The 72,089-nt window shown below is 46.9% G+C and overlaps 2 protein-coding genes, 1 long non-coding RNA gene and 1 pseudogene across 3 annotated transcripts; 3 read left to right on the top strand and 1 right to left on the bottom strand.

Annotated features, from left to right (window-relative positions):
* The first annotated feature begins 37,364 nt into the window (after positions 1-37,364).
* LOC139830990 (uncharacterized) lies at positions 37,365-38,983 on the top strand. The gene is made up of 4 exons (XR_011744722.1): positions 37,365-37,693; positions 38,231-38,414; positions 38,535-38,581; positions 38,863-38,983. It is a non-coding gene; the product is annotated as an uncharacterized lncRNA (long non-coding RNA).
* LOC127298582 (wall-associated receptor kinase 2) lies at positions 38,231-40,831 on the bottom strand. The gene is made up of 3 exons (XM_051328432.2): positions 39,916-40,831; positions 39,512-39,694; positions 38,231-39,428 (listed from the first exon to the last, which is right to left on the bottom strand). The coding sequence occupies exons 1-3, from the start codon at positions 40,829-40,831 to the stop codon at positions 38,257-38,259; spliced, it is 2,271 nt and encodes a 756-aa protein (XP_051184392.1). The 3' UTR covers positions 38,231-38,256.
* A 13,847-nt stretch (positions 40,832-54,678) lies between these two features.
* On the top strand, positions 54,679-59,770 carry LOC127298583 (disease resistance protein RGA2). Its single transcript, XM_051328433.2, has 2 exons — positions 54,679-58,685; positions 58,778-59,770. The coding sequence occupies exons 1-2, from the start codon at positions 54,770-54,772 to the stop codon at positions 58,855-58,857; spliced, it is 3,996 nt and encodes a 1,331-aa protein (XP_051184393.1). The 5' UTR covers positions 54,679-54,769; the 3' UTR covers positions 58,858-59,770.
* A 6,944-nt stretch (positions 59,771-66,714) lies between these two features.
* LOC127298587 (putative disease resistance RPP13-like protein 1) overlaps positions 66,715-72,089 on the top strand; it is a 7,782-nt pseudogene continuing 2,407 nt past the window's right edge.

The raw sequence follows: 72,089 nt of genomic DNA, 5'->3' as shown, positions 1-72,089 counted from the left end.
CGAATCAAAAGATATCAACCGTTTAATTTTGCAAATAATCTGGAATCTGTTCAAATTCAGATCTGGAATCTGTTTCTTTGCCTATGATGAATCGTTGGGCACAAATTTTTACAGAGTGGGTTCAGCGAACCATTGCTGTGTACAAATCTGTTGTGCATGAGCTTTGGTTCGCTAACACCATCCCTGTAGACATATAATCGTCTCCACTCTAACTGAGGCTGGCTCTGTTTTTCCTTACTTTGTTATCATGCACGTTAGACATCGTTGCAACTCCTTCACTCAAGTTCCAGTTTGATATGGATCAGGTGTCTGGCAGCGACATCGGCAGCGACGACGAGGACCATCACACCAAGACTCGCCAGGTGCTGCGGAGGCTGCAGGTCGGCCAGTACGTCTCCTACTTCGCCAAGGGTGTCTACAGGTGCCCCTTCTGCACTAGGAGACTCGGCGGCACTGACTTCAACTGCCTCCTCACGCATGCCGAGAACATCGGCAACATCTTCCCCAAGGTCGGCGCGTCGGTGAACCCCTACTCCTTCCGCGCCAAGCACAAGGCGCTCGGCATGCACCTCCGCAGCGTCCAGCGGGTGGAGATCTCCGCCGGGCGCATGCCTCCACTCAAGCCCAAGGCTCCCAAGGGGAGCAACAAGTGGAGGCAGAGGCAGATGGGGTAGGCGGAGTCCTGGACGTGTGCTGCTGCTGCAAAGCAGCTTCTATTTTGTTGTTAGCTAGGGATCCCTTGTTGTTATGTTGTTAGTATGATGGTGTTGTGAAGAACCTCGAACCTGTTACTATGTTGGCTGCTGTGTATGCGGCTTATTATCTAGGGAGGGATCCCTATTCTACTATATTTTGTTGGCCCTACTATGTTTTCTAGATTTACTATGACTGTGAATTTGGCGTACATTACCCTGGAGATTTGCTTCTAGATTTAACTACATACATATGGACCAGAGGGAGTACTAGATTTGCTGCCATATTGGGCAAACAACGAGGGCCAAAAGGCACAAATAATTGAAGAAAGACAGAAATGCAAGCTTCTCTAGATTTGATACTAATTTGGTTAAAAAAGACAAAGAGACAGAGGGGGAAAAGGTGTTCTTAAAAATGCCAATTCGCACCGAGAGAGACAGAACCCAGCTCCTGCTGACGTACAACCAAACGCGGTCTCGTCCTGTCCCACGCGGTCCCTTTCTACTAGCCCCACACGTCAGCACGGAACGGTCAACTAAACTGGAATCCTCCCGTCTGAGCTCCTTCTGCGGGTTGCAAATAAGGGCTTGGAGAAAACTGAGGAAAAACATAAGGCAATCTTATTGACTAATATAGCTGCTTAATTAATAAAAGGATTAGCTACAACGTGCTCAGTTTGCCCATTTATTAAGGTATAAGACCGGCAGGAGAGAAAGTAATCGCTAGTTTCCTCATTTTGCCCCTGCATGCTCGCACGATTAAAGCACCTTCCGCACGCGCTGGACTCCTCGTTTCCTTAAACCTCCTCGTTTCTCGGGATAGACCAACAGTTTTTCAGGATCTTGGGTTAATGTGGCCAGGTTTCGACTTTCGACTAGTGGAAACGGGAAAGCAGGTGCAAATTAGGGAGATAACTGAACCACAACCACCCGCGCCTTAAGCATCGAGTAATATCGGGGAAAAATACGCCGTAAGTAGTGAGACGGAGGGAGTAGTTCACAATTCCAATACGGAGTATAATTTTACCTGCCATATTTTCTTAATTTTTGTGCAGTCTACAATATATACTAAGATTTTCACATTGAGATTTTGCACGTAGCAGGATATTTTTCATTGGTTTCGAAACTTAAAACTATGATTACGATTTGACAAGGGCTCCCATCAGTATGGGGTGAACAAGCCCTCCCATCAGTATATCAGAGGAATTTGACAAGGGCTACAGGACGACTAGATACATCACCAAAAAAGGTGATGCATGTCTCCTTCACCAAAACAGCTGAAACAAGTACATGAACGCAAGTACACCACCATAATAATACTACTACATCAACACAAGTACGAGTAATATAATAAAGTAAGAGTACTACTCCCTCTAATCTAATTTAAACCAAAATAAAACTTAAACTTCATCCTAAATTTGAACTAGTGCCTCGTCCTCGTTCTTCGCTCATTTTCTGATCCAAGACGGCGCAGAGTGCCAGAGTGCATGGCACGGAACTCTTCATCGGCGGTCAAAAAATTTGAATTTAGGCCGCATGTCACACGTTGACATGCAAAAGGTGCATGTCACCTGGTGGTGGTAGGCAACTACCCTCATTTACGGCGGCGTAGGCGACTGGACGCCGCGTGGCCAGCCGCTGCCTCGTGGCCGCCTCGGTTTCCACGCGGGAGACCATTAAACGCCGACGACCAACCTTCCCGCGTCACGGTTAGCGACTATGACTATAAGGGCAAAACGCTAAACTCTCTCGTTCCATTCACTTTCTTCCTCTCTCCACCTAACAAACATTTGTTTGTCGCTCTCTCCTCCAGCAATGTCTTCAAAATTCAGGTCGTCGGCGGTCAAGTACGCGGAGAAAAAACGCCGGCTCGAAATTTCGAGAGACGCTTCTAGAAACCAAGTGGGCTCGCCGTCGCCGCCGCCGCCGCCGCCGAAACGCGTCCGTGCTGTGCTCACCGGGTTAGTTTCCTTCGCCATGTACTTTCGTTTCTTCTTCCCGGGCTCAAGCTCTTTAAGAGTCTCTATGGTTATACATCTTAAAGGGTTGGAAGTTCCAACGACGCCCGTACTGCACCAACTTCCACGACCAAGGAATCATCGTCTTCCGATGATTTCAACCCGGCCCTACCCCGGCGAAATGAGGTAGCACCAAGCACTGTGTAGTTATCTTCTTCTTCTTCTTCCTTTGCGCTTACTTGCTACCGATGATTTCGCCCTGAAGGAAGCGGCGCCGACTATCGACACCACTGTCGCCATCTTGATGGAAAAAAACGAGGAGCTCAGCTTAGAGTGTGATCGCCTCCGAGACGATTTGGCTGCCAAGAAGAAGAATTCGAAAACTCTTGTGGAGCTCATTTGCAGCCTTCGCAATGAGCGCGACATGTTGAAGAACGAGCTGATTAAGCAGAAAGAGAGGAACATTGCATCAGCGGAGGAAGCCAGCAGCATACTCAAGACTGTGTGCCTCGGAAGAGACAAGTCTGATATAGAGTACAAAATCCTTCTTCAGGATAAAGTAGAGCTCCAAAAGTTGAACCTTGAATATGCTGACATCGCCATCCTTGCCCTTCTCGATAAGCAGAAGGCACAAGATAAGTTGATGCACCTGATGTTGGAGAGCTGCAGTGAAAGAGAAGAGACATTGAAAGAAGTGAGCAGTTTGGTGGGATACATGAGTGACGTCGGGCGAACTTCGCAGAATCCGCCCCGGCTGAGCTCAAATTCCAGCGGAACCAGCTTTCAGCAATGCATGTTATGCGCACCTACAACTTCTACTCATTGATTAGAGGTCGCACGACATGGCATTTTCCCTCGAAATAGTAGTATACTGTACTAATAGTTGTACTACTTAGTATGTACCTTTTTGTAAAATAGTTTCTTACATGTATTAGAAACTACCCCTCTCCTTTCTGGATGCACCCGGGACATTGTCATCCGGCCCTCTTCTGGACAAACCCCCTCGGGAAGGACAGTATATTTTGCACATTTCGCTACTAGTACTTCTAATTCCACCGCTTATTTTTCTAATCCGTTAAATCGTTAATTAGATGACCAACTGATGGAAGCTGCGATAGATTAGACCAACAAGTGGTGAATTGTGCAAAAGATATGTCCGTGTTTTATGCAAAAGAGTGATATGGGGATCTGGTGGAATCTTGAATTTCCTCTTCAGTGGTAGGCATGCTTCACTTATAGCTGGAGTACATTGCGGACCTGGTGCATTTCGTCAGTACCGATCAGCTATTTTTGCTTATCCGGGAAGAAAAGGTAGTACTAGCCTTTTCAGTGCTACGGAGTTGTCTGTTCACTGCTTGCTTTGTCTGTCGGTGACTTTGCCAAGCTGACTTTGGGTGACTGATATGTGGACCATTCTCTCAAAAAAAAGATATGTGGACCACAGTTGTAAGTGACTCAAAGTCACTGACTTGGGGGACTCCTGAATGCTTCGTATATTTCTGACGGTTTCTGAATTATGTACTCCGTACAACTTTTGTAATATTGGTCAAACTAGTTTTGACCAAGGTTTGTGTAGGGTGGTTTTTTTTGGTTGGTCCAAATGGTGTTGTGTGGTCCAAATGTGATGTATCATCACACCACCATGTGCCCCCCCACCCCTAGGTTTTGGTAATGCCATTCTGATACATGCTTCTTAGAAGGAGTACATTTTTTCCGTTAGGGCATGACAATTTTGAAAAATTCAAACAAAAATGGGAAGACAGAATGGTAACATCATTTTCCATGTGATGATGCACCCCTGTGCCAATTTTTGGTTCATTTTAAGAATATAAGGTGCCAAATTACTCGAGGAAGCTAGTTGGAGTAGACGGGCATGATTGGATTGGCATAGGGTATTTATTTTTTGAAGGATGTTATTTTTCATAGATAATATCTGACACAAAAAAAAAAGTTAAGGTCTCATATTATTCTGAATGATTTTGAATTACTTATGACGTTTGGAAGTATTGGTGTACATGAGCCCCACATGAAGTTAAATGGTCCAAAAAAAAAAGTTTCGTACACGTTTCCCAGAAAGTGGAAAGTCGAGTACATGCACGACTTCACGCGTCCACTACTGGATACAGAGAGTCAGAGGCTATAAAATAATCGGCCTCATCATCTCTCGCGAGCTCGTCCTCTCCACTACCCCAACTTGCCTCCCCCACACTGTGAAAAAACCCCATCCACTCACCGCACCTCTGATACATCGATTTCCCCGTTTCCAACCGCAGCAGCATGAAGACAGGTATTGCATACGAGGCGGAGCAATCGGCGGTCGCCTGCGCAGAGGATGCCTCTACGGTAGTGGCCGTCGCGGTGGGTGAGGCTTCACCGGGCACCCAGGCCGCTCGTCTCCTCTGCTTGTCTAATTCTTCGACCTCGGTCGAAATGGGCGTCCTGGCCGTCACGACGGGTGAGGCTTCACCGGGCACCCATGCCGCTCGTCTCCTCTGCTTGTCTGATTCTTCGACCTCGGTCGAAACGGGCGTCCTGGCCGTCGAGCAGAAGGTGGATACCAAAGTTGTTGATCCCGCCGAAGATGTGCACGGCGTTGCAGGCCACCACGGCGAGGTCTTCCTAGGCCTGGTGCTGGATGCGAACCTCGACCCCTTCGACGATTTCGGCCCAAACGTTCAGTTCCAGGAGGATGTTGAGGGTGATGACGAGGAGGTACTACTCTTTTACCGAAACTGTCCCAATCCTCTTTGTGTCATATTGCTGTTCACATGGTTTGCACGAGCCTGGTTCTTGATTGATTTGATATCCTACCTTGTTCTTGTAGATGTAATTGATTCTACGATTCGTAAGATCAGATTCTAGTTTAATTTCGACTAATCTGCCATGTAGTCATATAATCAATTTATGTGTTCATACTTAGTGGACTTGCAATTGTTGTGGCTTATGTTCATGGTTGTTCATAGGGTTTCTCATGATTTATTACGATTTCTTCTGCCATTTACTTGTTCTACACATTTAATTTTAGGGTTTCTAAGGTTTGATTATGTTAGTGGAGTATTTATTCGATCTGTCATAAAAAACCTGATTATGTAGTACTTAATAATTCATAGGAGTATTCTGATGACATGGACAACAACAAGGTGCGCAGGGACCGGAAAAGCCGCTATGTTCTCAAGCGGCTGAAGGGTGGTGAAATTCGTTTCTGCATGCGCGGGGAGCTATTTTGCCCATTATGTGGCAAAATTCTCCAGAAGGACATCCGCAGCCTGATCCAACATGCGATGGGTGTAGGCCTAAGTACATCGGGGGAAGCACCGCCCTGCAACCAAGGCCAAGCACGCATCATATGGCCTCTTCGTCCAGAATTACGTCTTGCCTAGCTTATTCCACGTCAACTCCCCTGTTGCTGGCCCTCATGCCCCTGGTCATGTTTAAAGTTCATATGTGTAATCTTAATCCCTTTGGAAGTTCAGCATTAAACTCTACTAGTACAACCGTGGTGGTCTTGTGATGTAGTACTCTTTTGATGCATTTGTGATGTAGTAGTACTTTTCTTGAAATGATATAGTACTATCTAAGAAAAGTACTCCCTCCGATACACATTCATTTCACACCAAGAAATATGGATCAGAGCGAGGGAGTAAATTAAACATGGCATCTCGTGCATGAAGCTTGACATATCGATCAGGTTGGCTAGAATAGCAATACAATGCTGCTCATTAGGAAAATGCATGCCATGTACGATAGTATACATCAAGTAAAGAAGTCTATACTGATATAAAAAACTACTTTGGGGATGAGAGTCAATTGGGGCATCTACAGTATAGAAAATCTTGCTCGTAGATGATTTTGGCTAAGAGGGTTTTACTCACATTACACGTGCCACTTTCCTTGTCTGCAAAACAAGTTCCAATAAAGGGAGATGAAAGAAGAGGGTATTGTGGGCGAGATTGAACACCTTTTTTATGTGTTAAGCTGAGGACTCGTTTAGATGAGGATTTTGACTTATGCCTAACACCTCAACACACCCACAAATAATTCTCCTTGCGCGCACCACCGTTCATTAAAAATAACAATATTAGCTCGCAAGATTAAGAACGAAGTGAATTTAAGTAACTTGGTAAGATTTTCAAGCAATATATTCAGAGAAAGAGCACACATGTTCGGCTCGAAATAATCATAAGAGAAGAACAATAAATCTAAGGCACCCACTTCATTGGCAGAAGGGGCGCGACACCACATGGATTCATACCTTGAGTCGACGCTGGCTCGTAGAAGGGCGGCCGCAATGGGTGTGCAAATAAAATCATTGTTGTTGGTGCTAATAAAATCACACAACTTAGTATTCTCAGGAGTAGCCATTTACTAAAAATAATGCAAGCAACAGAAATAAAAGCTATACTAATTTTTTTGGATGCGCCTCGAGGATGCCGGGGACGTCTCCACCTCGGTCTCACATGTGACTGCTTATCAGCGGGTGGTGCGCCGCGCCATGTAGAAGATCTATCAAGAGAGGAGAGCCCGATGATGCTACCGACGCCTCAACCTTGATAGCACCGACCTGTTGCTCCGCACCGAGATGCGCCACGTGCAAGATTTAGCGGATGCACCAATTTTAGAGATATGTCATGATCATTGTAACAAATTTCAACGTGATGATGATTTGATCTTGTACTCGGCCTTGAACATAAGAACTAGTACAATCTCACAATTTTTTTTTATCATTATCCTTTGCGAGATTTAGCGGATGCGCCAAATTCAGAGAAATATCATGATCATGGTAACACAATTTTCAATGTAATGATGATTTGATGTTGCACTCGACCTTGAACATAAGTACTAGTACGGTCTAACAAATTTGTATCATTATACTTTGCAAGTTTTAGCGGATGCGCCCATTTTCAGAGGTAGATCATGATCATGGTAAGTTGGTAACAAATTTTCAACGTGATGATGATTTGATGTTGTACTCGGCCTAGAAGAGAAGTACTAGTACGGTCTCACAATTCTTTTTATCATTACACTTTGCAAGATCAAGCGGATACACTAATTTCAGAGATAGATCATGATCATGGTACTGACCGATATTCAAGGTGATGATGATTTGATTTTGCACTCGGCCTTGAACAGAGGTACTAGTACGGTCTCACAATTTTTTATCATTATACTTGGACCTTAGCCAAATTCAAAATCTCATAGCGGCAAAACTTCCCGCCCACAAAATACCAAAAATTCACACGCTTCCAAATTCCCATTCTACCCTGTGGAGATGACAGCAAAGTCGGTTGGTGGGGGGGTCTGCCTGTCATTTTTTGGATCACCACCTCCCTAGCCCGGAAACCCTCCCAAAAAAAATCCATTTCCCTCAGACCACCCACCGGAACTTCCCAAGTCCCTCTCTCCCACCTCCACGACCACCGCACCGGAACATCCCCGCCGGACTTCCCTGGCCTACCTGAGGCCTCGCGATCCTCGTCATCCGGCTGCCTGCCGGAGCCGCTTCATCGACGCTGTCATCAACCGGACCGGATTATCCCCGTCGAACCTCGAAACCATATGCTCATCCAGCAGTCTACCGCAGTCGCTTCAGCTGCGGTATCGTCCACCCCACCGGAGCCGCTTCGCCGGATCCGTCGTCCACCGCATCGGATCTTGCTCACCGACACCGCTGTGCATGAACCGGATCTGCTTCACCGGCGCCGTGCATGATCTAAACTCTTCTACTGTCGCTTTTCTATTGCTTGCCTGCAAGTTCTTGTTTAATCTTGGGGGAACCTGTTTGTGCTAACGACGCGCTGTTACGTTTTTGCAGATGAGATGAGTAACCATGAAGTGTAATGGCCGTCTCTCCAACCCCAAGTAGCACATGTTGCGTACTTCATCACCGGATCTATCAACCCCAGGAAGATCTGCTGTGACTCCCACAGAGTGCTTCTCCTAATGTAAGTCCCTTGTTTTAGCGCCATGTTCTGGGTTCAGATGCTTGTTTGTCTGAAGCTCTTTTAGTTCATTCCTAGCTATGACCGTAACACCTTGCTATTTTCTAGTTCATTGCTAACTTTAAGCGATTGAACATTTTGGTTTGCATTCCCTGCTCTGTAGATGTAGCCATCATAACTTCTATCTTGCTCAGTCGTTGTTACAAAAATTATAGGTATTATAGTAACATCCTGCTATTATTTAGTTCATGGCCAATTTTAAGTAATTGCACATGTTGGTTCGCATTCCCTGCTCTATAGCTTTTGGCATCGTAACTTCTATATTTGGTTTACATTGCCTGCTCTGTAGATCTAGCCATCATAACTTTATCTTGCTCAGTCGTTGTTACAAAAATTATGGCCTGCTACTATGTTGTTTGCGCCAATTTTTTACTCCATGAACATGTTGGCTTGCATTCCCTGTACTACAGGTGGTGCCATTGTTTTTTATCTAGTTCATTGTAAGCTAACAAAGTAAGGACTTAGTTTGGCATGCTATCACTCTGCTATCTAGCCTGTAGTACAAATAAACTTGTCATACTACTAGATAATAATTTTGCGTGCCATCTTGTTCTTCAAAAGCTGCATTATTGACTTGTTTCTCTGACTTGGCATGACGCTCACATATGGAATGCTGAACATATTGGTTTGCATTCCCTCTTATACAAGTTCACAGGTGATCCCACTATATTCTGTATCTGGTCCATCCTAAGCTCCAGCATTAACTATCCTCTATGTGTTACTCATTACAAGTTTATATCCCGAAACATCTTGATTTGCATCCCCTTCACTATAAGTTCAGGAGTATTATTTAGTTCACGGCCAAAATGAAGTAATTGCACTTGGCACATGTTGGTTCACATTCCCTCCTCTTTAGCTTTTGCCATCGTAACTTCTATTTTTGGTTTACATTCCCTGCTCTGTAGATGTAGCCATCATAACTTCATCTTGCTCAGTCGTTGTTACAAAATTTATAGCCTGCTACTATGTTGTTCATGCCAATTTTTTACTCCCTGAACATGTTGGTTTGCATGGGACTCGACAGTAGTAAGTCTGCTGTTTCATTCTAACATGCTCTGTTATATTGGCTATTGGTATGCGGCATGCACTCTTTGTTTGCTTATTGTGCGCATTACAATGATCTTGTTATAACGACAAAATGATGAGTTCCAAATTCTTTGGTAAACAATATTGTAGTGTCTTTGCCTTTCCATTGTTGCTGTCTTAACTTGTAATGTCTTTGTTTCAGATATAGGTGCTGCATGGACAACTTAAAAGATTGCCGGATCGCTTCATTGTATTGCTAGGTTTAATTACCATTCAATTTCTCTGGGTTCTGTAATATTTTTTCAAAGTCGTGTAGCTGATGTAATATTTAGTTAGTTTTTATAGTTCTTTCGCGCATTTTTTCTTTGTTGCTTGTGGTAAGTGAGGCTATCCGACAGAAATCATTGCTGCGTAAATATTCTCAGTATCTAAAACACGAATTCCCATCCCTTGAAATCACATATGTGCCGGCCCGCAAAATCCTAAAGCGCCTATTATGCCGGCATATAAACAGCAACTAAACGGGCTGGCCCACTTACTTATTGGGCCAGCCCACTTGATTTACGGTGGACCCCACACTCTAATTGGGCCGGCCCACTTGCTATATGGTGGACCCCACCGACCATCCGGGCCGGCCCACTAACTAGTTGGGCCACCAATTGCTTTTGTGGTGGATCCCACATACTAAATGGGCCGGCCCTTTAAGAGGAAAGTGGGACCCACTGTGTTTTTGGCCCTACCCACTATCTTGTTGGGCCGGCCCACTTGCTATAAGGTGGACCCTACATACTAAATGGGCCGGCCCTTTAACAGGAAAGTGGGACCCACCTTTGCTTTTGGCCCGGCCCACTATCTTGTTGGGCTGGCCCACTTGCTACATGGTGGACCCCACATACTAAATGGGCCGGCCCTTTAAGAGGAAAGAGGGACCCACCTGTGATTTTGGCCCGGCCCACTAGCGTGTTGGGCCGGCCCACTTGCTATATGGTGGACCCCACATACTAAATGGGTCGGCCCTTTAACTGGAAAGTGGGACCTACCTGTGTTTTTGGCCCGGCCCACTATCTTGTTGGGCCGGCCCACTTGCTATATGGTGGACCCCACATACTAAATGGGCTGGCCCATTAACAGGAAAGTGGGACCCACCTGTGCTTTTGGCCCGGCCCACTGGCTTGGTGGGCCGGCCCATTTGATCTAATGTGGACCCCACGTACTAAATGGGCCGGCCCGATAGCAGGAAAGTGGGACCCACATGCTAATTGGGTCGGCCCAATAACTTCTTGGGCCGGCCCACTTGCTTTAAGGTGGACTCCACATGGTAAATGGGCCGGCCCGATAACATGAAAGTGGGTCCCACATGTTTTGTGGGCCGGCCCTTTTGCCTGTTGACCGGTCAAACGAGTGCATTCGGCCCGGCCCACATGCTTAGTGGGCCGGCCCATTAATCTTTTGACCAGTCAACCTTAGAGGTTAGGCCCGGCCCACGTAACTAATGGACCAGCCCAGCTATATAGTTGACCGGTCAAACTAAGTCAGCTGGCCCGGCCCGCAAACTTAATGGGTCGGCCCGCTTAAGACGTGACAGGTCTCGTGTGGGCCTACCATCTACCACGGGGTTTCAGCGGTTAACGCCGTTAACTGCCAGTTAACGGCATCTGCCACGTGTCAGTTTGCATGACGTCAGCAGTCAACGGGCTCCCGGAAACACTTCTGCAACGGTCCGATTTTCCGTGGCGTAAGGGCGGCCAAGCGCGACGGACCGAAAAAATCGTCGTAGGACTTTGCCTGACGCAGTTTCGACAACAGAACCCATATTGTCGGGTTAGGCCCATAGGCGACGAAAAATACCCCTTAGCGGACGATTTTGAGACGTTGTCTATCAGAACTTTTCTTGTAGTGTAGGAAGTCATTTTCTAGGTTTGAAAATGACCCGGTATTTTTCCAGGAAGGTTCTAGAAGGTTCTAGAAGAGTCCGGAAGAAATCGGCATGGAAGGTGGAGTCCCAGAGGGACTCCACCCACCTTGGCCGGCCAGCCTAAGGGAGGAGGAGTCCCAAGTGGACTCCTTCCCATGGTGGCCGGCCACCCCACCAAAGGAAAGGGGGAGTCCCACTCCCCCTAGGTTTGGTCATATGGAAGGTTTATGTTGGGGTCTTATTCGAAGACTTTTGACCTAATCTTTGGGGCTTCCACCTATATAAAGAGGGGAGGGGAGGGGCTGGCCGGCCACACCAAGACCACCATGGCCGCACCCCCTAAGAGCCCCCTCTCCCAGAAACCCTAGCGGTTCCCTCCTCCCCCTCTCTCCCACATAGCTTAGGCGAAGCTCTGTCGGAGATCTCCACCACCACCGCCACCACGCCGTCGTGCTGCCGGGATTCCGAGGAGGATCTACTACTTCCGCTGCCCGCTGGAACGGGGAGAAGGACGTCGTCTTCATCAACACCGAACGTGTGACCGAGTACGGAGGTGCTGCCCGATTGTGGCACCGTCAAGATCTTCTACGCACTTTTGAAAGCGCAAGTGATCGTCTACCGCAGCAACGAGAGCCTACTATCGTAGGCTTTGGAAATCTTCAAGGGTTAGTCTCGTTCATCCCCTCGTTGCTCCCATCTTCTAGATTGCATCTTGGCTTGGATTGCGTTCTCGCGGTAGGAAATTTTTTGTTTTCTATGCAACGAATCCCTACAGTGGTATCAGAGCCGTGTCTATGCATAGATGGTTGCACGAGTAGAACACAATTGTTTTGTGGGCGTTGATGCTTTGTTGTATTTAGTTCGAGTACTTTGCATCTTTGTGGCATGGTGGGATGAAGCGGCTCGGGCTAACTTTACATGACCGCGTTCATGAGACTTGCTCCACGTTCGACATGCAACTTGTATTGCATAAGTGGCTTTGCGGGTGTCTGTCTCTCCCACCATAGTGAAGATTCAGTTTACTCTTTCTATTGACAACACTAGTATCACCGTTGTGGTTCATGTTCGTAGGTAGATTAGATCTCACTCGAAAACCCTAAACCACGTAAAATATGCAAACCAAATTAGAGACGTCTAACTTGTTTTTGCAGGGTTTGGTGATGTGATATGGCCATAATGTGATGATGAATATGTATGAGATGATCATTATTGTATTGTGGCAACCGGCAGGAGCCTTATGGTTGTCTTTAAATTTCATGTTGAGTAGTATTTCAAAGTAGTTGTAATAGTTGCTACATGAGGTGAACAACCATGAAGACGGCGCCATGGACCTTGACACTACGCCGACAATGATGGAGATCATGCCCGTTGATGATGGAGATCATGTCCGTGCTTTGGAGATGAAGATCGAAGGCGCAAAGACTAAAGGGCCATATCATATCACATATGAATTGCATGTGATGTTAATCCTTTATGCATCTTATTTTGCTTAGATTGCGACGGTAGCATTATAAGATGATCCCTCACATTAATATCAAGATAATAAAGTGTTCCCCCCTCGTATGCACCGTTGCAAAGTCTGTCATTTCGAAGCATCTCGTGATGATCGGATGTGATAGACTCAATGTTCACATACAACGGGTGTAAGCCATGTTGCACACGCGGAATACTTGGGTTTGCTTGACGAGCCTAGCATGTACAGACATGGCCTCGGGACAACGAAAACCGAAAGGTTGAACATGAGTCATATGGATGATATGATCAACATGTTGATGTTCACCTTTGAAGCTACATCATCTCACGTGATGATCGGTTTTGGTGTAGTGAATGTGGATCGTGTATCACTTAACAACTATGAGGGATGTTGTATTAAGTGGGAGTTCATTAGTAATTAGATTAAAACATGAACTAATTATCATGAACATAGTCTGAGTAGTATTTTGAATTAATTTTGTAGTATTGGCATCCGTTTTCTACCATGCGCTAGTCTTGTTATTGAGATAGAAATACTGTTAAAATCTGACAAGAAACTTTACGGACTGGTACCGTATTGTTAAAGAATCAAGAAATGATTAAGTCCTATTGCAAACTTTTAGTAAACCTCACATTGTTGATTCAAAGAGCTATGGTTTCAATTAGTACCTAAAGTCATCTTGTCTCCGTGAAACTTGAAGTTCAAATATGTTTGAAAAGTAAGGATCTGAAAATTTGGTTTTCAGAAATAATCAAGCTATGAGATATATGTGATATCTAAGACCTTATTGCAAGATGATAGAATATAATTTGGTGAGATTACATAAACTCATAAGTTTTATGGGAATATATGAAGGTTGAAGACGCCAGGCGTCCCAATCCTCCAACTATTGGGGCACTAACAATATTCGCATATCCATGAAGTGATCGTCCTTAGTATGCACCGTTGCTAAGACTCGTCGTTTCGAAGCATCACGTGATGATCGGGTGTTATAGATTCTACGTGTGCATACAACGGGTGCAAGCTAGATTTGCACATGCGAATACTGAGGTTAAAACTTTACGAGCCTAGCATGTACAGACATGGTCTTGGAAAGTCGTCATAAATTGATAGATAAAATTGTGAGTGAAATCGTTCATCATATTACAAAGTTACTAATAGTGAAATCTAGAACACTTATCATATGATGATCAACTTCAAAATAAGAACCTCAAGGGTATTGGTATTTGACCAACAAACCTAGAAGTTATTAAAGATGACGTGTTTTCTGAATAATGAGGAAAGCTAAAAAGAGAAACTACAAAAGATATTTTTGCAAAAAGAAAAGAAAAGACTGGAAAGTCTAGCTCAGGTGTATATAAATGATATACATATTACGGTTGTATTCCTAGTTAGGTCACACAATGAAATTCTTGGGTATTAGTACCATATTGGTTGGTATGAAATGTCATACAAAACAACGCAATACAAGAATACAATGGCCTAAGTGACTGACAAGGAATATGATAGGAATGCACGTCTGGAACAAAAGTAAAGTGTTATTATGTTCGACGTTGGAATTCTATCTAGGCCTTAGAGTTTATAATAAAGAACTTAATAATTGTTATTTTGCTCTGGTCAAATTAAAACAATGAGTTGTTCAGATTATGACATTACTCCATGTACGATGGATAAGTTATTATAAATCTTAATGGTGAAACACACTGATGTCTACGCACACTCCTTTTCCTGTAGACAGTGTTGGGCCTCCAAGAGGAGAGGTTTGTAGAACAGCAGCAAGTTTTCCCTTAAGTGGATCACCCAAGGTTTATCGAACTCAGGGAGGAAGATGTCAAAGATATCCCTCTCATGCAACCCTGCAACCACAAAGCAAGAAGTCTCTTGTGTCCCCAACACACCTAATAGGTGCACTAGTTCGGCGAAGAGATAGTGAAATACAGGTGGTATGAATAAATATGAGCAGTAGTAACGGCACCAGAAAATAGCTTGATGCTACAACTGGCGTGTGGTTGATGGTGGTAATATTGCAGGCAGTACAGATGCAGTAAAACAGTAAATAAGCAGTGATAGCAGTATTTGGGAACAAGGCCTAGGGATTATACTTTCACTTGTGGACACTCTCAACATTGATCACATAACAGAATAAATAAATGATATACTCTACACTCTCTTGTTGGATGATGAACACCACTAATTGTGTAGGATTACACGAACCCTCAATGCCGGAGTTAACAAGCTCCACAATATTCGATATCCATATTTAAATAACCTTAGAGTGCACGATAGATCAACACAACTAAACCAAGTACTAACATAGAATGCACACTGTCACCTTCACACTACGAAAGGAGGAATAGATCACATCAATACTATCATAGCAATAGTTAACTTCATAATCTACAAGAGATTACAATCATAACCTATGGCAAGTACTACACGATGCACACACTGTCACCATTACACCGTGGAGGAGGAATAGACTACTTTAATAACATCACTAGAGTAACACATAGATGGATAGTGATACAAAACTCATATGAATCTCAATCATGTAAGGCAGCTCATGAGATCATTGTATTTAAGTACATAGGAGAGAGATTAACCACATAGCTACCGGTACAGCCCTTAGCCTCGATGGAGAACTACTCCCTCCTCATGGGAGATAGCAGCGGTGATGAAGATGGCGGTGGTGTCGATGGAGGAGCCTTCCGGGGGCACTTGCCCGTCCCGGCAGCGTGCCGGAACAGAGACTCCTGTCCCCCAGATCTTGGCTTCGCGATGGCGGCGGCTCTGGAAGGTTTCTCGTACCGTGGCTTTTCCGTATTGAAGATTTAGGTCAGGGACCTTTAAATAGGCGAAGAGGCGGAGTCGGAAGGTCGACGAGGCGGTGACACACTAGGGGGGCACGGCCCACCCCCTGGCCGCGCCAGCCTGGTGTCTGGTGGCCCTGTGGCCCCCCTCTGGCGGCTCTCGGGTGTTCTAGAAGCTTCATCCAATTTTAAGACTCTGGGCGTTGATTTCGTCCAATTCCGAGAATATTTCCTTAATAGGATTTCTGAAACCAAAAACAGCAGAAAACAGGAACTGGCACTTCGGCATCTCGTCAATAGGTTAGTTCCGGAAAACGCATAAAATCATCATAAAGTGTGAACAAAACATGTAGGTATTGTCATAAAACAAGCATGGAACATAAGAAATTATCGATACGTCGGAGACGTATCAGCATCCCCAAGCTTAGTTCCTACTCGTAAACGATAACAAAGATAATTTCTGAAGTGACATGCTACCAACATGATCTTAATCATACTATTGTAAAGCATATGAGATGAATGCAGCGATTCAAAGCAATGGTAAAGACAATGAGTAAACAAATGAACCATATAGCAAAGACTTTTCATGAATAGTACTTTCAAGACAAGCATCAATAAGTCTTGCATAAGAGTTAACTCACAAAGCGGTAAATTCATAGTAAAGGCATTGAAACAACACAAAGGAAGATTAAGTTTCAGCGGTTGCTTTCAACTTGTAACATGTATATCTCATGGATAGTTGTCAATGCAAAGTAATATGATGAATGCAAATATGCAAGTATGTAAGAATCAATGCACAGTTAACACAAGTGTTTGCTTCTAGGATGGAAGGAAGTAGGTAAACTGACTCAACATAAAAGTAAAAGAATGGCCCTTCGCAGAGGGAAGCAGGGATTAAATCATGTGCTAGAGCTTTTTAAGTTTTGAAATCATATAGAGAGCATAAAAGTAAAATTTTGAGAGGTGTTTGTTGTTGTCAACGAATGGTAGTGGGCACTCTAACTACCTCGCCAACCAGACTTTCAAGAGCGGCTCCCATGAAGGACGTTATTTCTACCAGCAAGGTAGATCATCCCTCTTCTCTTTTGTTTACACATGTACTTTAGTTTTATTATGGGTGACACTCCCCCAACCTTTGCTTACACAAGCCATGGCTAACCGAATCCTCGGGTGCCTTCCATCAATCTCATACCATGGAGGAGTGTCTATTTGCAAAATTAAGTTGCTTACTGATGAATCAGAGCAAAACATGTGAAGAGAATTATTAATGAAGTTTGATTAATCGGGGCTGGGAACCCCGTTGCCAGCTCTTTTTGCAAAATTACTGGATAAGCGGATGTGCCACTAGTCCATTATGAAAGTCTGTCAAGAGTAAATGACAAGGTTGAAAGATAAACACCACATACTTCCTCATGAGCTATAAAACATTGACACAAATTGAGAAGCATTTTGAAGGTTTAAAGGTAGCACATGAAGTATTTACTTGGAATGGCAGAGAAATACCATGTAGTAGGTAGGTATGGTGGACACAAGTGGCATAGTGTTTGGCTCAAGGATTTGGATGCACGAGAAGTATTCCCTCTCAGTACAAGGCTTAGGCTAGCAAGGCTATTTGAAGCAAACACAAGTATTAACTAGTACAGCAAAACTCACATAAGAACATATTGCAAGCATTATAAGACTATACATTGTCTTCCTTGTTGTTCAAACCCTTACTAGAAAATATCTAGACCTTAGAGAGACCAATCATGCAAACCAAATTTTAGCAAGCTCTATGTATTTCTTCACTAATAGGTGCAAAGTATATGATGCAAGAGCTTAAACATGAGCACAACAATTGCCAAGTATCACATTATTCAAGACATCATACCATTTACTACATGTAGCATTTCCCGTTTCCAACCATATAACAATTAACGAAGCAGTTTCAACCTTCGCCATGAAAATTAGAAGCTAAGAACACATGTGTTCATATGAACCAGCAGAGCGAGTCTCTCTCCCACACAAGCATTTATTCAAACAAAAACAAAAAATAAAAACATACAGACGCTCCAAGTAAAGTACATAAGATGTGACCGAATAAAAATATAGTTTCAAGAGAAGGAACCTGATAATTTATCGATGAAGAAGGGGATGCCTTGGGCATCTCCAAGCTTAGATGCTTGAGTCTTCTTGAAATATGCAGGGATGAACCACCGGGGCATCCCCAAGCTTAGAGCTTTCACTCTTCTTGGTCACATTGTATCATCCTCCTCTCTTGACCCTTGAAAACTTCCTCCACACCAAACTCAAAACAAACTCATTAGAGGGTTAGTGCATAATAAAAAATTCATATGTTCAGAGGTGACACAATCATTCTTAACACTTCTGGACATTGCACAAAGCTACTGGAAGTTAATGGAACAAAGAAATCCATCCAACATAGCAAAAGAAGCAATGCGAAATAAAAGGCAGAATCTGTCAAAACAGAACAGTCCGTAAAGACGAATTTCTAAGAGGCACTAGACTTGCTCAAATGAAAATGCTCAAATTGAATGAAAGTTGCGTACATATCTGAGGATCACACACAAAAATTGGAAGATTTTTTTGAGTTACCTACAGAGAACTCTGCCCAGATTCGTGACAGCAAGAAATCTGTTTCTGCGCAGTAATCCAAATCTAGTATGAACCTTACTATCAAAGACTTCACTTGGCACAACAATGCAACAAAATTAAGATAAGGAGAGGTTGCTACAGTAGTAACAACTTAGAAGACACAAATATAAAACAAAGTACTGTAGTAAAATAAACACATGGGTTATCTCCCAAGAAGTTCTTTCTTTATAGCCATTAAGATGGGCTCAGCAGTTTTAATGATGCACTCTCAAGAAATAGTAGTTGAAGCAAAAGAGAGCATCAAGAAGCAAATTCAAAACACATTTAAGTCTAACATGCTTCCTATGAAAAGGAATCTTGTAAATAAACAAGTTCATGAAGAGCAAAGTAACAAGCATATGAAGATAGAACAAGTGTAGCTTCAAAAATTTCAGCACATAGAGAGGTGTTTTAGTAACATGAAAATTCCTACACCCATATTTTCCTCTCTCATAAAGATTTTCAGTAGCATCATGAGCAAACTCAACAATATAACTATCAAATAAAGCATTCTTATCATGAGTCTCATGCATAAAATTATTACTCTCCACATAAGCATAATCAATTTTATTAGTAATAGTGGGAGCAAATTCAACAAAGTAGCTATCATTATTATTCTCATCATCAAATATAGGAGGCATATTGTAATCATAATCAAATTTATCCTCCATAACAGGCGGCACCAAAATATTACTATCATTATAATCATCATAAATAGGAGGCAAAGTATCATCAAAGTAAATTTTCTCCTCAATGCTTGGGGGACTAAAAAGATCATGCTCATCAAAACTAGCTTCCCCAAGCTTAGAATTTTCCATATCATTAGCAACAATGGTGTTCAAAGTGTTCATACTAATATGTTCCATGGGTTTTTTAATTTTCGCTTCAAACCATCCATGTCTTAACTCAGGAAATAATTTTAAAAGCTCACTGTTGCTTTCCGTTATGCCAAACTAGTGTAAAACAAGAAACAAAAAGATGCAATTGCAGGATCTAAAGGAAATAGCTTCGAGTACTTACAACGATGCCGGAAAATAGCTTAGTAGCCGAGATCCGGAGTGTGAGTACCTTTTACCTTTCCTCCCCGGCAACGGCGCCAGAAAAGTGCTTGATGTCTACGCACACTCCTTTTCCTGTAGACAGTGTTGGGCCTCCAAGAGCAGAGGTTTGTAGAACAGCAGCAAGTTTTCCCTTAAGTGGATCACCCAAGGTTTATCGAACTCAGGGAGGAAGAGGTCAAAGATATCCCTCTCATGCAACCCTGCAACCACAAAGCAAGAAGTCTCTTGTGTCCCAAACACACCTAATAGGTGCACTAGTTCGGCGAAGAGATAGTGAAATACAGGTGGTATGAATAAATATGAGCAGTAGTAACGGCACCAGAAAATAGCTTGATGCTACAACTGGCGTGTGGTTGATGGTGGTAATATTGCAGGCAGTACAGATGCAGTAAAACAGTAAACAAGCAGTGATAGCAGTATTTGGGAACAAGGCCTAGGGATTATACTTTCACTAGTGGACACTCTCAACATTGATCACATAACAGAATAAATAAATGCTATACTCTACACTCTCTTGTTGGATGATGAACACCACTAATTGTGTAGGATTACACAAATCCTCAATGCCGGAGTTAACAAGCTCCACAATATTCGATGTCCATATTTAAATAACCTTAGAGTGCACGATAGATCAACACAACTAAACCAAGTACTAACATAGCATGCACACTGTCACCTTCACACTACGAAAGGAGGAATAGATCACATCAATACTATCATAGCAATAGTTAACTTCATAATCTACAAGAGATTACAATCATAACCTACGCCAAGTACTACACGATGCACACACTGTCACCATTACACCGTGGAGGAGGAATAGACTACTTTAATAACATCACTAGAGTAACACATAGATGAATAGTGATACAAAACTCATATGAATCTCAATCATGTAAGGCAGCTCATGAGATCATTGTATTGAAGTACATAGGAGAGAGATTAACCACATAGCTACCGGTACAGCCCTTAGCCTCGATGGAGAACTACTCCCTCCTCATGGGAGACAGCAGCGGTGATGAAGATGGCGGTGGTGTCAATGGAGGAGCCTTCCGGGGGCACTTCCCCGTCTCGGCGGCGTGCCGGAACAGAGACTCCTGTCCCCCAGATCTTGGCTTCGCGATGGCGGTGGCTCTGGAAGGTTTCTCGTACCGTGGCTTTTTCGTATCGAAGATTTAGGTCAGGGACCTTTAAATAGCCGAAGAGGCGGAGTCGGAAGGTCGACGAGGCGGTGACACACTAGGGGGGCGCGGCCCACCCCCTGGCCGCGCCAGCCTGGTGTCTGGTGGCCCTGTGGCCCCCCTCTGGTGGATCTCGGGTGTTCTGGAAGCTTCATCCAATTTTAAGACTCTGGGCGTTGATTTCATCCAATTCCGAGAATATTTCCTTACTAGGATTTCTGAAACCAAAAACAGCAGAAAACAGGAACTGGCACTTCGGCATCTCGTCAATAGGTTAGTTCCGGAAAACGCATAAAATCATCATAAAGTGTGAACAAAACATGTAGGTATTGTCATAAAACAAGCATGGAACATAAGAAATTGTCGATACGTCGGAGATGTATCACACACATACATAACACTGACGCTAAAATGCCATAAGGCAAATGATTTGAATTCCACTTATTTGTGGAACCGCCATTTAGGTCATGTTAGAAAAGAACGCATGAAGGAACTCCATGCAAATGGATTTTTGGAGTCATTTGATTTTTGAATCGTTTGGCGCTTGCAAATCTTTTCTAAAGAGAATGACTAAAATACCGTTCATAGGCCAAGAGTGGAACAGGCAACTAACTTAGTGGAAACATACATGATGATATATGTGGTTCACTGGGCATAGTTGTGTGCGGGAGATTCTTCTACTCCATGAAAACTTCCAACAATGAATTGAGTATATATATGTGGATATATTCGATAAGGAAGAAGTTTGAAACATTTGAATGGATTCAAATAAATTTCAGCATGAAGTGGAAATCATCGTAATAGAAAAGTCAAATATCTATGATTGGATCATTGGGAAAATATTTGAATTACGAATTTTAGCGAACATCTAAGAGAGTTATGAAATTGTTCTACAACTCACATTTCTTGGAGTATCCTAGCGATGATATAGTATCCGAGAGATGTATCCAAACCATGTTGGGTCAATGATGAGATAAAATATTGAATGCCGTTATATTTTTGTGGATTATGCTTTAGTGACTACCGCTTTTACATTAAATAGAGCATCATTATGATCCGTTGAAATGACACCATACGAGTTATGGCATGGGTATAAACCTTAATAGTCCTTTCTTTAAATTTTGGTCTAAGAGTTTACAACCAAAATCGGATGAATGTCTTTGTTGGTTATCCCAAAGTATTGATTGGGAATTCTTTTCACTATGAAGTAAAAGACAAAAGTGTTTGTTAATGTTACTTGCTTATTTCCAAGAAATTGTTTTCTAGCGAAGTATTTGAGTGGGAGGACAATAGAACTTGATAAGGTTTATGAACCTGAGCAAAATGATCAGAGTAGCGCAACATCGGAAATTGGTTCCGGAAGCGGCCACGACGATCATGGCTCCCATGACTACAAAGTGTTTTAGCCATGGAGATCGAAGTACTTATTGAACCTTGTCGGTATGGTTTACTTTGTGATCAAATAAATGATTTGTGGACAAAGGATTGATTTTGAACAATGATAAACCAACTACAAACAAAGAAGTTATGATGGGCCCTGACTCCGTTAAAATGGCCATGCACCATAAAATCCATGATAGATGAATACTTTTTGAAAGTAAATGGATCTATAAAATTGATGGACTTGGATGAAATATCCTTGAAGAAGCTCGACTTGTCGAAAAATTGTTTATGACAAAGTTCAAAGAGTTGACTACGATAAGATTAGATCTTTGACGTGGGCATTACCCTTCGGGTAACCGACGTTGCCCTATCCTGTATTGACCAATTGGAGGCCCATGAAGACACCCGAAGGCTAGATGGGCCACCTGGACAGCGCACCGGAAGAAACCTTGGCGGGCAAGACAAAAAAGCAGTCAACAAGGAAAGATTAGATCTAAAAAGTACTGTAAACCTAGTCGTACTCGGTTAGGACTCTTGAGACCTGGCCTCCTATATAAAGGCCAGGAGAGGGGCTGCCGAGGACACAAACAATCTTAGCAATCTTAGCCCGGAAAAGCTTAGAGCTAGGTAACCCTAGCAATAGCAATCTCGACTAGATCTCAGCCGAAGTATTCGGCACCCCATTGTAACCCATTGTTACCATAATCAAAGAACAGACAGGCAGGACGTAAGGGTTTTACCTCATCGAGGGCCCCGAACCTGGGTAAATCGCTCTCCCCGTTTGTCTGTGAACCGATGACTCGTGTCAGCCTACAGGATTCCATCAACCCTAAGCCCCTATCAGAGGGCATTGGCGAGGAGTACCCTCGACAATTGGCTCCGTCTGTGGGAAATCTGTCGGCACAAGGCAGGTCATCGGTAGCACCAGTTACGTCCGCGGCGTTCTTACTCGAGTCACCGACGCCAGCAAAGTCAAGAGACCCGATCCGCTGCGGATCCTTCGAATTTGTGCCGCACCGCGAAGAGCTTCACCCGAACTTTATGGCATCATCTCGCAACACGGAAGCTATTTTCGGTGGCGTCCACTTCGTCGTCGACTCCGGAGGTTTTCTCCGCCTCCCCGGGGCCCGCGCGTCCCACTCAAAGGCTGAGCCTCAGGAGGGTGTCCCTTCAGCAGCAACCCAAAGGCTTCGCCCAGGAGCATACGAGAGAGCAACCGGGAAAATCTCGACGCCGCGGCTGGACAAAGAAAGAGACGAAGGAGTTCGCACCGTGAAGAGGAAGGCAGAACAGTAGTCCACTCTCGATGCTATGACATGTCATCAATCAGAGGACGCACCCGTTCTCCACACCTCTCAGCTACAGAGCAACTTGAAGCGCCGTGTTATCTCCACTCTTATTTCGATCCCAAGGATGGTCGGGAGAAGTCCAGCCATCTGTTAAGGAACTGCCGACACTTCTTAGAGATTCGGCAGTTCTGCGACGATCTTAGAGCTGAAGCCACATCAAGAGTTCGCATAATGGAAGAGAAAGCAAGGTCCTATGGTCATCAGCCAGAGCCATATGTACCAGAACCATACGAGCCAATGGAAAAAGACGAATATGAACCAGTCGAGGCATTCCCAGCACTGCGTGGACAGATCAACATGATCCACAAAACCAGCTTTTCGAAAAGAGAAATCAAAAAGTTCTCCCGAGAAGTAAAATACGCGGAAGTTGCCATGGTTGATACGCCGGATTTTATCGATTGGTCAGATCAGAGCATCACCTTCAGCAGGGCGGACCACCCGAAGGCCGTCCCAAGGCCCGGTCACGCGGCCCTTGTTATGGAAGCACAGATTGGAGGATGCAATATGGGCAAAGTATTCATGGACGGTGGAAGCGACTTGAACCTGTTATTCGCCAGCACAATGAGGGCAATGGGTTTAACAGTCGACATGCTAAAAGAATCCGACACAGGGTTCCACGGCATTATACCGACTCGACCCGCCTACTCGCTGGGTAAAACATCATTGGACGTAGTCTTCGGCACGCCCAGTAATTTCAGGAAAGAAAGGATTGAGTTCGAGGTAGTCGACTGGGAATCTCAGTACCACGCCATCCTCGGCAGACCTGCGTTCGCCAAATTCATGGCCGTGCCTCATTATGCATACCTGAAACTAAAGATGCCAGGCAACAACGGGACCCCAATAACCGTTCACGGCAGCTTCGCTCGGTCAGACAACTGTGACAGGGAATTTCAGAAGATCGCCTCGAAGTTTGGAGCCAAGGAAGAACTCAACGCGATCGACGCCATTACAGATCACACACAGCCACCAGCCGACAATCGAAACGCAAGATCCGATGAGTTCGATACTGCGAAGGAAACCAAGAAACTGCAGGTACACCCTACTGATCCGAAGAAAACGGTCAACACCTCGGCTGACCTAGATGTCGCATAGGAAAGCGCGCTCATCGAGTTCCTCCGTGAGCGCTGGGAGATATTTGCATGGGAGCCATCCGACATGCCAGGTATCCCCAGGGAACTCGCTGAGCACGCCCTAAATGTTGACCCGACGGCCAAGCCAGTACAGCAGTCGATGCGGCGATTCTCTGAACCCAAAAGAAGAGCAATCGGTGAAGAAGTTAATCGGCTCCGCAAGGCGGGATTCATCCGAGAGCTTAAGGAATCTGAATGGGTGGCTAATCCAGTCATGGTGCCGAAGAAGGACACAACCGCCCTTCGCATGTGCATCGATTACACTAGCCTCAACAAGCATTGCCCGAAAGATCATTTTCCACTGCCTCGAATAGATCAGATAGTCGACTCTACAGCCGGGTGCGATCGTCTCTCTTTCCTCGATGCGTACTCTGGGTACAACCAGATCAAACAGAAGAAGGAGGACCAGGAGCTAACCGCATTCATCACTCCACACGGTGTTTTCTGTTACAACGTCATGACCTTCGGGTTAAAAAATGCAGGAGCTACCTACCAACGCTGCATGCAAGCCTGCCTCGCGGAGCAGATTGGAAGGAACATTGAAGTCTACATCGACGATATTGTGGTGAAAACAAAGCACGCAGCCACGCTCATCGATGACTTGCGGGAGACCTTTGACAATCTGGATAGATACAGAATTAAGTTGAATCCGAAGAAATGTTTCTTCGGGGTGCCCGGAGGACAAGTACTCGGGTACTTCATATCAGCCAGAGGAATCGAGGCTAATCCCTTGAAGATCAAAGTTATTCTCGACATGGAGCCGCCAAAGAATCTGCACCAAGTGCAGCAGTTGGCAGGCCGATTAGCAGCGCTTAGCAGGTTCATCGCGAAGCTAGGGGAGAAAGCTTTGCCCTTCTACAACTTGATGAAAAAGTCAGAAAAGTTCGAGTGGACAAAGGAAGCACAAGACTCCTTCGACAACTTGAAGAAAATCCTATCGACCTCCCCGGTGCTCGTGACTCCGCGCGAAAAGGAGACACTGCTGATGTACATAGCCGCTACAGCTCAAGTCTTCAGTAGCGTTTTGGTTGTCGAACGAGAAGAAGTAGGAAGAGTTCATGGTGTGCAGAGGCCTGTTTACTACCTCAGTGAAGTACTTAACCCCGCAAGACAGAGGTATCCTCATCACCAGAAGTTGGCATATGCAGTATGGAGGTCGGCTCGCAAGCTGAGGCACTACTTCACGGAGCACCCGATCAAAGTTGTGAGCGAAGCACCCCTGAAGAGCATAATGACCAATCCAGAAGCCACAGGTCGAGTGTCTCAATTGGCCATCGAGTTAGCACCACACGACATAACTTACGTCAACCGAACGGCGGTGAAATCCCAAATCCTCCCAGATTTTGTGCAGATTGGATCCAATCACAGACACCAGCAACACCCGACATGTCGGGGTCATGGGTAATGTACTTTGATGGGTCAAAACGAAGTACAGGAGCAGGGGCAGGAGTGGTGCTGATATCACCACAGGGAGATAAAATGAAATATATACTACGTATGAATTTCTCCCTGCCAACAAACAACGAAGCAGAATACGAAGCACTGTTGCACGGAATGAAAATGGCGAAGGCGTGTGGCGCAACGCGCCTAGAGATCTACGGAGATTCGAACCTGGTGGTCCAGCAGTCAATGAACCTGTGCGATGCAGTCAGTGACAACATGGTTGCTTATCGGCAGCTGTATCAGAACATGGAGGCTAAATTCGAAGGATGCGAGCTTAAGCACATCGGCAGAGCCAGTAACGAGGAAGCCGACACTTTGGCAAATATCGGGTCCACATGCTCCCCCATCCCAGATGGAGTTTTTTACGAAGTGATCGCTCAAAGATCAATTAAAGAAAAGCCGTCTGCAAAACCATCGGGTGAGGAATTGGAAAAAAGCTCACTGCAAAAACCTTCGGCTGAAGAATCTCCAGTCCTTTCTTCCGAACAAGTTCTCCTCCTCGAGCCTCTATGGACCGAACCATTCCTAGCGTACCTGTCGAAACAAGAGCTGCCAGAAGACTCTGTGGAAGCTAAACGAATCGTCAGACGATCAAAGGCCTTCACAGTGATAAATGGTGAGCTTTACAAGCGCAGCATCTCAGGGATCTTCCAAAGGTGCATCGCCATTGACGATGGAAAAGCACTGTTACGTGAGATACATGAAGGAACCTGTGGGCATCATGCAGGGAGCAGAGCCCTTGTGGCAAAAGCCTTTAGGGCAGGATTTTATTGGCCAACGGCAGCTTCGGATGCTAGGGATCTAGTCATGAAGTGCGATGCGTGCCAACGTTTCTCGTCGAAACCACACGCTCCTGCAACGGATTTAATGACAATACCCTTGGCATGGCCGTTCGCTCAGTGGGGACTCGATCAAGTTGGACCGTTGCCAAGATCGTCACCCGGAGGACACACGTACTTACTGGTTGCAGTCGACAAATTCACTAAGTGGATCGAGGCAGTACCAGTGCGAAACCAAAAGGCTGAAACGGCGGTCCAATTCTTTAAAGGAATAACCTGTCGATTCGGTATGCCCCACAGCATCGTCACAGACAATGGCTCCAACTTTGATTCTGAGGAGTTTAGGAAATTTTGCGATGATGGAGGAATCAAATTGAAATTCGCATCAGTCTCTCACCCCCAGACCAACGGCCAGGTGGAAAGGATCAATGGTTTAATAGGGGATGGTTTAAAGAAACGCCTTAAAGGCGCAGCCGGAGCCTGGGTTGAAGAATTACCATCTGTTCTATGGAGTTTGCGTACCACCCCCAACAGGTCGACTCAGTACACTCCATTCTTCTTGGTGTACGGAGCCGAAGCAGTCCTGCCAGCCGACGTCCGATTTGAAGCGCCTCGAGTAACAGCGTACACAGAGTCCTCCTCCAATATCGCGCTACAAGATGCTGTCGACCTCCTTGATGAAGCACGAGATATTGCCTTGGCAAGAACAACGGTCTACCAACAGGCACTGAGAAATTATCACAGTCGACGAATACGCAGTCGAAATTTCAGTGTTGGAGATATGGTACTTCGGCTGAAGCAAAAAAGACCCTTGAAGCTGGAATCCCCATGGGAAGGACCATACATCATCACTGAAGTGATACCAGGAGGAGCCTATCGGCTCAAAAATCCAGCCTCAGGAAAAGATGTCGAGAATCCGTGGAACATCGCGCACTTGCGACGGTTTTATACATAGGATACGATTTTTTTTCAACGGCCTACAAGGTTACTTTGCATTATGAATAAAGATCTAATCAGATTTCTGTTACCCTTTTTTGCTTCAGGCTTTGACACCCGAACGTAAACGTTCGGAACCGTCTCCATCGGCTCTAACTCCCATCGGGAGCATTGGCCCAGGAAAAACGTGTTTACACGATAACATTAATTAAATACTCTCAACGAGAGCTAAGATTAATGACACACAAAAACAACCAATCCAAGCCTCGAAAAAATACGCGAGTGCTGCAGTCGATGGTTACATTAAGATAAGGCTCAAACAGGTGCACCGTGTGATGAAGCCGAACTTTCGCATAAATTACATATCGACTTCGCAATCACATTGCATAAAATACAACGAAGTCGTCGAGTAAGCAGGTTGAACTGATCACTCAGCCGCACTCGACAATAAAATATCAATCAAATCAAAGCGTGCAGCGTACGCAGCAAACAGTCTTATGCGAAATACAAGGCTATTACATTCATAATCGGGATCCCCGGTCCCAGTGGGCCTTCAGTTCCTTTTCGAGACATGATTCCATCCGAGAAATAATGGTGTGAGTAGGACCTCTAGCAACATCATAGTACTGGCCTAAATCCCTTTCAGTGTTAGCCACGGCTCTTAAATCTAAAGATGGATGGCATGCCAATATGGAAGCAAAAGCAAGCTCAGCACCAGCTAGAAGCTCTTTCCGCACTAGCAGCCGAATCCTTTCTGGAGACTTGAATCGGGTGAACAAGCCAGACAAAGTTTCGGGTGCCTGATCCAGAGGAAACAAGGTGTGCCAAACCATCGTGAGAAGGGCATAGTATTTGTCAAAATAGTAATGTGCCTTCATCACCCGGTACTTGAACTTCGCCATGATGACGGCCTTCGGACGATGCAGCCATAAACCATGTGTTGGGTGCGCAACGTCGGTCATCGCCTCAACCTCTTCATGAATCTTCCTGTCCTCTTCAGCTGCATCCGAAGCCACGAGTGGGAAAGGAACGAATGTTAGAACATTCAAGCTGTACCTGGAATCAGAAGACGGGCTAATACTTACAGTTTAAACTTTCGGTAGCAACATGAAGACCATCAAGAGCGTATTGTTCAATGGCAGTCGCTATTTCTCCCTTCTTCTTCACCAAGGCAGCCATTGCACGAAGGGAAGTAATGTCTTTATTCAGACTAGACACTTGGTCACGTAACTGACGAACAAGGCCTGACTCGTCATTTCCCGAAGAATTTGAAAAAAGCTCGGCACGGGAAGAAGACGAAGGAATCCGCAGTACGTCCTCAGTTCAGACCAAGCATTAATATAAAAACTCCCATCGGGAGTATTGAGTGCACATCATACAGGCAAAAGGATGTTTGGCAACAGAGCAGAGTTTAAAAAGAGTTACGGTAATCTTATGCACAACAAAGCAAATAATGGTTCAAGGATTCGCCGACGTTGAACCAGGGGCTGACTCAGGGATAGGCTCGGCTTGTGCTTCATCCACCAACTTCAGAAGCCGGTTGGCGCAAGTTATTGCTGATCTCTTGTAAGGCTCAAGGTTGACTAGATGATTTTCATCATCAGTAGGCAGCGCCTTAGAGAACTCTTCCAATTCCGACCCCATCCCGTGGCCCATAAGCAACTGGAAAGTAAGAACTGCACCCATCAAGCGGCTGCGACGTTTCAGTACCTCTACAGGCTCGGAAGGGTCAACAAGGAAAGCTTCCGCCATTTCGTCGAGAGTCTTGTCTAGCTTCGCCTTTGGGAAGATCATCGAGTATAATTTCGACAGAGCTCCCTTGAACTTCTGCAGTAACCTGAGAATCTGGACGTTCGACTCAGCAGCAAGTGACAAAGCGTCGGCTGTGGAATCCTCCCGAAGCTGATGGCGTCGGCTGACAGTTAAATTGGCGGCCTCTGGAAAAGAGATGTATCAGTAATCAATGGAGAAAGCATCAAGAAAGGAGCGGAACACCATAAGAATTTTTACCCAGTAAATCCTTGATGGATTCGCGGAGGACACCTTCCTTCTCGTCAATTGCAGCCGCCGCTGCACGCCTGGCATCCTGATCATCCTTCATCTGACGCTTCAGCCTCTTTACCTCCTCCTTCAACAAGGCGTTTTCACTCTTGGCATCGGCAGCAATCCTGTTAGCTTCGACTGCTTGATCAGCCGAAGACTTGACGGCCTTCCGAAGTTGGGCGTTTTTGGCCTCTAGGTGAGTAAATTGTTCAGCAAAATCCGCCACAGCATCGACTGTAGCGTAAATTGGCTGCAGCCAGGGAAAATCAAGAGGAGTCAGGTGATGGAAATTCAGCAAAGCCAGACAGATTAAGTACTTACGTGATCGCGGCCAGCCGGCGGGGTGGGAGCATCATCAGGAGGAATAACTCTCGATAAAGGGACCTTCTCTACACCCGTTCGGGATGGAGGTGTCGACTTGGCAGGAGAGGGGTTCGATTCTTTAGCCGATGTTGCTCTCACAGAAGCTAGTTTAGCCCTCTTTGCGAGAGGAACATCGTCATCGTCATCGGCAGAGCTGTTTAAGTACAACGTGCAGTTAGCATACAAGGTGACAAGAAATAAAAGTAACAAGAGTATAAATGCTCACAGGTCCAAATCATCTTCGTCCACGAAGAAACTCGTTGAACCCTTGTTAGCAGGAGGAGGCGAAGCAGCTTCGTCGGCATCATTATCTCCTCCTTTAGGACTTGATTCAGCCGAAGTGATAAGATCATCATGTACCTGCTTGCGACGTCTGCTCGTGAGAAAGGCGTCATCTTCAGCAGTTTCCTCCTCTTGGACATCGCTGTCCTCAAGGGCGTGCTGAGCATCCTCGGTTCCCTCAGAATCGTCGTCGTCATCCTCTAATACCACTCCGCTCTCGGGTGAGGGAGGATAACATTGGGCGACAGCAGGAACCTGCAGAAGGATAGAAAACGTGTAAGGCACAAACAGAAAGAAGAAGTAATGACAGTAAACGAAGAACGATAAGGTTACCTCGGACGGAGGATGCTTGGAATCGTAAGGAGGGCGCGCCGATGTCAAGACAATGGTGTCCTTGGTGCTGAGGCATGTTAGGCGACGAACTTCGTTCTGGAGCTCATCTGCCGATAGGTCGGCAGAGTTGATCCTCGACTTGTCGTTCTTGCCAGTGAAAAGCCACAGCTGGTGAGGGCGAGACATCAGCGGCTGTACTCGACGTTGCAGGAACACTGAAACTACTTCAGTACCGCGCATCGTCATGCCTCCTGAATTCTTCAAAGTGACAATTTGCTTGAATAGCTCATCGGCTGTCGCCTTTTCTTCGGGAGAAAGGGCGTTGTTCCAAGACTTCTTCTTGTGAGCCACCAAGACATCGTCAAAAAGAGGGAGATTTGAACGCCGCCCAGGAACAACAGGGTCCCGAAGATAGAACCACTTGTTGCGCCAGCCCTGGACGGACTCCTTCATCGGATAGTCGAAGTAGTCGACCTCCTTCCTGACAACGAAGCCAACGCCGCCGACAACGGGGGGGCCGTTGCTATCGTTATGACGCTTCACATAGAAGATCTTCCTCCAAAGGCCCCAGTGAGGCTCAATGCCGAGGAAGGCTTCGCAGACAGTGATAAAAATGGAAAGGTGGAGGATGGAATTTGGGGTCAGCTGCCAGAGCTGAATCCCATAGAAGAAAAGGAGGGAGCGAAGGAACTCGTGCGCCGGAAGAGAGAGGCCACGAAACAGAAAAGCGACAAACATGACGGTGAAGCCCTTTGGGGGGCTTGGGCGAGAAACCTGACCTGGGAGACGAATGTCATCCTCAGATGCGGAGATGAAGCCGAGGGCGCGAAGTTTGTTGATGTCGCGGTTGGTAATGGCAGAGGCGCTCCAGTCGCGGCTAACTTTGGCCGCCTCCGATGTGCTGCCACTCTTCCTTTTGCCCATGGCGAACGAAGCTTCTGATGAAGGGGTAGAGGAACAGGAGGCTTGAAGGAGAAGATGAGCAGTGAACGGGGTAAAAGGTAAAAAAGAAAGGAGGCTCCCTATTTATCCCGAAAGAATTTGAGCACAGACGTGGCCATAACTCCACAAAGCATCGTGGGGAGAGGAGCAGATCTGACTGTACACGTGGCGATAGAAGAAGGAGTGGGACCGGTGGCCCATTATTCCCACGTCGCACGAAAAATGAGGAGACGCCTCGATCACCTCGCGTGCACTAATCAAGACCTAAAAACTGCCTGCGCAGAGCTAGGGTGGGCCCGTCAGGTCAAGTCCTATCAATTGGCCCACGGCAGTTACACGTCAAGTCAAATCCCGTCAATCGGCCCACAACCATGACGTCATATATAAAAAAAAACTAGAAGCACTCGAAGGAAATATGAAAAGTTGATGAGTCCACGCACGGATTGTGAGCATCCGAACCTGGACTCGGGGGCTACTCCCATCGGGAGCGCTGACGCGCACCCGATAAAAAGAGGACTCGACAGAATAAGCAGTCGAAGGAATAAGGTTTGAGTCTCTATCCAGACTCGACATTTACTCCCATCGGGAGGACGTGGTGCACACCCGTTGAAAGTTTTTTGCACTCCAGGATCATGCCCGGGGACTTGATTCTGTGTAGGGTAACGTTGTTTTGCCATCGGCAGTTAACCAACAAAAGTTGGGCACGTTGCTCATTATCCTTTGCATGAAGGAAATGTATCGGGTGACCTATGAAGACTTGCGAGAAAACTCGGCAGAGGAAAGTATTCGAGTAGTTCAACTTGAGTCTACGCACGGATTGCAAGCATCCGTACCTAGACTCGGGGGCTACTCCCATCGGGAGCGCTGACGCGCACCCGATAAAAAGAAGATGAAGCAGAATCAAGATGAACAAGAACAATGAAGGAGAAGAATATCATGAGAAGATATGCATTAGTCTCTACCCGAATTATCTTCGGCTAGACACTCGGGGCCTACTGACGTGGGCATTACCCTTCGGGTAACCGACGTTGCCCTATCCTGTATTGACCAATTGGAGGCCCATGAAGACACCCGAAGGCTAGATGGGCCACCTGGACAGCGCACCGGAAGAAACCTTGGCGGGCAAGACAAAAAAGCACTCAACAAGGAAAGATTAGATCTAAAAAGTACTGTAAACCTAGTCGTACTCGGTTAGGACTCTTGAGACCTGGCCTCCTATATAAAGGCCAGGAGAGGGGCTGCCGAGGACACAAACAATCTTAGCAATCTTAGCCCGGAAAAGCTTAGAGCTAGGTAACCCTAGCAATAGCAATCTCGACTAGATCTCAGCCGAAGTATTCGGCACCCCATTGTAACCCATTGTTACCATAATCAAAGAACAGACAGGCAGGACGTAAGGGTTTTACCTCATCGAGGGCCCCGAACCTGGGTAAATCGCTCTCCCCGCTTGTCTGTGAACCGATGACTCGTGTCAGCCTACATGATTCCATCAACCCTAAGCCCCTATCGGAGGGCATTGGCGAGGAGTACCCTCGACAATCTTCCGTAGCAATGCTTATAGTCTATGTGGATTATTCTAGTAATCCTACATATTTCTTTTATGAGATATGCTAATAGGATGGAAAAATACATTACTTATCAGAAGTATGTATTAAAGGTGTATACAAGATACAACCAAGAGTTTTGCTGGTCCGTGGAATACTAGATAGGTATACAAACTTCAATTGGATGAAGTGAGTATCGCGGAGTTGGAATCTTCACCAGATGAAATAGTCAAAGAGTTTTTGATTTCATCAGAGACGATGAAGAGGCTTGTATTTGCAAGAAATTAAGTGGGAGCACTGAGACATATTTATAATACTTTATGTAGTTGACATATAGTTGGTTATAAATAATGTAATTATATACTTGATTATAAAAGGTTTCATTGAGAATTAACTTCAATGAAAGGATATGGACTGAAACAAATTTAGTGTCAAGATCTATGAAGATAGAGTGAAACACATAATAAGTTTAAGTCAAAGTACATAGAATGGATATTGAAGTAGTTCAATATAGAAATATTAAGAAAATGTTCTTGCCATGTGAAGGTTTAAACAAAACTTGAGTGTATCTGACACTCGATGAGTAAAAACACATGAGTGATTATAGATCACGAATAATATGTACACAATCAGATGTCCTGTGCTCTAAATGTGTTATGAGCATGTGCCAGAATGATTCATGTGATGATCACTGGACAAACAGTAAAAATATCCTTGTGTGCTTTAGAAGAACCAAGAATATATATATATATATATAGTTTTATATGGGGTAATGACAAACAAATCGCTGTAAGGTGTTGCACCGATATTTGTTTGGTCACATATAAAAATGAATTTCAAATCTCAATTAGGCTAAGTGTTGTTTAAAAGGTAGCACAATGAGCTAGAAGTTGTCTATGCTAGATTTAGAAGAGTTCTAAATATTGTGATGGATTCTACAAATGAAGGCAAAAGTATGTCATTGTTTTGACAATGACTGAGGATGTTAAGTCAAGAGGTTCTTTGAGAACTTAGTGTAGTTCCGATAGTGTCAGAACTTTGAAGCTGTATTGTGTATGACAATATTAGTGACATATTTCAGACCACGGAATTAAGGTTCCACCGAAAGACCAAACATATTTAATGCCGACTCATTTAGAAAATGAGTGATGCGTTGAGACGCAAAATGAATTGCAAAATACATACGTTTCTGAGCATGTCAGATCCATTGACTAAAAACTTCTCCCGTGAGCAAAACATGATAAAGCACCGGAAGGCCAAGGTGTTATATCTTTACATATGTAAACTAGATTATTGACTCTAGTGCAAGTGAGAGACTGTTGGAGATATGCCCAAGAGGCAATAATAAAATGGTTATTATAATATATCTTTGTGTTCATGATAATGTTTACATACCATGCTATAATTGTATTAACCGAAACATTGATACATGTGTGTTATGTGAACAACAAGGAGTCCCTAGTAACCCTCTTGTATAACTAGCTTGTTGATTAATAGATGATCATGGTTTCATGATCATGAACATTGGATGTTATTAATAACAAGGTTATGTCATTATATGAATGTTGTAATGGACACACCCATTTAAGCGTAGCATAAAGATCACGTCATTAAGTTATTTGCTATAAGCTTTCGATACATAGTTACCTAGTCCTTTCGACCATGAGATCATGTAAATCACTTATACCGGAAAGGTACTTTGAGTACATCAAACGCCACTGCGTAAATGGGTGGTTATAAAGGTGGGATTAAGTATCCGGAAAGTATGAGTTGAGGCATATGGATCAACAGTGGGATTTGTCCATCCCGATGACGGATAGATATACTCTGGGCCCTCTCGGTGGAATGTCGTCTAATAGCTTGCAAGCATATGAATGGTTCATAAGAGACCACATACCACGGTACGAGTAAAGAGTACTTGTCATGAGACGAGGTTGAACGAGGTATAGAGATACCGATGATCAAACCTCGGACAAGTAAAATATCGCGTGACAAAGGGAATCGGTATCGTATGTAAATGGTTCAGTCGATCACTAAAGTCATCGTTGAATATGTGGGAGCCATTATGGATCTCCAGATCCCGCTATTGGTTATTGGTCGGAGAGAGGTCTCAACAATGTCAACATAGTTCGCGAACCGTAGGGTGACACACTTAAGGTTTGATGTCGTTTAAGTAGATATGGAATATGGAATGGAGTTCGAAGTTTTGTTCGGAGTCTCGGATGGGATCCAGGACATCACGAGGAGGTCCGGAATGGTCCGGAGAATAAGATTCATATATAGGAAGTCATTTTCTAGGTTTGAAAATGATCCGGTATTTTTCCAGGAAGGTTCTAGAAGGTTCTAGAAGAGTCCGGAAGAAATCAGCATGGAAGGTGGAGTCCCAGAGGGACTCCACCCACCTTGGCCGGCCAGCCTAAGGGAGGAGGAGTCCCAAGTGGACTCCTCCCCATGGTGGCCGGCCACCCCACCAAAGGAAAGGGGGGAGTCCCACTCCCCCTAGGTTTGGTCATATGGAAGGTTTATGTTGGGGTCTTATTCGGAGACTTTTGACCTAATCTTTGGGGATTCCACCTATATAAAGAGGGGAGGGGAGGGGCTGGCCGGCCACACCAAGACCACCATGGCCGCACCCCCCAAGATCCCCCTCTCCCAGAAACCCTAGCGGTTCCCTCCTCCCCCTCTCTCCCACATAGCTTAGGCGAAGCTCTATCGGAGATCTCCACCACCACCGCCACCACGCCGTCGTGCTGCCGGGATTCCGAGGAGGATCTACTACTTCCGCTGCCCGCTGGAACGGGGAGAAGGACGTCGTCTTCATCAACATCGAACGTGTGACCGAGTACGGAGGTGCTGCCCGATTATGGCACCGTCAAGATCTTCTACGCGCTTTTGAAAGCGGCAAGTGATCGTCTACCGCAGCAACGAGAGCCTACTCTCGTAGGCTTTGGAAATCTTCAAGGGTTAGTCTCGTTCATCCCCTCGTTGCTCCCATCTTCTAGATTGCATCTTGGCTTGGATTGCGTTCTCGCGGTAGGAAATTTTTTGTTTTCTATGCAACGAATCCCTACACCCGGGGAGCGCCTGCGAGCGCCGGATGGAGAGAGAAGGGCGCGAAGATCCGAGAAGCGTGCGAAGAATCCCGCCCTGCCAGTGGCCCCGTTCAATCAGTAACACACGTCGGTCATCATCATCTCCTCGGCTTCTGCGTGCCATTACTGGCCGGAGCAGCAGACAAGTGGACACGCGGCGGAGTTAATGGCGAGCCAGGTGCCCGCGGACACTCGGCCTGCGACCGCCTATATATTCCCGCTCTTTTCGCCCCTCTTCTTCCTCTACATGTCGTCGCCAGCCACACCAAGGAGCCAGCTCCGCGCTGTCAAGCCGGAGCCTGTCTTGCCGCCGCACAACCGAGACCGCGGCGTCGGGATAGTCATCCGCGAGAGGCAGGACCCGTCGCCTCCATGTCGCCATGGCCGCTTGGTTCGCGTCAAGCGCGAGCCAGGCACCGGCAGGAGCTTGCGCAAGCCGAAGAAGGAGGCCACGCCGGTGACCTCCCCCGACGCCGAGGACGACGTGATCCTTGAGGCGGTCAAGGCGTATTCTCTGAACGGTGTTGTCCCCGTCGACCTCCAGATGCCGATGGTCGCGACGCCCGCTTGGTCCAAGGCGTAGTGGGAGAGGGAGGAGGCGGAGCGCCAGCAGCGACTGCTCGAGGAGGCCGCGCAACGCCGTACCCATAGCATGGACGACTGGGCGTTGCCGTCGCCTCCTCCTCGACGCGTCGGGGCCCCAGGCCAGAGCAGCAGCCGCCAGCCGCAGGCGTCGCCGCAAGGACGATGACCATTTTGACGGCAGCGGCGACTACACGGCGTTCTACCGCCATTTCGACATGTAGAACGCCGTATTATTAGTTTTCATCTACTACATGTACGCCGATTTCGAATATAGGTGCGAATTCAGCGAAAAATTAATAAAATAGCCTATATTATATGAATCCCTGTAAATTTCGCCTAAATTTTACTTTATTTATTTGAATTTGATTGTTGAATTCATAATTTGCCTGGCTTCTCTGGGCTCACCGTTGGTCGAATTTTGGCCTGAGGAGCGCCAACGTTAGCCTCAGTCCTGTTACAGTCTCGTCCACGCCTCAGTCCTGCCATTCGATCGGCTCCAGCCGGCGGCAAAGGCGTCAGATCCCGTTAAGGGGGGATGGTTGCTGCTGCGGAAGCAGCGACGTGAGGTTCACGGCTCGAAGTCGAAGGGCGAGCGGGCGCCGCTGCCCAACCGCGGTGCCACCGGGATTGGTAAGGGGCCATCTGCCGCCCTAGGCTGGATCGGCGAGGCGGAGGAGCGAAGAAGAGATCGAGATGGATGAATGATGCACCTGCGCACGGGGCTCTGTCTAGATTTGCGGTAAAATCATCTCTTCTCACCTACTGTAGCGTCCATTTGGTCATGGCTGCTGCCTTGCTGCAGTTACCCGTAATACTTAGCCATTTCGTAATGTGTGGAACATGCAAGAAAATTATTCAAGCTGGTTGGCTAAATCACAGGTGTTTGTTTATCAGAATCTTTCTCGGTTTAACCAGAGGATTCCCAAGGTTTTCCCCTTTCATAGGGACTAATATGGTAACCCGTAACCCTGCTAATTGGATGTGTAATGCGAAGTCAGAAATAATAAATGTGAATAAGTAGATCTAAACATGTACTAATTTTTAATTTGAACCATAATAAAATAAAGCTGATAGATTTTGAAGAAATTGTACTCCACTAGAAACGTGAATTGTGCTGTATAGGCATAACCGATGAATATGAACCAACTATGTGCGCACACATACAGAGTTGTCTTAGAGACCATGAACTAACATTTATGCGTAAAAGGATAATATAGTGATCTTGAAAGATGTGTTACAGTTTTACAAGAAACTACGCTCACTATTACATCTGCAGGCAAAGAGAGATGTACATAACAATCATCATAGACGATCTACATCTAAGACCAATTTGGCTGTGTCGCTGCTCTGGTATTTCATCCCGCCAGACGCTATATACATTGATGATTCTCCATCAGTGTAATGCATCCTCATAGGATTTGGTGTGGTAACTTGCTGCATCTGGATTCTGCTCAACACCTGTAAGCGCTCTGCTACTTCTTTCATTGTTGGTCTCTCATCTCCTATTGGGTTCAAACAATGCATGGCAAGTTCAGCTAGTTTCTCGAGCACCAACATAACCTCATCTTCTATTATATCAGCGTCCAATATATCACGGAGCTTCTTCTGCTGAAACATCAATACGAAGGTATGAGATAGAGCTTTCTGTTCATCAAGATTATCAATGTATATAGGCTTCTTCCTTGTTAGTAGCTCTAGAAGAACAACCCCAAAACTGTAGACATCACTTTTGTCAGTAAGATGGTGACTGACAAATGACTCCGGGTCAAGGTACCCAAGAGTTCCTTGGATGAACATGATGAAATCATCTTTATTTATAGGCTTCAGCGCAGAAGCTCCAAAATCTGCAACTTTTGCATTGTATTCATCATCCAAGAGTATATTGAGTGATTTGACATCTCCATGCAGAATTGTGCGAGAAGTTGATGAATGAATGTAAGCAAGGGCCTCTGCTGATTGTGTAGCAATCTTCAGTCGAAGATCCAATGGGATTACTGATTTGCAATCACTGCTGTGAAGGAACTCAAAGAGGGTGCCATTTGATATGAACTCATATACCAACATAGGCACATCTACCTCCAAGCAGCAACCGAGTAACCTCACGATGTTCCTATGGTTGATCTGCGACAGTATTATTATCTCATTTACAAATTCTTCTCTGCAGTTGTCGTTGATTACTTTGGACTTCTTTATGGCAACTTCTTTGTCATGATCTAAAGTTCCTCTATAAACCATTCCTTGACCACCACAGCCAATAACTCGATCATTGTTGTAGTTTTCTGTGGCTTTCTTTACCTCTTTCTCTGTAAGTATATGAATGGTGTCCACTTGCCTTGACCTCATTTCATCATATAATTTCAAACCTCCATTTTTTCTAAAATACGCATCCTTCTCCTTCCTGTACTTTCTTCTTTGAAATCTCATGGCCAACATGCATATCAGTGCTATCACCACAGCTGAAGAAACACTGAGACCTGCAGCATGATTTTTGAGATATTTCAACTCAATTAAAAGCATGGAAATGCACACTGACTATGTTATCGGGTATCATCCTTACCTATCACCACCTGTTCAGCTTGGGTCAGCACAGGTCGACATCCAGAATTTTTGCCATCTGATCTTTTTCCTATCCCGCATTTGCACACATAGCCTCCTGGTATGTTGCGGCATACCCCATTTTTGCATGGATATAATTCTTCATAATTGGGGTTTTGCTTATGCAGCTTGCACTCATCTATGTCTGAACATAATTTCAAATTTAATATGAAGTACCAGGAAGCCTTAAGTAAGCCAAAATGTAAAATATACTATGAATCCAACTAAAAATTTAAGAAGGAATGAAAATCTACTGAATATGCTTGCAATGTTGAAGTTTATGTGTTGGATAGAGTTGTTTCTTCAGACAGTCGCTTATCATGATTTCCAAAATCAATAAAAATTCTTTACGAGTACATTATTCACCTTGACAGCCTCTGGGGAGATAAGGATTGCCCTCGTATCCTTCAGAACAGTTGCACATGTACCCTGGGCCATTGATTGCATCCACACAATAACTATTTGAACTGACACATGCATATCCAAATGGTGCCTTCGCTCCATCCTTTGGGCAGGAGCCATTTCTGATGGCCCAGTCAGCGACAAGTGGCACACCTCTCTTGGCTCTCTCCTTGATGAACCCAAGACGCCCGACAAGGTCCTGCTGCCTGAAGCTGTACCATCCAACCTCTGCAAGCATAGCGTAGAAGCATGGGTTGAATGTCCATACACTGCTCTGGTTGATGATTAAGAGCGCTGCGTAGTCGGTGAGGTTTGGGGTGATGGTGGTTTCGCAGCAGCCCTTCCCAGTGCATGGGGCACCATTTGATGTGCTGTTGATGCCCTGACAGTAGGAGTAGCAGCCGGCCACGTACAGGTCGGGGTTGCTGTGTGTGTAGCCACCAATGATCCCCATGGTGTTGCAGCCGATGACCGTGAAGCGGTTGCGGGTGGTTGAGGGGATGAACGGCGTATCTACCAAGTCAAAGCCACCGGTGTTGTTGTCCATCACTGTGGTGTTCGACGTGAAGCAGTTGTAGCTGATGGGTCCGTAAACACGCATCTCAGCGTGCTCCAGGGATATGTCCATGATCTCTGCTGTCGCTGGAGGGTCACCGACCATTGGTCTTGGGGGTTGGAAGGTGCTGTTACAGTTGACGATGAAGTATCTGTTCATGCTAGCTGCGGCGCAGCCATTGCCGATGCCAAAGGGGTAGGGGATTGACACGTCGCCACACTTGTCAGGACATCCTGGCAACGATATGGGGAGCCCGGAAGAGGTTGCAGATAGCACCGTCACTTGGAAGGTGATGAGAATCATCAGAAGTGGTGCTTCTTTCATGGTTGGAGACTTCGGTAGCTACTTCCTATGGACCTGTCTTTCTAACTTGCTAACTGAAGGCCAATGCTATCTCAAGTTCCTCTATTGCAGATGATAAAGGCTGATACTGGTGTTGATCTAAAAAAAAAGGCTGATACTGATGCATCAGATATATTATTTGGTTATTTACAGTTGACTTTCATAAATTTTTATTACCTGTTTCGTGGGTGAGATCAGCGTTGACTGGGAGACTTAGCTGAATTTTGTATTCTTTATGTGCTCAAAGTTGGAAAACATTGCATATAATAAGAAACAAAAATTGACTAGTTTGCGTAATCATTTGTATCGATTACCCAGAAGTTTCTCAGAAATTGAAAGCAAGTAATACCGTAGTAGTTGCTTATAATCTGGAGAAATTTCCTTCAGCTTGTAAGTGTTCAAAGTTGAATATCATTAGGTACAGTTTATTTTTATTAGTTCACTTACAGGTTTCTCTGGTTAATTCAATTATAATCTGGAAAAGTCTTCAGCAGCTTATAGATGTGTTCACATGCTAGCCAAAGTATAGCTCATAATTTATGCTCCCACATAAAAATTAAAAGTTTGCCATCCAACATGTGAATGCATGCCATATCTGCTTGGTCAGATACTGTGTAGTTTGAAACTTTCTTCTGCAATAACAAACCAGATGGAAGCACTAGTCAGTCAGCTTGAAAAGTAGGCATTAGCTTAGCCAGCAACAGTATGAAGTTCATAACTAGTCTGTAATCCAATAATATTTTGACCTTTCAATCTGTTTGTCTCTATTCGCAGTTCACAGGATCCATGAACAGAGCCCTGAAGGTTCGATGATGAGACCTCCTTGGCCTGAAAAAATGGACTGCTTACAGGCATGCTCCAGAGTGTGAGCCTGATTTCAATCAGTTTAGAAGTCGAATATGCATGCTGAGTATCAGGCCTGGTTCCAGACCATATTATATAGGTCTAAACAGGCACTGGACAGTCCTCAGATGGTCTAGTAAGAATTAAATTTGGAGCATGTGTTCTAAGGGAGCGCGTGTACCTCAGTTATTCCATCTCAGAAAGTTTCTGGTCTAATGCTGATTGACTGGATATTATTATATATGAATCAACTATTGATTTCCACATTCATTACTGAACTAGCTTAGCTGAGATCAGCATTAACCAGGAGACCTTGACTTGTTTTTTTTGTGTTGCATTACCACTGAAAGTTCGAAGATCTCCCCACAACTGAAAACAGGATGAGTATAAAAAATACAACCACAGAACCAGAAGTTACTCAGTTGGCTTTGATTTGTGCATTTAGATTAAATTGTTTCTGAAACGGTAAGGACACAGCTTGCCGTCCTTGTTCATAGGTTGAGACTTGAGACTTCCCTCTGGAATAACAAATTATCTCTGACAGCTACAGTTAATAAAAAAAACCCTGGTAACTTAGACAGCAAGAATGAATTAGCCGATCGATTATTTTGCTTCTGAAGTAAAAGGATGCTGCTGACTAAAGTTCTGTTCTTATACTGCAAGTTCCAGGTTATGCCTAACCCACATGTGTGACTCTGTGTTGTGTTGCCTAATTGATGAATTATCTTAAGCTGCGTACTCACTAATGTGTGCATTATGGCCACCAGCAAGACTTATTCCTTGCAGTTGATTTTTATTCTATGCGCTTAGGTGAAGAATGGCCTTACCATGGCTGAAATATCACTGTTGTTTAGTTCACAACCATAGTATGGATAAAGTATTTTGATGTTGCCAATTCATAAAACAGTTTGTCGAATATGCAGGAAAATCAGGAGCTGGCCAGCACCGTCCTGAGTGAGCGAGCGTTTATCCATTCGATCCCCGAGTCTGTTTGCAGAAACAGGACTTGACGCAGTGGTGTGTATTCGAGAACAAAAAGCTTATATGGCTCTTACAAAGATAGCAAAGTGATACGTTCCCAAGTCAAAGGATAAGGTAAAAAATCCATTTTGACTTCTCTATTGTATCTACACCTGTACTGTCCTGAAAATATATTTTGGATCAAACGCTTTCCTGGACTTGTGAGGATTTTCTTTTTTTTTCGAGAAAACGCAAAAAGCCTTTGCGTTTCATTTCATTGGATAGGTAGAAGGTTTGCGGTTACATGCCCCCAAAGAGGCGATACAACACGGAAGGAACAAAAAGAAAGAAAAAAGAACTAGTGCACATCCCAGGTCTGGGGAAGGATCAGGCGTAGCCCCTGTGCTCCGGCCCTTGCCCAAAGGGCGGCCTCCTCCTTGATGTTGTTGACGACGGTGTTAATGGAGGGTTGAGCTCCATTGAACACGCAATCGTTGCGGTGCTTCCATAGCATCCAAGGGGTAAGCAGGGTAATGGAGGCCAGGCCCTTGTGGCTGAGAGAAGGGGAGGTCCGACGTGCCCTGTGCCACCAAGCCTGGAGCGAGTCACCACGTTCAGGGGGGTTGCATGTGGCGCGCAGCCAGGCCAAGACCTCGAACCAAACCTGCTGGGAGAAGCAACACCCGGTCAGGAGGTGCTGCATGGACTCCATCTCCTGGTCACAAAGGAGGCAGCGCGGGTGGTGTTGGAGCCCCCGGCGTTGTAGGCGTGCGGCCGTCCAGCACCGATCCAGGTTAGCTAACCAATGGAAGAACTTGACGCGCTGGGGGGCCCAGGTGCGCCAGGTGAGCTTCCAAGCGCCGCAGACGGTTGATCCTTGGAACATGGCGTTGTAACAGGATTTGGCGGAGTAGGTTCCGGTGTCGCTCCACTTCCAAGTGAGGGTATCGGCCTGCTTGGACAACTCCACGGGCTCAAGCTGTAGCCAGAGTAGGAGGTATTCGCCAACCTCTGGGATCCCAATCGAGCCGTGAATGTCGCGCGCCCAGGAGTGATCCCGCATGCCATCCGCGACCGTCCTGATGCGGCGTCTGCGCTTGGGGATGCATGCGTACAGGTGGGGAGCGATCTCACTGATGGAACGCCCGCTCAGCCAGCGGTCCTCCCAGAATAGCGCCGTGCGCCCGTCGCCGAGGACCATGGTCGTCGAGGCGAAGAACAGCGCGCGTTCAACGGCCGAGAACTGCAGGTCAAGGCCCTGCCAGGCTCTGCTGGGATCTGTTCGACTGAACCAGAGCCAGCGTAGGCGAAGAGCGATGCCGGCCTTGTCTAGGTTTAGGACGCCGAGGCCGCCACGGTCGATTGGGCGACAAACCTGGCCCCAGTTGACGTGGCAGTTTCCACCATGGGCCTCCTTGCGCCCGGCCCAGAGGAAACCTCGCTGTATCTTGTCGATGAGGTGCAACGTCTTCTTGTCCGGGGCATAGACGAGGAGCTGGTGGATGGGGATCGCACTGAGCACAGACCTTATCAGCTTCAGCCGCCCAGCCTTGTCCATCAGGTGCGCCTTCCAGGTGGGGAGCTTGGCCGCAACACGGTCGATCACGGGCTGCATCTGAGCTCTCGTGGGGCGCCTGATGGTGAGGGGGATGCCCAGGTAGGTGATGGGCAACTCCACAACGGGGCATCCAAGGCCCGTGGTAACTGTGGCTATGTCGTCGTTGGCGCAGTTGATGAGGGCCGCCGAGCTCTTGCCGTAGTTGACGTGGAGGCCAGACGCCTGTCCGAAGAGGCGTAGCAGCTCACGGATGGCGGTGGTGTCACTGCGGGATGGGTGGCAGAAGAGTACCACGTCGTCCGCGTAGAGGGACATGACGGGGACATGGCGACGAGGGTGTAGCTGCTGGAGGATGCCGAGGGTCGCAGCGTGGCTGATCAGGCGGCCGAGCACGTCGACTGCGAGCACGAAGAGCTGCGGGGACAGAGGGTCGCCCTGGCGCAATCCGCGTCGATGCCATATAGGTGGGCCGGGCTCCCCGTTGATCAGCACACGGGTGCTAGCGGAACTGAGCAGGATGGCAAGCCAATCAAGGAACCTGTCGCTGAACCCGTAGCGACGCAACACCTCGAAGAGGAAAGGCCAGGAGATGGAGTCGAAGGCGCGTGCGAGGTCAAGCTTCAGCAGAACCCTAGGCTCCTTGAGCTGGTGGAGCAGCCGCGCAGATTGGCGAGCAAGAACGAAGTTGTCGTGCAAGCTGCGCCCCGGGATGAAGGCATTTTGGTTCTTGCTCACCAGGTCGTCCAATTTCGGGGCGAGGCGCAGGGACAGCATCTTGGCGAAGATCTTGGCCACGAGGTGGATCAAGCTGATGGGCCTGTAGTCGCCAAGGGTGGTGGCATCGGGCTTCTTGGGGAGCAGGGTGAGCAACGCTTGGTTTAGCCTGTGAAAGCCACGGCCACGGAGTGCGTGGAGCTGCGCGAAAGCCTCGACGAAGTCCTCCTTCACCGTGCCCCAACATGCCCGCAGAAACTCGGCGGTGAAGCCGTCGGGGCCAGGGGCTTTCCGCGCAGGAAGGCGTTTGATGGTGTTCCAAATCTCCTCTTCGCCAAACGGGGCGTCGAGGTCGGAGAGAGCTTCGGAGGGCGTGATCAGGTGCTGCAGCTCGAGGGTGAGGTCGCGGGTGGCCTCGGTGCCGAGCAGGTCGTCGAAGTGCGCGAAGGCAGCTTCGGCCATATCCGCGTGCTCCGTCAGGAAGTGGCCTCCGGCGCTGATGCTGCGAATCCTGCTCTTCTGGCGGCGGTAGGAGCAGTGCTGGTGGAAGTAGGCGGTGTTGGCGTCCCCGTCCTGGAGGGAGGCAAGCCGTGAGCGTTGCCTGGCGATCGTGCGCTCGAGCGAGGCGAGGCCCAGATAGACGATCTTCAAGTCCTTGTGCAGCCTGGTCTCATCCGCGGAGAGCCGCCGGTCCTCCCTAGCCTTGTCGAATTTCGAGATGAGCTCTCGGCATATGGCCATCTTGTCGCGGACGCTGCCGACGGTGCGAGCGCTCCAGCTAGTGAGCCTCCTGGCGGTAGCTTGCAGCCTTAGCCAGAGCCTGCGGAAGGGGTCAGCGTCATGAACGGACAGCCAGGCCTCAGAAACGACGTCGTGGAAGCCGTCCATGCGCAGCCAAAACTCCTCAAACCGGAAGCGCCGGTGGGTGGTGGGCGATGGCATGCAATCCAACATCAAGGGGCTATGGTCAGACGTGACGGAGGCTAAGCAGTGAAGGTGGCACTCGCCCACCATGGCTTCCCAATCCGAGGTGCATAGCACGCGGTCGAGCAGGACGAGGGTCGGAGGGTCTTGGCCATTGGACCATGTGTAACGCCGGCCATTGAGGTAAATCTCCTTTAGCGCTAGGTCATTGATGCAACGGCGGAACTTGCCCATAAGGCGCCGGTTGACATTGCCGTTATTCTTGTCTTCGTCACGATAGATAAGGTTGAAATCACCGCAAATCATCCAAGGGCCAGGGCAGTCGGCACGCACGGTGCGAAGCTCATCCAAGAAAGCCACCTTTTCCTCGTCATTCTGCGGTCCGTAGACGACGCTAAGCCACCAAGAGGGGGAGGTGGGCGAGGAGACCTTTGCCGTAAGCGCGTTTGTGGTGAACAATGGGTCGGTGATAGACACCACCCTGCTCTTCCACGCAAGGAGGATACCGCCGCGAGTTCCTTCGGCTGGGAGGTATACATAATCGTCAAACTCGGCACCAAGGGCCTCAAGCACAATGTACGATAGAATCATTTCCATTTTGGTTTCTTGGAAGCAAACAACAGACGCTCCAGAGGAGAGGACAAGCGAACGGATAGCGGCGCGGCGTGCGCGTGCGTTGAGGCCCCGCACGTTCCAGATTAGGATCTTGAGGTTGCTAAACATTGGCAACGACCTCGACGTGATGCGGCGCGGTGTCCGCCGCGGGGAGCTGGCGGTCGACGAGCACGGCAATGGCGGCGAGCACCGGGCGGGACAGGGGTGCGGCGAAGATGTTGTCGTAGGCGCGCATCTCGGCGGCGGTGATCGTCTGGTCGACGCCAATGACCTCCAGGGTACGTAGGATTTGGACACGCGCACGTCGCTCGGCGGTCGGAGGCGCAGAGGAGGATGCCGTCCTAGCAGATCGGCCTCGACGAGGCGAGAAGTTGAGGGTGTGCCGGCGAGGGCGGCGGCCTGGGCAGGGCAGGGAGGCGCAGATGCTCTTGGTGGCGGCCTTGAGGAAATCGCCTAACGTGCAGAGGGGAGCTTCCTGGGCGGGGGCGCGCTGCCGGATGCGGCGGAGTGTGATCGGCGGCGAGGCAAACCGGCTGGGAGGGCGGGTGATGGCTGGCGAGGTGGGCGGCGTCGGCTGAGCCACGCCATCCTGGGCCACGCACATATCTGCCACGGTATTGGGCCCTGGGCCAGGTGGCGGCAGCTCAGAGGCGGCCCAAGAGAGTGGGCGGGAGTCAGGCGATGTTTGAATCGTCTGTATGCCGGCTTCCTCCAGAACCGTCTCCTGGGCGGGTCCCGCAGCGGCCATGGATGGTGGTGGGGGCGGAGCTTGCCCCGACAGCGGGTCCTCCTCGGGTGCCATGCAGGGACTAGCAGGCAGCGAATCAGGAACTTCGCTGACCGCAAAGTCGCTTTGCTCTGCCGTAGGGGTGGGCTCCTGATGCAGCAGCACTTGGACGGGAGCGGCAGGCTCTGGAATGGACAAGCCATGCGTGGAGGAAGGCGACGGAGAGGTGGATGGGGCGCGCTCGCTTTGTGCAGGGGGATCGCGGTCAGCGACAGCGTTTTCCAGCTCGGGATTGCCTCCATCGGGCCCAGGGTCGGTGGTGGTCGGAGGATCAACCAATGGGGTTGCACCAGGCGTGGTTTGACCGGGTCCTTGACCAGGTCCTGTCGGGGAAGCGGTCGTGGCGGGGTCCGCGCTGCAGCTTTGGACACTTTTGCGACGCCAGACGCGGTTGCCTCTTTTGGCTCCACGACGAGGAAGTGCGGGCCCATGCAGATGTGGCCAAGGCGCTACCGTCCTCTCAGCAGCGGCGTGGGCCGGTGGCGGCGGCGCACGTCCCCGGCGAGCGGCGGCGGAGTGCCAGGCGGCGTCGACGGCCAAGCCATCAGCACGGGCGCTGAGACCGGCAGAGGGCCAGCCAAGCGAGTCCACGGCCATGCCGTCTGCCCGACCGGCCGGGGAGCTGGGGTTGGGGCGGCGGCGCTTGCGTCCCCTGCGGCGTGCGGCATCCCTGCCGTGGTTCCCGTCGCCGCCGGCCTCGCCGCGTCCATCACGTCTCGCAGGGCTCCCCTGGGGAGCAGGAGGAGGCCCGCCAGAAGCTTCGACGTGTACCAGCTCGATGGCGATGGGGTAGGTCAGGCGAGTGACGACCGGGGCCTGGGATGGGATGCGGGCGGGCGAAAACTCGACGACCTCCAGGATTGCGCGGGGGCGAATGGCGCGCGGGTCGTTCGTGCGTGCGTCCAGCCGGAAAACTGCCATGTCCGTCCGGGAGCGGGTGGCAGGATGGAGGCGCTCGATCCAGCAGCTGGAGTCCAGGAGATGCTCCGCAGTGGAGAGGTTCCAGGCCTGCGGCGGGATGCCACGGATTTCCAGCTGGACGTTGTACGCGAAGGAGCCCGAGCCCGCATGGGCAAGCTTGCACCATGGCCGGAGGGAGAGGGAGAAGCCGAAGCGGGGGCCGCCCAGGTAGTGGTCGCCGGAGAGCCTTTCCTTGAGCTCAATGGACCGGAAGATGAGGAGGAAGTCCTCAGGATGGTGGAGGTGCACGGAGAAGTCGCCGGGACGAAGCTCGAACTGCTCGTACAGCGCGGCGGCCACGGCGTCGGCGGAGACCGCGGGGCGAGTGCCCGTGATGCTGGCGACCATGGCGCGGCGCAGGGTGTCCTCCGCCTGCTCAACTTCAACGGAGCGCGAGACTATGACGCGCACCGGATCCGAGGGATCGACGGTGGGTCTGGCCTCGGTCGTCGTCGGAGCTGGGGGCGGGGGAGGTGTCGCGGACCTGCGCGTGGCGGCGTGATGCGGCACAGCGACGGCACGCGCGGGTGCGCGTGAGGTGGCGGGGGCGGCGCCGGGGCGGTGGGTCTCGCAGTTCTTGGACGCGTGCCCGGAGACGAAGCAGAGCCGGCAGCGTACGTCGTTGGTGCAGCCACGCACCCGGTGGTGCGGCGAGAGACAGCGGAAGCAGAGGCCGTCCTCCTCCTCCGGCGTAGGGCTGCGCGGGCGCACGTCGCGGGCAGGGGCACGGCGCGGGCGACGCTGTCGGTGCCGGCGGCGAGGGTGTTGAAACCCGTCGGCGTCCACCTGGACGCCGTTCTCGACGCGGAGCACCACGGAGCGCGGCCCGAGGCGAGCCTGCGCGCGCACCCGGGGAGCGGGGGCGGCGGCCGGCGGTGGTGGCGGCGGCGTCGGGGTGGGGTTTGAGCGGCGCGGAGAGGTCGAGGCGCAGCTTAGGACCTCGCGGTAGGAGCGCGAGGGGGAGGAGCCGTCGACAGATCTGAGCCAGCGGCTGGCGCCGGAGCCGGAGCAGGCGTCGGAGGCCGTCATGGCGCGGCGGAGGAGGGCCGGAGGTGCGTCGATGGCGGGCTGGGGACGGCGGCGGCTAGGTTAGGCTAGGTGCGGGAGCGGGGGTGCGGGGGAGAGCCTCATCCTAGTTGTACTGGATCGCCGCATCTCTTTTCTGTGAGGATTTTCTCTATGTCACTGTTAGGTGATCGCGTGTAACCATTTGCTTAAGAAAACGTTTGAGGATTCAGGAATCAGGACTAGATTTGGTGACTTGTGTCCTTACTCCTTAGATGTCTTCCTGGGTAAAGCAACAACCTTGGCCTGGGCCTGAGTTCCTTTTTTTTTTTTTGCCTGATAAGGCCAAGCCTGTGATAGATTTGTTTGGTTGGTGACCTGACAATCTGGCATGATATTCGATAAATAGCCCATAAGGGCATCTCCAACGGGGCGAAACAAACGGACGCTGAGCGACCGTTTGCGTCCGCCGTGACCGGAAATGCGTCTGGGCCCTGCTTCAGCGGGGCGACCCAAAGTGATCGGGCCGTCCGCGGAGACGCAAACCTGGCCCAAATATGTGCCAGGTTTGCGTCTCCGCGGACGCTCCGCGGTCGCGCCGAGTGTCCGCCGAAAAAGACGTACGACCCGCGCGTCCGTGGCAGGGAGGCCGATATTATTCCCGCCAGTGGCCATTCCCCGCGCGAAATATCAAACTAGACCGGCACGAGCAGTCCATAAGCGATGGACGTCCTCGCCGCCGCAGCCACCGCCATGGATGCGGAGCAAACCCTCGCACCCACCGCCGCCCCACACTCCCCCGTAGCCACGACCGTAGCCACAATGGAGGCTGCAGCTCCGGCGGAAGCAAAGCGGGCCGCCACCGGCGGCGGCCGGGAGGCAAAGCCGAAGGCGGCAAAGAAGGTGCTCTCCGCGGAGGAGAAAATCATCGAGGCCGCGAAGCATCGCGGCCGGCGCAAGAACCAGAAGATCAAGACAGCCGCGGCCGCCAACCAGCAGGCCTGGCAGATGCAGATCAAAGCCGGCGTCGCGCAAGTAGCCCTCCATCTGACCTTAGCGGAGGGCTACATGCTCGTCAAGAGAGAGGGGATCGCCGGCGTCGCTCCTCCAGCCTCATCGGTGAGCTCGGTAAGTTCCCAGCTGCGTCCTGGAACTCCCGCTCCCTTGCAGGTCCACCCGGCGTCGCGGTTCGCCTCCGGCGTGCCGCCGGTGCAGTTGACTGGGGCGCCGTAGCAGTTCAAGGGGCGGCGGTTCCCGACCTCAACCGGACGCCTAGAAGCAGCCCGGGCGCGACACACAAGACGCGCCAGGTGCCGGAGGAGAGCATGCCACAGCCCCGCATCCTGTTCAACGCCGCATCCTGTTCAACGAAATGGCGCCGCCTGCCCCGACGATGGACGACCCGGTACGTGAGCTCTCTCAATGTGTGCGACTGTCGTGTATCATGCGTCTGACGTCCGGTCATTCGCAGGCCTATTGGATTGACCGGCATGACAAAGACATCGAGGCCATGATCTTCGGCGGTGGCTTCGTTGGCGACGCCGGGCCCGGGACAGGACCGCATGATGAGTGGGCACCGACGCAAGATGCGGAGGACATCGAAGCCGCACGGTTGTTCGCCACCCAGCAGACGCAGCCAACACCCGTGTGCGTCGACGACTTTGACGACGCGCCAACACAGCCTATCCCCACGGACATTGCTACCAAGAAGAATGGGGAGAGCCGCAGGACACAAGGCTTCGTGGACGACGAGGACAAGTGTTTGTGCGAAGCGTGGCTGGCAACGAGCCATGACTGTATTAATGGCGCGCAGCAAAAAGGCAAGGTTTATTGGGCCAAGGTCTTGCAGGAGTACAACGAGACCAAGATGCACCCGCCCTACCATATGACAAGCCCTCGGACGGAAGAGTCCCTCCGAAAAAGATGGAACTACATCAAACAAGAGACAAGCAAGTTCTGCTCGGCGGTCGAACATGCTAAGAACAACCCCGTAAGCGGCGCTGGCGTCATGACAGTGGTAAACACGATACAACCATCATCATTCTACACTATTTGCATCATTCTATGTACATCATTGGCGGCTATAATTGCAGGTATCCCGCGCCTTGGAGAAGTTCAGGGCGACGCATAAGAAGGGCTTCCATATGGTCCATTGCTGGGACGTGCTCAAGGAAGCCAACAAGTGGATGAAAAGCTTTGCGTCCTACAACGAAGCTGTGAGGAATGGGACAACGATCAACCTCGACGGCGAAGACGACGATCAAGGCCGTCCAGCCCTTCCACCTCGTCCCCGAAGCCATAAGACTACCAAGACCGATCTAGCCCGGGAGGCGCAGGCCATTGCGTTCACCCAGAGCATGGAGAAGCTAATGGCCGGGAATCTTGCTGCCTTGGCTGCTAGGGACGAGAAGAGGCGTCTGGAAAAAGAGGCTGCAGCTGCCATCTACCACAACCTCGCGAAGGAGGTCATTGAGGTCCAAAGGATGGACGTCGAGGCCAAAAGGGCAGACGCCGAGGCCAAATTGCGTGCAGAAGACACAGGATCATGCTTGCCGACTTGAGCGGCGTCGACGACGACACCAGGGCATGGTTCATGAAGAGGCGTGCCGAAATCCGCGCGCGAGACGCCTGATCGCCATCGCCATGCGCCCAACACCTTGGCCTCCTTTTGCACTTTTTTATTGCTGTTCAGGCCTTGTTGTGCCCCTTTTACTCCACTTTGCGCCGTACCTTGTGCAAAGTGTGATGAACATATTGCAGACCTCAATTTGCGGCTGTAATTTCGTGCAAATTTGAGGCTACAATCTCTTTTTTTTTTTAATCTGGCCTGCGCCAAAAATGCGTCGCCCCGCTGGAGCCAGCCCCAGACGCAAACAGACGCGTGACCATTTGCGCGTCCGCCAGGCGACGCAAATGGACACCCGCGAACATTTTGGGCGTCCAAAATGCGTCGCACCGTTGGAGATGCCCTAAGCATACTTACTAGCCCATTAGCTCAACTGATCTTTTAACTCACCAGCCCATATGCTCAACCAGCTTCCCTGAATCAACTAGAAAAACTTTCCCCTAAAAAAACAGAACTGAGCAGAAGAAAAGAAGGGAATCCCCAACCTCTTCCGTTCCGATCTCCAGAGCAGATCAGCCTCACAGGGTCAGAACTGAGCAGACTGTACATGACAGCGGAGGCACGCAGAGCTTGCTGCAAGACACATCGGCAAACGAGCCAGAGGTCGAGGCGTTGGCTGGAGGGCATTGATCTGCGCACCTGGCGGTGGACAAGCCGGCGGGCACGCCTGGTGGGCATGGACGGGCGGCCTGGAGCACGCTGTTGGCCAGGCAAGTAGTATTGAGAGGTGCCTGGCTGCTCCAGTCCAAGCCATCAGCCAATTTGGTTAGTGCTAAGCATGGAAAAAAAATAGCGCGCATGCTATAGCATATTTGAAGAGCCGACGCTACGCTATTTCGGCGCTATAGCGTGCTATTCACGTTAATATTTAGATCCACGCTATTTTGTTATAGCGCGCTATTTTTTTCCTTGGTGCTAAGAGGTAAGAGCTGTGAAGAAATTTTATTTTTTGGTTTCAATGTTATATACAGTGTATTCAGATTTAAACAATGATATAGTTCCATGTTATATTGACAGTTGCATTAGTATGTGAAATCTTAGTGATGTGTAGACATTGCTACAGGTTAAACCATTCGTCTCACTAACACAGGTCATCGTCCAGACATGACGATTTTGGCCAGTCAGCGATGATGTAGTATTGTTACCCGTGCAGATCAGCCGGGCCATGAACATTAACGGCTCCAACGTGGCAGCACAGCTCAACATCAGAAAAGTCAGATTTTGTTAGAGATTTGGAGTTAGCTCATTTTCTTTGCTTCAATTCATGGTATACATCTGGTCTGATCCTGTACTGCTGGCGCGTTACAGGCCCTGCATTGTGGATGGATGGAGACCATGGAAACTTCCGTTTGAAGTTTGGCCACCTTGTTGTTAGGGCATCTCCAGCGGCGCGACGCATTTTAGTGTCCGCGCGCGTTCGTTTGCGTCGCGCAGCGGACGCTGAAATGACCGTTTTCGTCCGCGTGTCCGTTTGCGTCTGGGGTTGGCTCCAGCTGCTCGACGCATTTTTTTTTCTCTTTTTCATTTCAACATACTTCCAAATATTACAAATTGGAAGATTATTTTACACAAACTAATACATAGTTTGGAACATGGTTTACACAAACTAATACATAGTTTGCACCATGGTGGACACAAATATAAATATTTTAAAAATAGAAACCAGTTGTGTTGATTTCCGTATGTTCGCTGCCAAGAAAGAACATTCGAGGGCACACCCAGTCACCCAAACTGGAAAATCCAGCGGGAGGATTGACGGTGCCCTTGTTGGTTCTACCGATGGCGAACAGACAGAAACCTTCCACTACTGGCTTCGTCTGGCCCGTAGCCAGATTCGCTGCAAAGAAAGAACACTCTACGTTCTAACTATCGGAGTCCGACTCGGATTCGCCGGTGTGGTAGTGCCTGCGGCAGGCCGTGTCGTCGAAGACCTTGATGACCATCTCACCGTCTCCCTCGTAGAGGAAGGTGAGCTGGCAGCCGGGCTCGAGCGCCAGGTCACGGGCGAACTTGCCCCACCCGGTGTGCAAGTACATCTTGCCCTGCCCGTCGAACAGGACCTCCACGGCCCAGTGGCAGAAGTTGCAGCTGGCCTCCCGTAGCTGCAAATGCGCCGGCTCGACGCCGTCGACGAACTCGGCGAACTTGTCCGGGAGACGCTTGATGCCGAGCGGGTCGTCGTCGATGCGGAGGAGGAACTCGAAGCAGCGTCCCTCCACGTCGGAGGAAGACGAAGAGGGCGCAGGCGACGGCGAGCGTGGGGCCGTAGCTGCTCCACCACGGCGGCCCCTGCCCCGTCCCCGGGGCCATCCAGGGCCGCGGCCTCGACCGCCTCGCCGGCCACCAGGACCCGCCATGGTCTTCCTCGCGGGGCTGGCTGCGTCGCAGGAACACCTAGGCGGCGGAACGCTGGAGCTTTGTGGCGGCTAGGGTTTCTATGGAGGAGTAGATGAGGAAGAAGAAGGCGCGGCCCCTTTATATAGGCCGGAGGCATGCGGTGGCCGCGGGACGCGTGGCGACGCCATTAACGTGGTTGGCGGAGGTGGGCTGCGGCCGCTCGGCAGCCGAGGCATTGCCATTAACGTGGCGCAGACTGCCGAAGCGACGCAGCGGCGCCAGTCGCAGGCGCGTTTGAGAAGACGCATCGACGCAGGGTCGCTGCCAGGCGGGCCCGACGAAACGTCCGCCGGATACGAGCGGACACTTTCGGCGTCCGCGCAGTGTCCGCGGAGACGCATCCGAGACGCATATTTGGGCCAGGTTTGCGTCTCCGCGAACGGCCCGGTCACTTTGCGTCGCCCCGCTGGAGAGGGTGCCAGACGCATTTCCGGTCACGGCGGACGAAAACGACCATTTACGTCGCGCCGCTGGAGATGCCCTTAGCAACGACTTGGCTTATGACTAGGACTCATCAAAGGGTCAATTTTCATGGTATACATCAGCAATTTTTCCCTCTCCACACCACATAGCAACTACTCCAGCTCCAGGGTTAGTAAAATTCATCATTTGTTCATTCCTAGCCCTCCTTTCCCACGAGCACACACCAAAGAAGAATCCATCACAGATATGGCTGCCTCTGCAGCACTCGTTTTTGCAGGGAAGTCTGTGGCAACGCCGGCTATATCCTTCTTGATCAACAAGGCTTTCAGCTACATCGACGAATACTTCAAATCCAAAGACATGGATGAGGTGAAGAATCGGCTACTACGGGCCATGCCGCAGATCCAGGCGGTGTTGGATGTCGTCAGCCCGGAACATGTCAGGGGGCAGAGCAGCGCGCTAGATGCATGGCTTTGGCAGCTTAGGGATGCAGTCGAGGCGGCGGAGGACGCCATCGATGAGCTTGAATACTACGAGCTCGAAGAGAAGGCCAAGCACCAAAGGGTTAGCGACTGGGGTTCTCCTTTCGGTAAGATGAAGCACAAGTTTGTCAAGTCTGTTAAGAGTGGCCCTGTTTTCAGGAAAAATAATCACGGTGAAAGTTTCAAGAGACTGATGAAATCTGTGGATGGTTTAGACAAGGCTGCTGCAGGTGTTGCCAGTTTCCTCAATCTCACAGACCATCTCCGCGGAGGTTCTTCTGCCAGTAGTCAGCAGCAAGTGCAGAAGCTTGTGGACAATAGTCGCCAGACTGATTCCACATTAAGTGCAACCATTTTTGTTGGACGAGAAAAGGAGAAAGAACAGATTGCCGGTTGGCTGGCCAGCCCGTCAGTTGAATCGGGTGTAACTGGGGTGACAAGGAACAAGAGTATACCTATTATTTCAGTGGTTGGTCATGGTGGCATGGGGAAAACTACTTTGGCTCAGAGCATATGCGAACAAGAGGAGGTTTTGAAGCATTTTAAGGTGATCTGGATTACTGTATCTACTAGCTTTGACGCGACATCCATGACAAGTAAAATACTGGAATGTGCTACAGGCGTAAAACCAAGCGCTGATCATTTGGAACCACTACAGAGAAATCTCATAGAGAAACTCAAGTCTATTAATTTTTTGCTAGTTTTGGATGACGTGTGGGAAGATAAAAGGAGAGATGAATGGGAGAAGTTATTTGCTCCACTGAGGAAATTGAACACCAGGAGCAAAATTTTGTTGACAACCCGAATGCAATCTGTAGCGGACATGGCTGCAAAGGTGATGGGAGTCAAAGGAGATCAGTGCCTGACACTACAAGGACTGGAAGAAGATGAAAATCTCGATCTCTTCATACATCATGCCTTTTCTGGGCTGAACCCAGGAGATTATGTACATTTGAAGTCAACTGGAGGACAAATTGCAAAGAAGCTGGGAGGATGTCCCTTGGTAACAAAGGTCGTGGGTGAGCATTTGCAAGGCAATATAACGCTTGAACATTGGAGCAGATTCTTGGATCAAGGATTGGAACATTTTAAAGGAACTGAAGATGATATTATGAAGGTTCTCAGATTAAGCTACTACCACCTGCCAACAGAGCTGCAGATTTGCTTTCGGTATTGTTGCATATTTCCACAGGACTATGAATTTCAAAAGAAAAAACTGGTGCAACTGTGGATTGGTTCAGGATTGATATCACAGCATGCAAGTGACACTCAAACTTTGGTGGATACTGCAGAACAAGTCTTGGCTCAGCTAACTAGAAAATCATTCTTTGATCTGAAATCCATAGCCATTGGATGGGAACAGTTTGAACATTATGTAATGCATGACTTGATGCATGAATTAGCAAGGAATGTGTCAACTGGTGAATGTGCAAGAATAGATGATCCTGTTCAGCTCAATTACGAGAAGGATACATTGCGACACCTATGCATTGTCAATATTCACAGTTTCTCTGCTGACGAGGTCAAGAAAATCTCCCATTTTAAGAACATACGCACTATTATCATTTTCAGCATTTATAGAAACCGTCGCCAGGTTGAAAATGATATAGCTGGTGCACTTGAAATGGTTATCGAGAGCTCAAAATCATTGCGTCTATTGCATTCAGAACTTTGGAACACATTCTGTCTTGCTGACAAGTTTGGCAACTTAAAACATCTTCGCTATATCTACTTGCACCAGATATCAGCAGGCACGATATGTAGGGTTGCCAAACTGTATCACTTGCTGGTACTTCAATGTGGTTCTGGTTTGGAGACCGAAACATGTGAAGTGAGATATTTAGGGGACCTTGAAGGTTTGCGGTATGTGTCCTATGGAGTGCGTGGATTTGGAAATTTTTGTATAAGCAGGCTCACTTCTCTTCGAGAATTACATGACTACCAGGTAGGAGGAAAAATATGCAACAAAATAAGTGCAATCAGGAACTTCAGAGATCTCCGTGAATTGTCTGTGGGGGGTCTTGACAATGTTAAGAATTACGAAGAAGCTAAGGATGCCAAGTTGAAGGAGAAACAGCTCCTCAACTCGTTGTATTTAGAGTGGTCGACACCTGATCAAATCATGACCGATGACTTGGTTCTTGACCACCTTGAGCCACATGTTAATATTAGGAAATTGTTAATTCGGGGTTATGAGGGTCCCACAATTCCATCTTGGATTGAGAACCGCTCTGTCAAAAACCTGGTATCATTCACATTGATTCGCTGCATAAATTGGGAATACCTTCCCTCTCTTGGCGAGTTAGTATTGCTGAAGAATCTAGAGTTATTCGAACTTCCTAAGCTACGGCAGATTGGTCGGTCATCTGGTGTGTCTAGTAGTACTTCCACGGAGTTGCTGTTACCACAAAGTCTTCATACTTTGCGAGTTAGTGGATGCCAAAATCTGAGGGAGTTACCTATTCTTCCTGCAAGCCTAGGCTATTTTAGCATACATGATGTTTGGCTGACCAAACTTCCTATGATTGGCAAGATATCCTGTCAGGACATCGAGTCCAAATCATCTAACTTGACCAACATATTTGTCACGGACTGTCCATATTTAACTTCGCTGGAAGGGAGCCTTTTGGAGCAAAAACTGTACATGGGAGCCCTCCTTGTCCTAAAAGTTGAGGATTGTACACAATTGGAGTCTGCGTCCATACCATTTGAAGAAATGAAAGAACTTGAGTTGCTCACAATCGACCGATGTCCAAAGTTGAGGATGCTGAGAGATGCCAAAGATATGCTCATGCCACCGTCGCTAAGAGAACTAACTATTGCCTTCTGCGGTGATATGGAAGTTCCACTTTTTGGGCCAGGACAACTGCTCACGAACTTATCTAATCTCAAGCTGCAGAACTGCTCGAGTCTGGTATCTCTGCCCTCTGCGGATGTGTTCAGGAGCCTAGGGTCTCTGCAGTACATGTACATAGAGGGATGCGAGAATCTCTCGTCCTTGGGAGGGCTCGGATCGCTTCCATCCCGCATCAGGTTAAGTATATCTGAGTGCAATAAACTCGCACAGGCTGCTGAGTCCTCGCTAACTCGAGTTACATGTGTTTCTGGTTCTGGTGGCGAAGAAGAGCATCTGGTGGAGCCCAACAGTTCACTTCAGATACATAGTCTTAACATTGATCTACCGTCCTTGCTGCTTGTTGAGCCGCTCCAGAGTCTGTGTCACACTGAAGATTTGCGCATTAGTAATGGGTCAGAGATGGAGAGCTTACCTGAACGATGGCTGCTACAGAACCGTCGATCCCTCCAACACGTGAGCATATACGCAGATTCCCTGAAATCGCTCCCGCCGAGCATGCAAGAACTCTGCACTCTTGAGGATTTAGACCTACGCGGTGCTGGGCAACTCCAGTCACTTCCACATCTGCCCTCCTCCTTGAAGAAACTCGATCTTTCAGGATGCCATCCAGAGTTGGAGAAGAAGATCACAGAACATGGAAACCCCGAATGGAACAAGATTGCTCACGTCCCTTTTGTCCGAATAGGTACATCTCATCCTCACTTGCTTAATTTACTGTTTGGATCTCTATACTGCTGGAACATGCTGATATATGACCTGGTTATGAACTAATGACAGGAGACATGTATTTCGTCATGGGCAAGAAATCCAGCCAAGAAGCTGCCTTCGAGAGTTTATATAGGACAGGGACCAAATAAGATAAGAGGAATGGCTCAGCGCCCCCTCTCCCGCAAACTCAAACACATAAAGGACTAAGATCACTTTATACTCATTCATGAGTTTTATTACGAAGAGGTACAAAATGATCTCAGTCTTCGATGTGTTTGAGCAAAAGTTATACTCCCTCCGTTCCTTTCTATAGTGCCTATAGATTTTTGGTATTTGTTTCATAATATAATGTTGTAGCTTAGCTTTTTTTCAATTACCCCATCCCCGTTCAGCTCCCAAATCGTTCAGCTCCCAAATTTGTTATGGTAAGTTAGGAAGATATGGATTTCCCAAATTTCACGTTGATCTCAAATCGTTCAGCTAGGGGTCTTGTGTAAAAAATACTCTTGCGCTAATTTCCGTGCCAAAAAACTATAGGCACTGTAGAATGAAACAGAGGGAGTATATAGGATAAATCAGATCCTTTCATCCTTTGATCGATGAGTAAAATCAGAAGAGACACAAGAAATTCCGTGGATCCTTAATCACTCTGAAGTTATTATTACATTTGAGCAGGGTATATGTGACCTGTGGACCGTTTATCCTTAACCAATCTGCTAGTTATTTTTTGATCGTGAACAGCAGGCGCTTTGCTTTTGCATTATATTAGAGGGAAATCCATTACATAATGGTGACACAAATGTGCCAAGAGTAAAGAAACTTGCGTGTTTGATTCAGATCTGCTAGTGATAGTGTGATACAGATCCTTGATGTCTGATTCAGTACGTGCAAACTTGCGTGCTGAAAAAACTGTTTTAAGCTAGCTTAGCTGATTGATGAGCATTCTTTTTAATATAATAGAACTTGTTTTTTCCCACCTTAATCTGCATATTGGTAAGCTTATTTTATTTTCCTATTTCCCACCTTAATCTGCTCTTGTTAGGTAGCGCATACAACTATTGTGTGCATATGGTCATAGAGGTGAGTGTATGTACATATTTATGAGCGTCTGTGTTTGCAATGTTTTTTTTAAATGTTAGCAGTACAATTCTCACAAGCTTATTTGTCTCTCAACTCTTTCCTGCTGAACTTGCCCAAACGAAGTCCTGGTTAGAGATATCTCACCCCCGTTATGATTTTGAGATGACACAGAGCAGAGCTATTAGCCAGACGAATGTGATAGCCCACCTTGTGCGAATACGAATATCTACATCCTCGTGGCTCAAAAATATCCGCATCCTTGGAAAACAGTGGCACTTGTTGTTGTTGGTTCCAAATTAAAAAAAAACGGTGAATTGAGAATCGGAGCTGCGTATAAGCAATCTCCTATACCTACTAATAAAGGAAGTAAGGTTTCTCCCCTTTTTTTCGTCAGTTTTATATTTGCCACTAATTTTCAATAACAATTACCGTGGCTGCCACCGGTTAAGTGAAAAATGGTTCGTCCGTCGCCGTCCCCAGTGAAAACGTTTTGTTCTTCCTCGATCCATTGCTTTGTTCGCTGGCTTGCTAACGGACTTTTCTTTTCTCCAGTGTCCGGTGGCCCTTCTGTTATGGGCCTTCTATTATGGCCCGCTAGACTAGCCAGGCCACAAGTAGATTGAGGTTTTGTTTATATTTACCCGTACATATATATTAGGAAATAGAGGGGACACATGGGTGTTTAGAGTTGAAATAGTCCCACCTCGCTGGCATATACCGACTTTGACCAGTTCATATGCCTATGTTTTTCGGGATAATACGAGCCGGCTTGGAATAACAAGGAGCCCCAGATATGGAAACGACTTAAAAGAAGAAATGCACGCTGGTGGCATGAGCTTTGGGCTCACCGCTGGAAGGCACAGGAAGACCGTGCGTCCGCATCCATGGAGGTTTAGAGGAAGAGGATGAGGGGAACGAAAGAGAAGCTGCGCGGGGCTTCGCAGATGGCTCGCGTTGCGCTCGCCATGCAATGAGGCGGCGCATCTGGGTGGAGTCCGTCCGCTGGGGGGGGCCTACATGGGCCAGTCTGGGCCGGCAGGTGCTGAGGATCTTCTTTCATTTTTCCACGAATTTTCAAATTTGCTGTAAACAAAATATACCCGGACCTTTACTTCGCGATTCCTATTTATCGCTCAATGCGGGCTCTATCCGGCGCGCCGCACAGGGGTGGATTTGTTGGGCCGGCCCATTACTAGCGATGGTTTGCTATCTTGTGGTTTTCGTGCGTTCCGCATTGCCATATCTTTCCTACTTTCCTGGTTCTTATCCGGTTTCCTTTTCTATTCAGTTTTTTTTTTTTTGATCTTTCGTCTTTTTTCTGTACAATCCTTTTTCTGATATAAGCAACTTGAAAATCTGAAGAATTTTTAAAATTTAAACAAATTTCAAATTTGAACATTTTTTAAATCAAACTTTTTAGTAACTGAACAACTTTCAAATTTGAACACTTTCCAAATTTTTTTTATTTACATCTTTTCTAAATGAGAACATCTTTCTAGTTTGAACATTTTTTTAATTTAAACATTTTAAAATTGAACATTTTCTCGTTTTTTCTGATTTTTTCTATTTTCCTATTTTCATATGTATTATTTTCTTCTCTACTCTCGCCTCTATTCTCCTTTTTTCCTTTCTTTTATATATTTTGTTTATTAATTCAAAAATCATTATTTGAATATATTTATATTATGAAAAAATCAAAGGCTAAATAAGTTTCTTCCCCGAATAAAAAAAATGTTCATGAGTTCAAACTATACCGACCAGTTTAAATCCGTTCATCAAATCCTCGGAAATTTGTTGTAAAGAAGATCACCGTTTCGTATATCAAATCCTCATAAATCCGTTCATCCCCCTAATTTGTTTTTAAGTAGGAAATCGTTCATGTTTTTTTTTGCAATTTTTGTTCATCATTTATCGGTTCATGTAACCAAAACCCCTGTGAAATCCGTCCATATATGTTGATTTTTCTTTCTAAAGAATAAAACCATTCATGTTTTGCAATTTTCAATTTTTGTTCCAAAGTGGAAGCCGTTCATAGGTGAAATTCGTTCATGTAATATAGTTGTATTTCGTTCATGTAGTAGAAATGTTCAAGGTTCAAAAATATGTTCATCCTCGAAATTCCTTTTTCATCACCGAAAATTGTTTAAAGGAGAAAACCGTTCATGTTTTACAATTTTCAATTTTTGTTCCAAAGTGGAAACTGTTCATAGGTGAAATTCGTTCATGTAATAGCAAAGTTCAAGGAGGAAACCGTTTTTGTAGGTTATTTTCGTTGATGTAAAAGGAATGTTCAAGGTTCAAAAATCCGTTCATCAAATCCTCGGAAATTTGTTTTAAAGAAGATCGCCGTTTCGTATATCAAATCCTCGGAAATTTGTTTTAAAGAAGATCGCCGTTTCGTATATCAAATCCTCGGAAATCCGTTCATCCCCCTAATTTGTTTTTAAGTAGGAAATCGTTCATTGTTTTTTTTTTTTGCAATTTTTGTTCATCATTTATCCGTTCATGTAACCAAAACCCCCGTGAAATCCGTCCATATATGTTGATTTTTGTTTCTAAAGAATAAAACCATTCATGTTTTGCAATTTTCAATTTTTGTTCCAAAGTGGAAACCGTTCATAGGTGAAATTCGTTCATGTAATATAGTTGAATTTCGTTCATGTAGTAGGAATGCTCAAGGTTCAAAAATCTGTTCATCCTTGAAATTCCTTTTTCATCACCGAAAATTGTTTAAAGGAGGAAACCGTTCATGTTTTGCAATTTTCATTTTTTGTTCCAAAGTGGAAATTGTTCATAGGTGAAATTCGTTCATGTAATAGCAATGTTCAAGGAGGAAACCGTTTTTTGTAGTTGATTTTCGTTGATGTAAAAGGAATGTTCAAGGTTCAAAAATCCGTTCATCAAATCGTCGGAAATTTATTTTAAAGAAGATCACCGTTTCGTATATCAAATCCTCGGAAATCCATTCATCCCCCTAATTTGTTTTTTAAGTAGGAAATCGTTCATGGTTTTTTTTTTGCAATTTTTGTTCATCATTTATATCTGTTCATGTAACCAAAACCCCCGTGAAATCCGTCGATATATGTTGATTTTTGTTTCTAAAGAATAAAACCATTCATGTTTTGCAATTTCCAATTTTTGTTCCAAAGTGGAAACCGTTCATAGGTGAAATTCATTCATGTAATATAGTTGAATTCCGTTCATGTAGTAGGAATGTTCAAGGTTCAAAAATCCGTTCATCCTCGAAATTCCTTTTTGATCACCGAAAATTGTTTAAAGGGGAAACCGGTCATGTTTTTTTGCATTTTTTCTGTCATCACAAATATCTGTTCATGTATCAAAACCTGTGAAACCTGTCCATGTTTTAAGGATGAAACGGTTTCCTATATCATATGCTCGGAAATCCGTTCATCCCCCTAATTTGTTTTTTGAAGTAGGAAATCGTTCATGTTTTTTTGCAATTTTTTTCATCATCTATATCTGTTCATGTAACCAACACCCCGTGAAATCCATTCCATCTGTTGATTTTCGTTTTAAAGAAGAAAACCATTCATGTTTTGCTATTTTCAAATTTTTGTTCAAAAGTGGAAACCGTTTCGTATATCATATACTCGGATATTTGTTTTGAAGAAGATAACCGTTTCGTATAACATATACTCGGAAATCCCTTCACCCCCTATTTTTTTTTCAAGTAGGAAATCGTTCATGTTTTTTTTTGCAATTTTTGTTCATCATCTATATCAGTTCATGTAACCAACATCCCGTGAAATCCATTCATGTTTTGATTTTTTTAAATATTTGTTCAAAAGTGGAAACCGTTGATAGGTGGAATTCGTTCATGTAATAGGAATGTTCAAGGAGGAAACTGTTTTTATAGTTGAATTTCGTTCATGTAGTACGAATGTTCCTGGTTCATAAATCCGTTCATCCTCGAAATTCCTTTTTCATCGCCGAAATTTTTTTAAAGGAGGAAATCGTTCATGTTTTTTTTTTGCATTTTTTGTGACATAAAAAATATCTATTCATGTAGCAAAACGTGTGAAACCCGTTTATTTTGTTGAAATTTGTTTTAAAGAAGAAAACCTTTCATTTTTGCAATTTTCGTTAAAGGATGAAACGGTTTCCTATATCAAATCCTCGGAAATCCGTTCATCCTCGAAATTTGTTTTTCGGCGATGAAAAAATTAGCAATTAAAATTCAGATTTGGTTACATTTAGCAATTAAAATTCAGATTTGAAAAGGTAACAAATTTTAGTTGTTCAAAAGTTGAAACAAATTTCATGGTTGATTAGATCATGTTTTTCTGAACAATTTGGATATAAATTTTGTGTGAATTGGATTTGAAAAAGTGAATTTTTAGATCATTTAGAAGACCATCTGTTTGTGTAACTTCTGAAACTGAAAAAGCGATACTACGAACTGAAGAAAACCACAGCAATTTTCCTGTAGAGGCCTTTCTGCACGGATATTAAAGTGTGCGCCGCGACAGAACTGGGTAGCGCTAGGCGAGTTTCTGATGTAGTTGAGTAGGAGGAACGTGGGGTGGATCGAACGAGACTGGTTTGGGTGGATTTGGTGCACCGTGGCGATGGTGGTGCTCGCCGCAAGACGGGGCTTTTGATAGAGGCGGCGCACATCATCTATATCCATTGCTGCTCGAAACGATCCGAAACGGGATAAACAGTCAACGAAATAGACAAGATGCGAAACAGCCGAAACAGTCAACTCCCGAAAAAGCTGAACGAAGTAGTATCCCGAAACAGCTGAACGAAGTAAACTCCCCGAAGCAGTACGCTAAATTGGGCCGAGCCCATTTAAGCCTCTCCTTCGTAAGACAGGTGCGCGGAGCTGACCATCTATCCGGCTTAAAGCGTTCAATAGGGGATCCCCCTTTACTTGGACTCAGCCGCGCTAGCCGGAGTGCCGGACCCATGAGGCGCTGCTGTTGACCCGCCAGACAGAGACAGACGCGTTCACGTTCTCCATCATCTTTCGACGTGGTCAAACCCATCGTGCGCAGTACTCTCATGTATCCCGATCAGACCTGAGTTGTTCTCTTCTTTGCCTCCTCTGGTTCTTTAAATAGCCAGTTGCGATCACTCTATCGTACTTGCGACCTGCGATTAGACGAAATATAAGCAAGAACCATGGTGATGGCCACAGCGGATAGAATCAAAGTCGACGAGACGAGGTCGTCAGCAAGGACCGAGGAGAGCTCTCCGTTGGTGGGTGCTTCAAGATTACGAACGAGGCGCTGGCGCTCCTCTACAGCCGCCGCAGTGTCCAACCTCCGCGACTCTTGCGCTGCCATCGGCAAATTCCTCTAACGGCTCAAAGAGCCCGACGCTGTCCCTGCGGACGACAATCGACCTATAGCTGATGGCGGCAAGGTGGGCGGGCTGATGATTCGAGAGGTGGAGAACTGACTTCGGTAGTGCGCCCCTCAGGGAAACAAAACGACGGAAGGGCATGCAGCTCGCTGTTCTAGCGGCGCATGCGTGCCAACCAAGGCCACGGCTGGTGGACATGGAAGAGCATCGAGGCCATGCGATGAATATGCTTGCTCCAATTCGTGTAAGTGTGCTCCATGAATACTGATCATCCAAAACGTTATTAAAGGTGCACGCCAAGCTGAGGAGGCGGGTGAGCTGGTGGCTGGCGCGCTACCGTGTTCTTGGGGCAGGAAGAGATGGACGCCCACCTCCCTGTCGCCTTTTTTTTCTAGGTCGAAAGAGTTCCAGTAAATTCAGTGTTGATGAAATATTTGAATACTTCAGCTGATAGAGGAAAGCAAGATAAGGAAACTCGCAGGCTGCCGGGATATCTTCGTTGATACTGGTTGATCAAGTTCATAGGTGTAGTTTCAGAGAGATTGATGGTTTTACTAAGTACAATCGGGAGCTCGCTCATTCTGCATATCCATCATGTTATGACTTTGAGAAGCTACATTCTCTTGTTGAAGCGATGCACATTATAAAGAGATTTCTTGGACATCAAAATTACGCGTAATGTGGTTCATTCAACTTTCTCGCTTTCTGAATATAATTTTGTTACACAATTCTTATTAGTTTAAGCTACTTCATGTGCGCAGATTATATAGAAAAAATAGGGTTAATTTATGACACACTCTTCTACAAGTAATATTGTGAAATTTGGCTACCAATTAAACTTAGCACTTGCAAATAGTATCTTTGTTCATTTATCAGAGGAGGCAGTGGTCGTACGCCTAACCATGGAGCGAGCCATGGGCATGAAGCTTAACCATCAATTTACATTGTGTGCTCCGTATTGTATGGTTTCTTCCTCCCGCTGCAACGCGCGGGCATTTGTGCTAGTTATACTTATCTCTGGAAATCTTAAACATTGTAGACAGCCTGGCTGGTTCCAACTTTCAGCTTGGTGTGTGACCTTCGAGGCAATGCGGGCAGATGGAAGACATGGTCAAACAAGATTCATCTTTTGTCAGGTTTCATTATGGTCTTAGTTTTTGAGTTTCCAAAAAATCTGAAAATAATTTATGGAGATTTCCAGTGATACATCTCACAATCACGCAAAATCTCAACTCAAAATTCTTATTATTTTGTGCAAGAAAAAATGATAAAATCTGATACGTTTTGGAGATATGAAAATGTACTACTTGGATCTACACGTTTATCATTTTTCTATAGCTCAGAATATAAAGTATTTAAAATTGATAATTCACACGTTTGTGAGATATATTATTGAGTATGTGTGGATTTGTTTTCATATTTTTTGAAACTCAAAAATATGAATTTTTTTAAAAGACGAGATCACATCAATTTCTCACAATAAAAGTGTAAACAGAAAAGTTTGCAAGTGTTAAAGACCACCGGAGGTGAAAACACAGATCGCATGTAAGAAGCGTTAAGTCAAGATTACGCTTTAGAAACTTCGACTGCCTGCACTTGTAGTGAGTAGTGACAAGTCGAAATACGCTTTCAGTTTCCCCCTCGCTTCCGGTCGGCGTCGCCGTCCTGCAGCGGAGCTTCCGGCCACCACCGGCAGCGGCTCAACCCGGCGGGTGGCTGCGTGCGTCGGCTCCTTCGCGCTAACCGCGGCCGTGCGACGAAGCCACGACGGCGCGGAATTAGGCAAAATCGAGGAGGACTCGCGCCTGCCGGAGCCGTTCGGTTGGCCGCGACGGCGACACCATCGGATATTCGGATCGGCGACTGTTGGAAATGGGAAAATAGTCCGCCGCATGGTACTACTTCCGTTGCTTCATCTTCTATTATTTCACTTATTATGTACTTTCCATTTGGTCATTATTGCTGGCTTGCTGCAGTGTAGTCTGCTAAATCCAAATCTGTTGAACTGGCTCACAAAATCACAGGTGTTCACAGTCCAGAATATTACAGTACAGTAATCTTCTACAACCATTACTTACTTGATGTTCACAGTCTACAATATTTCTGAGCTTGCTCTGGTAGAACGTTAAGATAAAATTACGAGATAGTGACTTGTTTTCATTAAAATTGTCGTTGTATATAGCTTCTTTCTTGTAATTAGCTCCAGACAACAACCCCAAACTATAGATTTCACTTTTGTCAGACAGGTGGTAAATAAAAAAAATCACAAGGTCAAGGTAGCCAAAAGTTCCTTGGATAAACATGGTGAGATCATATTTATCTAGACACTGCAGTTCTGATGCTCCAAAATCTCCAAACATTGAACATACTATTGAACTGTTTTCAAATGGCACTAATATAGGAAAAAGCTTAGTGTGAACGGCAAAGAAGGAAGGTACAAATCGACCTTTGATCTGGCTAATTTTCATGGTATATGTTTGATCCTGTACTGCTGGCGCATTACAAGCCCTGCATTCTAGATGGATGGAGACCATGGAAATTTCCCCTTGAACTTTGGCCCCCTTCTTGTTAGCAACGACTTGACTCATGACTATGACCCATTGATTTTTCCCTCTCCACACCACATAGCCACTACTCTCACACGAACACACACAAAAAGGAACATCCATCTACAAACATGGCTACCTCTGCTGCACTTGTTTTTGCAGGGAAGTCTGTGGCAACTCCGGCCATATCCTTCTTGGTCAACAAGGCTTTCAGCTACATCAACAAACACTTCGAATATGAAGGCATGGATGAGGTGAAGAATCGGCTCTTGCGGGCCATGCCAAAGATCCAGGTGGTCTTCGATGTTGTCCGCCCGGAACGTGTCAGGGAGCAGAGCAGCGCCCTGGATGCGTGGCTCTGGCAGCTCAGGGACGCGGTCGAGGCGGCGGAGGACGCCATTGACGAGCTTGAATACTATGAGCTCGAGGAGAAGGCCAAAGACCGGAAGGTTAGTGACTGGGGTTCTCCTTTATGCAAGATGAAGCGCAACTTTGTCCGGTCTGTTAAGAGTGTCCCTGTTCTTAACAAGACTCTCAAGAAATTTACTCATCGCGACAGTCTGAAGAGATTGATGAAATCTGTGGATAGTTTGGACGAGGCTGCTAAAGGTGTCGTTAGTTTCCTCAATCTCACAGACCATCTCAGTGGAGGTTCTTCTGCCAGTAGTCCGCAGCAATTGCAGAAGCTTGTGGACATTAGTCGCCAGACTGGTTCCACATTAAGTGCAACCATTTTTGTTGGAAGAGAAAAGGAGAAAGAACAGATTGCTGGATGGCTGGCCAACACGTCAGCTGAATGGGCTGAAACTGGGGGGACAAGGACCAACAACATTCCTATTATTTCAGTGGTTGGTCATGGTTTTTTTTTCGATATGGGAGCATCGCTCCGGCCTCTGCATCAGTAGTGGTTGGTCATGGTGGCATGGGGAAAACTACTTTGGCTCAGAGCATATGCGAACAAGAGGAGGTTCTGAAGCATTTTAAGGTCATCTGGATTACTGTATCTACTAGCTTTGACGCAACATCATTGACAAGTAAAATACTGGAATGCGCTATGGGTGCAAAACCAACTGCTGATCATTTGGAACCACTACAGCAAGATCTCAAAGAGAAACTCATGTCTATTAAAGTTTTGCTAGTTTTAGATGATGTTTGGGAAGATAACAAAAGAGATGAATGGGAAAAGTTATTTGCTCCTCTGAGGAAATTGAATACCGGGAGCAAAATTTTGTTGACAACCCGAATGCAGTCTGTAGCAGACATGGCTGTAAAGGTGATGGGAGTCAAAAGAGACTATTGCCTGACATTACACGGATTGGAAGAAGATGAAAATCTTGAGCTCTTCATACACCATGCCTTTTCTTGGTTGAATCCTGGAGATTATCTATATTTAAAGTCAATTGGAGGACAGATTGCAAAGAAGCTGAGAGGATGTCCCTTGGTAACCAAGGTTGTTGGTGAGCATTTGCAAGGTAATATGACGTTTGAATACTGGAGAAGATTCTTGGATCAAGGATTGGAACATTTTGAAGGAACCGAAGATGATATAGTGACGGTTCTCAGGTTAAGCTACTACCACCTACCAATAGAGCTACAGATTTGCTTTCGATATTGTTCCATATTTCCACAGAACCATGAATTTGAAAAGAAAGAACTGGTGCAACTCTGGATTGGTTCAGGATTGATCTCACGGCCTGCAAGTAGCACTCAAACTTTGGAGGATACGGCAGAACACTTCTTGGCCCAGCTAACTAGAAAATCATTCTTTGATCTGAAAACCAAAGCTGGTGGATTCTTATTAAATGAAAAAACTGGTGGATCGAAACAAGAAAGTTATGTAATGCATGACTTGATGCATAAATTAGCAAGGAATGTGTCCACCGGTGAATGTGCAAGAATAGATGATCCTGTCCAGCTTAAAGATGAGAATGATACCATTAGATACCTATGCATTGACAATATTCACAGTTTCTCTGCTGACGATGTGAAGAAAGTCTCCCATTTTAAGAACCTGCGTGCTATTATCTTTTATAATAACCAGCGTGTAGAAGATGATATAGTTTGTGCACTTGAAATGATTGTTACGAGCTCAAAATCATTGCGTCTATTCCATTCAAAACTGAGAAACACATTCCGGTTTGCCAACAAGTTTGGCAACTTAAAACATCTTCGGTATATCTATGTGTTTGTGATATCACCAGACATGATATGTGGGATTGCAAAACTTTATCATTTGATGGTACTTCGCTGTGGTTCGGGTGGTTTGGAGAAAGAAACATAAGTGAGATATTTAGGGAACCTTGAGCGTTTGAGGTATGTATCCTATGGAGTTCGTGGATTTGGTAATTTTGGCATAAGCAGGCTCACTTCTCTTCAGGAATTACATGACTACCAGGTAGGAGGAAGAATATGCAACGAAATAAGTGCAATCGGGAACTTCAGAGATCTGCGTGAATTGGTTGTGAGGGGTCTTGACAATGTTGAGAGTTATGAAGAAGCTAAGAATGCCAAGTTGAAGGAAAAACAGCACCTCAGTTCGTTATTTCTTGAGTGGTCGGCACCTGATCAAATCATAACAGATGGCCTGGTTCTTGACCACCTTGAGCCACATGCTAATATTAGGGTACTGGTAATACAGGGATATGATGGTCCCAAAGTTCCATTTTGGATTGAGAACCGCTCTGTCAAAAACCTGGTATCACTCAAGTTAATATGCTGCATAAATTGGGAATACCTTCCCCCTCTTGGTGAGTTAGTATTGCTAAAGCTTCTACAGTTGGACAAACTTCCGAAGCTACGGCAGATTGGTCAATCATCTGATATGTCAAGTAGTAGCTCCATGGGTTTGTTGTTACCTGAAAGCCTTTATACTCTGGAAGTAACTGCATGCCGAAAACTGACGGAATTACCTATGCTACCTTTAGACCTAGTAGTATTGAAAATACATCATGTTCGGGTGAAGAAACTTCCTATGATTGGCAAGATATCTGGTGAGATCATTGAGTCCAAACCCTCTAAGTTGGCTTGCGTAAGTGTCAGCAGATGTCGATATTTAACTTCTCTGGAAGGGAGCCTTTTGGAGCAAAAACTGTACATGAGAACTGTCCAGGTCCTAACTGTTGATGATTGTATACATCTGGAGTCCATGTCCATACCATTTGAAGAAATGAAAGAACTTCAAGAGCTCACGGTAAGGGGATGTCCAAAGTTGAGGACGCTGAGAGATGCCAAAGATATGCTCGTGCCATCGTCACTAAATAAACTAACTATTGCCTTCTGTGGTGATGTGGAACTTCCACTTCTTGGGCCACGACGACTGCTCACCAACTTGTCTGTGCTGATGCTGCAGAACTGCTCGAGCCTGGTATCTCTTCCCTCTGTAGATGTGTTCAAGAGTCTAGGGTCGATGCGGTACATGCACATAAAGGGATGCGAGAATCTCTCGTCCTTGGGAAGGCTTGGATCACTTCCCTCCCACATCAGGTTAAGTATCTCCGAGTGCAATAAACTCGCACAGGCTGCTGAGTCCTCGCTAACTCGTGTTACATGTGGTTCTGGTTCTGGTGACGAAGAAGAACATCTGGTGGAGCCCTGCAGCTCACTTCAGATACATGGTCTTAACATTGATCTGCCGTCCTTGCTGTTTCTTGAGCCACTCAAGAGTCTCCGCCACACTAAATATTTGGTCATTGGTAATGGGTCAGAGATGGAGAGCTTACCTGAAAAATGGTTGCTACAGAACCGTCAATCCCTCCAACAATTGGATATATCTAAAGCAGATTCCTTGAAATCGCTCACACCAAGCATGCAAGACCTGTGCTCTCTCGTGCTTTTGCACCTGTTTGGTTCTGGGCAACTTCAGTCACTTCCATATCTGCCCCCCTCCTTGAAGAGTCTCATTCTTCCAAACTGCCATCCAGACCTGGAGAAGAAGATCAGAAAACATGGAAGCCCTGAATGGAACAAGATTACCCACATCCCTGTTGCGCGAATAGGTACCTCCACCCATCCACTCTCATCGTCACTTCCTTAATTTACGATTGGATCCTACTGATACCTGATCTGATTGTGAACCATTGACAGGACAGTTGGTATTTTGTCATGGGAAGAGAAGCTTCCAACAAACTAAGGTAATTACCAATTTAGCGAAGAAGCTTTCAACATTCGATATAGTTCGATCATCATAGTTTTTCTTGTTTGCTCTGAATAATTTTGCTCCTTGATATGATCTTTATGTCTTGCCTTAAATTAATATGAGGCTGCTGTAAAGTCCTGTTTTGGTTGAATGCATGAACATTGTGCACTGCCAATCAAAGTCTGCTGCTTTTTATTGTTTCGTTTCTTTTTTTTTAAACTGTGATAACCCATTTTCCAGTTGTTTCTTAAGACTAAGTATAAAAGGAGAAATGGATTTCAGGTACCCT

The sequence above is a fragment of the Lolium perenne genome, chromosome 5, assembly GCF_019359855.2.
Source record: "Lolium perenne isolate Kyuss_39 chromosome 5, Kyuss_2.0, whole genome shotgun sequence".
NCBI classification, from domain to species: domain Eukaryota; kingdom Viridiplantae; phylum Streptophyta; class Magnoliopsida; order Poales; family Poaceae; genus Lolium; species Lolium perenne.
This window is presented reverse-complemented; position numbering and strand designations above follow the sequence as displayed.

Excerpts from the sequence above, each read along its gene's own strand:
- LOC127298582 (XM_051328432.2), bottom strand. The coding sequence starts at position 40,831 with ATGAAAGAAGCACCACTTCTGATGATTCTCATCACCTTCCAAGTGACG. Across the intron at positions 39,695-39,915 it reads TCTCCCCAGAGGCTGTCAAG|ACATAGATGAGTGCAAGCTG; the intron begins GTGAATAATGTA and ends AATTATGTTCAG. Across the intron at positions 39,429-39,511 it reads AGCTGAACAGGTGGTGATAG|GTCTCAGTGTTTCTTCAGCT; the intron begins GTAAGGATGATA and ends ATCATGCTGCAG.
- LOC127298583 (XM_051328433.2), top strand. The coding sequence starts at position 54,770 with ATGGTATACATCAGCAATTTTTCCCTCTCCACACCACATAGCAACTAC. Across the intron at positions 58,686-58,777 it reads CGTCCCTTTTGTCCGAATAG|GAGACATGTATTTCGTCATG; the intron begins GTACATCTCATC and ends AACTAATGACAG.